At 35.2% G+C, this 72,089-nt stretch overlaps 2 protein-coding genes and 3 long non-coding RNA genes across 5 annotated transcripts; all 5 read left to right on the top strand.

Moving 5' to 3' along the window:
- Window positions 1-6,762: 6,762 nt before the first annotated feature.
- LOC144558689 (histone H4) lies at window positions 6,763-7,506 on the top strand. Its single transcript, XM_078307536.1, has one exon. It carries the CDS (start codon window positions 6,851-6,853, stop codon window positions 7,160-7,162), a length of 312 nt encoding a protein of 103 aa, XP_078163662.1. The 5' UTR covers window positions 6,763-6,850; the 3' UTR covers window positions 7,163-7,506.
- A 2,263-nt stretch (window positions 7,507-9,769) lies between these two features.
- LOC144558679 (histone H4) lies at window positions 9,770-10,347 on the top strand. Its single transcript, XM_078307525.1, has one exon. The coding sequence runs from the start codon at window positions 9,826-9,828 to the stop codon at window positions 10,135-10,137; it is 312 nt and encodes a 103-aa protein (XP_078163651.1). The 5' UTR covers window positions 9,770-9,825; the 3' UTR covers window positions 10,138-10,347.
- A 15,068-nt stretch (window positions 10,348-25,415) lies between these two features.
- On the top strand, window positions 25,416-34,279 carry LOC144566322 (uncharacterized). The gene is made up of 5 exons (XR_013515172.1): window positions 25,416-25,734; window positions 26,565-26,671; window positions 26,929-27,071; window positions 34,019-34,073; window positions 34,160-34,279. It is a non-coding gene; the product is annotated as an uncharacterized LOC144566322 (long non-coding RNA).
- On the top strand, window positions 28,031-32,426 carry LOC144566320 (uncharacterized). Its single transcript, XR_013515171.1, has 4 exons — window positions 28,031-28,417; window positions 29,053-29,156; window positions 32,231-32,267; window positions 32,356-32,426. It is a non-coding gene; the product is annotated as an uncharacterized LOC144566320 (long non-coding RNA).
- A 2,629-nt stretch (window positions 34,280-36,908) lies between the features above and the next one.
- Window positions 36,909-43,424, top strand: LOC144566328 (uncharacterized). Its single transcript, XR_013515174.1, has 3 exons — window positions 36,909-36,967; window positions 37,054-37,173; window positions 43,132-43,424. It is a non-coding gene; the product is annotated as an uncharacterized LOC144566328 (long non-coding RNA).
- Window positions 43,425-72,089: the final 28,665 nt, after the last annotated feature.

The raw sequence follows: 72,089 nt of genomic DNA, 5'->3' as shown, positions 1-72,089 counted from the left end.
AAAAATCACTACGCGTTCATGTATGTATATAGAGATAGGCTAATGTGCTTTCGGTAGCATATGGGCCGAAATACACACGATTCAAATTTGAAATTTCAAAATTCAACAAGTCGATCTGAACCGTTCATCTTGTTCTCCATATTAATATGTGCTTGGAGACCAAATTTTACATTTTTCTGAATTTTTTTACTATTTATTAAGCCACTTCGAAAATCGCTAATCTAACGGTTTTACTGTTTTGTTAAGACACCGTTGGATCAGCAATTTTCAAAATGGCTTAATAAATAGTAAAAAAATTTAGAAAAATGTAAAATTTGGTCTCCAAGCACATATTAATATGGAAAACAAGATGAACGGTTCAGATCGACTTTTTGAATTTTGAAATTTCAAATTTCGACCGTGTGTATTTCGGCCCATATGCTACCGATTAACTCCTATATGGTGTGACCCAATAGGATCTGTGTTATGTTGGTAAATAAAGTTAAAACTGTTTTAACTTCTATAATCATGAGCGGTATCTGGCAGTATACATCATGACCATCCAATTACACAGATGATGTTGTACTGTACAATATCACGATCCAGTGAACTATTTACTTGTGTCTGTTCTTCTGTCTCATAGCTATCAGATTAGTTTTAAGGTAGATGTGTGTTATCCTTGCTAAGTGAATCTTTTCTTGATCTTGAGCAAATTATCAAATATAATTACTCTTGTAATTATATCGCTAGCAGATAATCTTACTCTATCAAGGGACCCAGTGATGCTATAGCTCGTATAAAATACGAGGGACAAATAGTATTCTTGGTAAACTATCACTTCCTCAGCTAAGCTATACATATGGAAAAACTACCGTTATGACTGCTTTTTACGGACAGCGTTAGATAACAATCACACGTACATATTTCTCAGTGGGAACGATAAATACCTCATACTGTAGAACCTGATACTGAATGAAAACATAAATGACACGAACACAATTCTATTTAATGTTTCATTCGGGGTCTGTCAAATACCATGTTCCTAGAACATGTATCTATGTGATTAAAATGACATCTCGTGTCAGGTGGTTTGTAAAACTTAACCATCTTTTAATCCACATACTAACCTTATCGCGGTAATTAGTGTTCCTGCTAATTACCTTGGTCAGTGACTTTTTAAGAGTATATATCATCTATATTATGGAGTTTCACAATTTCAGTCATAAACTCGAAATGATCCATAAATTCAATAATACTCAAGGCAACAAAATGATATATAAATAAACATTCAATTCATGAACAAAGTTTTATGATAATTTATCGTATTATTGACTTCTAGATTATTACAAACTAACAATCTCCCACTTAAGCTAGGAGCCAATCATCGTAGGCCCTACTTATATACAAAATTCTATATTCTCTAAGATCTCGTAGATCCTGAGAAAATCACACAACCAATCTTCTATGTGTTCCAGACTCATAGAAGCATTAAGCATCTCGTTCTTGGCTTGAGGAAGAGATTTTGTGAGTGGATCAGCTGTGTTGCTGACTGTGTCAACTCTACATATCTTTACATCACCTTTATATTAATTATAAACATCTTATTATGTTTACGATCTCTCGTATTAGGTGATAACGTTGTAGACGAGAAACATATCCTTAGTTCTCCTCAAGAACTTAAGGATATTCTTTACAGCATTCCAGTGCTTTATGCCTAGATTAGCCTGATATCTACTCGTCACACTCAAAGCGTACGAGACATCAGGGTGAGTGCACAACATGGCGTTTATGATAGAGCCAATAGCCGAAGCGTATGGTACTCTACTCATAGTGCTTTGCTCATCAGTTGTCGAAAGACACTGAGTCTTGCTAAGCTGTGTACCAAGATTCATTGGCAGGAATCCTCTCTTAGAATCCTGCATGCTGAACCGATTCAGCACTTTGTCAATGTACGTGCTTTGACTTAATCCTATAAGTCTCTTTGATCTACCTCGGTAGATCTTTATGCCTAGTATATAGACATCCTCGCTCAAGTCCTTCATCGAGAAAACTTTTCTTTAATGAAGACTTGGCTAATTCCAATAGAGGAATATCGTTTCCTATTAAGAGTATGTCATCTACATATAAGATTAAGAAAGGCGATGGCACTCCCACTAGTTTTTTTGTACACATAAGATTCTTCTTCGCATCTGACGAAGTCAAGCTTTTTGACTTCTTCGCCAAATCGAAGATTCCAACTCCGTGATGCATACTTCAATCCATAAATGGATTCAAGAAGCTTGCATACCTTCCCAGCATTCTCTGGATCTTCAAAACCCGTATGCTGTGTCATGTATACATCCTCTTCTTAAATTTCCATTTAAGAATGCGGTTTTGACATCCATTTGTCATATTTCATCTTCATGAAATGCGGCAATTGCTAGGAGTATCCGAATTGACTTAAACATAGCCACGGGTGAAAAAATTTCATCAATTCTCAGAATTTGTTTGAAACGTCTTCGCTACTAGCCGTGCTTTGTAAATAGTCATATTGTCATCCATGTCTATTTTCTTTTGAAAACCCACTTGTTAGCTATGGGTTTCACCCCATCAAGTGGTACAACTAGGTTCCAGACCGTGTTGTCATACATGGATTGTATTTCGGATCTCATGGCCTCCAGCCATTTATCAGAGTCAGGCCTATTCATTGCTTCGGCATAGGTCAGAGGATCTTTAGTGTCAAAAACTGAGACCTCGTGCAGTCTCATGTACCTCTCGGGTGCATGGACTATCCTTGCTGACCTACGTAGCACTTGTTCTTCTGGCTGTCGAACTTCATCCACAACAGTGTGCGGATTTAGTTCTTCTTTAACTTGCGTTGAAGCACTTGAGCTCGGGACTAGAACCTCTTCCACAGCTCAAAAGTATACCATGACAAGCAACAACTAATTTGTTCTCGGATTGGTAATAGAAGTAATATCCTTTCGTTTTCTTAGGATATTATACGAAAAAACACTTGTCAAATTTGGGACCAAGTTTGTCAGACGTCAGGCGTTTGACAAATACTTCGCAACCCCATTTTTAAGATAAGACATATTTAGGATTTCCCAAACCATAACTCGTATGGAGTCTTTTCAACTGACTTGTACGGAACCATATTTATCGTTAGTGCAACAGTATCTAGTGCGTGTCCCCAAAATGATTTTGGAATGGTGGCATCACTCATCATGGAACGAACCATGTCTAACAGAGTTCGATTTCGTCTCTCAGAAACACTGTTCCATTGCGGTGTCCCCGGAGGTGTGAGCTGTGAGACTATCCCATATTCCTTTAAGTACTTTTTAAACTCAAAACTCAAGTATTCGCCTCCACGGTCAGAACGTAGAGCCTTAATACTTTTGTTCAATTGATTTTCTACTTCAGTCTTGAATTCTTTGAACTCGTCAAAGGATTCAGACTTATGTCTCATGTAAGTCAATACTTTCATGAAACGTTTTGAGTCTTTTGTTATTAATGTTAAACACGGGTTTGTCTATTTCCAGCATATAAAGACCATTCATCATAAAAGAAGATCCATAATATACCTCATTCTTATACATAGAACATCTATTGTCTTTTATAACGAAAGAGAAACCATTCATCTCTAAACAAGAGATTGAAATGATGTTTCTGGAAATGCTAGGAACAAAATATACATTTTCTAGTTCCATTACAAGCCCGCTGGGTAGACACAACTCTATATTACCAGCTGTTACGGCTGCAACTCGTGCTCCGTTTTCAACTTGGAGTTGTATCTCCTTGTTATGTAGCTTCCTCCTATTTTTCAGTGCTTGCATATTTGAACAAATATGAGCACATGATCCGGTATCCAGTACCCAATCATTAATAGAGGTTGCAACATTAACTTCAATAACATTGATACTTGAGACTGAGACTTTTGAGACATTCTCAAACTTCATATCTCCAAGATACTTCGGACAGTTTTCTCTTTCAGTGACCTTTGCTATTGCTAAAATAGCAGCCAGAGTTAGCAGAAACATTTATCTTGGGAGAGTTCGTTCCCGGAACCAACTTCCCTTTGCTTTTGTACTTAATAGCCGTTTTTCCTTTTTGCTTTCTTGATCTTCCTCCCACCTTCTTGGATCATGAGGACATGAGAGCTATTCTCGATGTCGCCATCGGTGATCCTCAACATCCCTTGGAGCTCCTGCAAGCTCTTATCCAACCCTTGCTTTATGGGAGTTCATAATGAACTCCGAATAGCTGGGAGGAAATAAGTTCAGGATAACTTCCGTGGCCAACTCGTGGCTCAACGGACAGTTAAGCTTCTCCAGTTTCTCATCATCGCTTGTCATACGAAGCGTGTGAGTACTGACAGAGCTGCTATCTACTATTTCAGCAGGGACCGGTGTATTTAGGATATATTCTATTTTATCATGTATGTCTACCTTTTCGAGTAGGAAGCGTAAAGAGAAAGACGTTTCTTTAGCCATATTTCTACAACGTTTAATGTAAAGATTTTAGCTTTGTTCATGTAATGTTTTATTCCAATAATAAAACTCCTACTGCAAATTTGTTCTATTCCCGTTTGCAGTAGGACCAAGATCTTGTAAAAAACACATTAATGTCGATGATTTTTAGACGTTGATTTTTGAACTTATTGATTCACATAAAAACAAAATTGAAATGTGATAATTTTTTATGAGCACATAGAGAAAATAACATAGATCATATATAACAGTTTTATTTTGACTTTTAAGTTTTAAATTTTGAGTTATTAAAGTTTTAAAAAATGAAGACATTGTGGAGGCACAAAAAATGGAGGCATTTGAACCCTCATCTTTAAAAAATAACCATAAAGATTAAAAGAAGTTAAAATGTAACCTATTCAAAATAAATCTAATTACTTCACATCTAACCATAAAGATTAAAAGAAGTTAAAATGTAACCTATTCAAAATAACCCTCATTTTTCAATTTACAGGGGAATCTCTTCTACCCTTGCCACCTAAATAGCGAACTTAAAAAAACAAGTGATTTAAAATCTAATAATTTTATTATATCATCGATTGGTATTAACGTTTGGTACAGTACCTGATCACTCTTATTCAAAAAAAAATAAAAAAATTGGCTCCGCTCATGATAGATGTTTAAGTAAGACTAGCATATATTTAACATATAAATTTAAAAAAGATTAAAATTGAAAATAATAAGGCGAAATAAGATTACATACAATGATAACTGGTAACGAATCGGTCAAAACTTTCATTGTTTGAGGATAAAAATAATAACTAAGATAATTTGATTTCATCTATGTCGCCGCCTGGGAAAAAAATATTGACGATGCATATGAAAGTACTAAACCCTAGCCCTTGTGACAACCGTTGGATTGACGAGTAGACCATGTGTGAAATTCGAAACATACTTTTGCAAGAGCACACAATTTTGAGAAACCATTTGAGCAATTCATTTTTCTCATTTACTGATTCACGAGCAAAATGCCCACTGTAATTCTAAAAACTATTTTTGCAAGAGCGCACAATTTTTAAAAAAACTATTTGAGCAATTAATTTTCTCATTTACACTCGGTCTATACAACTTATAATTCCTGACATAAATTGATTGACGAGCAAAATGGTCACCGCGTATGTCAAATTCAAAAATCATTTTTGCAAGGGCACACAATTTTTGGAAAGTCATTTGAGCAATTAATTTTCTCATTTGCACTCGATCTATACAGCTATAATTTGTGAACTGATTAACGAGCAAAATGTCCACCGTGTGTGCCAAATTCAAAAATCATTTTTGCAAGAGCACACAATTTAAAAAAAAAATCATTTGAACAACTGATTTTCTCATTTGCACTTGTGTATATGTGTGATATTTTTATAGAATCCAAATAAATTCTCTCCTTTATGATGTATCTTGGTGTGGATATAATTATTAATTTTCTTAATGTTTGTTTTATTATTTCGAGCAAAACAAGCATAATATTTGATACCTTTTAATTTTGTTATGGTCAAATATAAAAATTAATAAGTGTTCATTGCCTTTTATTGAATAACAAACTTGTTGTATGTACTCTTGCTGTGTAATTTATATTAGAGATATTTTTCAATCCCACGAAGTTTAATATCAAAATTTTTTTTCCCCTGATATTAAAAAAATTCATGTCTATGTTTGGAAATAAAAGAGATTTCATTTCATATATCATATGATAAGTATCAATATGTTTTTTAGCTTGATTCAAACCGTTAAATATGTTTTTCATATGATATATATTTGGAGATTATTTTTTTTATTTATTAGAATTTTCTTAAAATTGACTGATCGAAAAAAATTGAACCATTCAAAAATAATAATTTTCTCTCTATCTTCAAAAGTAATAAATATATTTTAAAAAAGAATGTGAAATTCAGTTTTTAAGTATATTTTTATAAGAAAATTATGTTTAACAATTCAGATTAACTATTTAAATTTTTTTTATCAAAAATAAAACTATTTAAATTTTAAAAATAAAGACATGAATTTATCAGGATGTCGGTTAATGATGCCTGAGTTGGAAAAGATCAGTGAATGACAGTGATGAACGAGAATTGTGGATCAAATATTTAAAGACTAAATTGTCAAAACCCGAATCCGTGTCCTATCCGGACCACGTCAACGATCCGAACCACCTATTATATCCAATCCTATCCGTTCATTTATAATCCAAGAGTGCTCTTTACTCTACACAAACCACGGATCGCCTCCCCATTTGCCCCCTTTTGATCCTGCCCTATTAATACAAAATCTCTTTCGTTCTTCCCCATCCCATCTCACAAAAGATAGAAATTTCCTCTTCTATTTCACTCTCTCAAAATCTCCAACTCTCCGATTCAAAATCAGCGACAATGTCGGGGCGAGGCAAGGGAGGAAAGGGGCTAGGTAAGGGAGGTGCCAAGCGCCACAGGAAGGTGCTCCGAGACAACATCCAAGGCATCACCAAACCAGCCATCCGACGGTTGGCGAGGCGTGGCGGCGTCAAGCGTATTAGTGGTTTGATCTACGAGGAGACACGTGGCGTGCTCAAGATCTTCCTCGAGAATGTGATCAGGGATGCGGTGACCTACACTGAGCACGCCAGGAGAAAGACCGTCACTGCCATGGACGTGGTGTACGCGCTGAAGCGCCAGGGGAGGACCTTGTACGGATTCGGCGGTTAGTCGGATCCTGTGTTTTGGGTTTGGGGTTGGTTAGGGTTTAGTTGATGACTTGATGTTTCGTATTTGCGGTTTTGGGTTGGGTAGCGACAGGGGTACTAGACTACTAGGAGTCTTACCTTCATTCAATAAGCCAATCCTATATTGGTTTAGGTTCTGAGTAATTTCTCTAGGTTGCGGTTTGCTCGGGGGTGGTTAAATCTTCTTGTAAAGATGGTTTTGTGATTAGTGTAGAATTTAAAGTTCATATCTTTTATGCTTCTTTGTTATTTTTTTTTATATCTATTTCTTGTTGATGAATCTCTAAATGTTTTTTTTTGTCAGATCAGTCCTTTAGGTTTTGTGTATTATTTTTTATATAGAGTTAATTTTGAGGTTCAACTCTGAAGAAGTTTCACTGTTCAACAGAATGGCAAGTATTGGGGTGTTTGATAAATGGAATACCGAAAGATTGTAATCTCTGATGCATTTTAGCATGATATTTTTCGTTATTATTCTAGCTTGATTTTTCAAGATTAAAAAAATTTGCATTTGTAACCCTATTTATATATATTCATTATTGTATAGTAAAGGTAAATTGCATTCATCAACTTTCTCGGATAACCCCTATTGTTTTGGGAAATTCAATTCAGGTACAGGCTGTTCTCAGTAATGCTTAAAATAATTTGTTAGATTTTTGTTGTTAAAATAATAAACAAAAATCACCATCATCTTACTTTAGAAGTAAATACAAATGCTGATATGATAATGTAATTTTAATATTTTTTATAAATTAGTTATGTTTTCTAGATTGCTATTTCTTTTACTTATTATGTGCAAACAATAGTGAAAAATAGAGAATGGCGGGATTAGGACAGTGGCGTGAGTAATTTCTGAAAATAAAATTTAAAAGATATTAGAGTGTATTCGAGCTCTTTAATTAAAATCAAGAGCAACTCGTGTAGTGGGCATTCAACCGTCTGTGTGGTATTAGGCTCAAGAGAAACTCTCGTTGTTTCCCATTCTTTTTTGAGTTTGATTCCGGACTGTTCAATTAGGCCCTGTTTAGCGCGCTAATAGGATTGAGTGTGAGCATAGAAAAAGTGAAAATGTGAACTGTTTTTTACTGTTTATGTGAAAAAAAAAAAAATTCAGTAATACAGCTGAACAGGCCCTTAGAATCTAGATGATTATTAAAGAAATTTTGTAAATTTTTAATTTGAATTGGATTGGTCCGAGCTGTCAAGCAACCAACATATAACAAATTTCAAGACTGCAAATATATTTTTCGAGCTATTAATTTTTTTTAATTTCAAGACTGCAAATATATAGATTAAAAACAGTAATGAATTTTTTTCAAACAAATTAGATAGGATCAAATTCTTAAATTTCCAAGAGATTAACTTGTTTTTAATTTTGGCCATCTTGGTAATTCAAATCGTTTTAACACATAATTCATAATACAACACGTTAAAATAACATTTTCTTTCATTTTATTTTGCAATTGCCTCTTGCAATTTACTTGTCTATTTTAGTTAAAAGGTAACTTTTCCAAAATAATATTTTTCAATTTTATACAAATAAGTTGTTTGAATCTCAACAATTTGGATGAAATTTCCTGACATGGTAACTTTACAGCTACAAATGACTAATCTTATATTATCTCTCCTCCTTATTAAGGAGCTTAATGTCTAGATCCTACAAGGGTCCTGATTTACTGTTTTTTTTTTTCGGAATGATGCTCAGCCGTTGAATTTCCAGATTGCATATAGATGAATTTTCCAAATTATGAGCTTCAACACTTAAGTATGCACTGGTCGCACCGCATATGCACTGGTCGTGACAATACGGCACGTGACCAAAGTTACTGTGTGTTAGTCACGACTCACGACATGATTTTTCCACTCTATCTGTCTCGAAATGGATGAAAGGTCTTGTTAATATTTTTTTGTAAAATAATATGAACAAATATAGAAGTATTACATAAATATTAACTAATATTGAAGTTTTACACTTTTTTTTTTGCAATAATAATATAAAAAATTAAAATTACAAATGTGACAACAAATCTATTCATATTTTTTAATATTCATAATTTATAATAAGTTTAAAAAAAATTAGTATTTGGATAAAAAGTTAAGAAAGCTACATTTAATTACAAAAGAAACAGATAATTTCAATATTCATTTCTTTCAAGATTACAAATTGTTCGTATCCATATAGCCTGTGTCATTTTTTTATCTTACCTAAAAATTCTTGTATCAATAATTATACAGATATTAACTATTCCGTTCACAGTCCTATATGAGATTAAAATAGAAAAACTTATTCTTGTTTACTGGATATCTCCAGCAGTAAGCAATGGAGGTAATTTATAGTCAAAATTTTGAAGCGGGAAACACTTTCTCAGTTTCTCTTCTTGCCCGCCTTCTCGGCCTCCAGTACTCTACCAAACACAGAACAAATTACGGACATATTACCCACGTCATCGATCCGGACCCTCAGCACGATCCGATCGACACCGTTGATTTCTAATCGAAGATTGCCATTTTCACAGTCCACGGATCGACTCCTCATTTCCGCCGTCCCCTACGAGCTATTAATTGTCCCCTTCCAATAGAATCGAATCCAAATTAACCATCTTCCATTTCTTTCTCGCTCTCTTCACCCTAATCAAATCAGCGACAATGTCGGGGCGAGGCAAGGGAGGTAAGGGTCTAGGTAAGGGAGGTGCCAAGCGCCACAGGAAGGTGCTCCGAGACAACATCCAGGGCATCACCAAGCCCGCCATCCGACGGTTGGCGAGGCGTGGCGGCGTCAAGCGTATCAGTGGCTTGATCTACGAGGAGACACGTGGCGTGCTCAAGATCTTTCTCGAGAACGTGATCAGAGACGCGGTGACCTACACTGAGCACGCCAGGAGAAAGACCGTCACTGCCATGGACGTGGTGTACGCGCTCAAGCGTCAGGGGAGGACTTTGTACGGATTCGGCGGTTAGTCGGATCTGGTGTTTTGTTTTGTGATGTCGGGGAGTATTTTGATTGGGTTTGGTTATGGTGTTTGTGTTTGGTGTTGGGTAGCGATAGGTATAGGGTTTAATTAGTATTTAGTGCTTTCGTTTTGGTAGCGATATTGAACTTCTAATGTAAAACCTCTAATGTAAAGATGTTCATGTGATAAGTGAAAGTTGAAAGATTCGATCTTTAAATTCCTTTACTGTTCTTTGGTTATGTTGTCTTTTTGTTCAGTAATTTCAAATGCTTCTAGTTGTCTGATTTGTCAAATTAATTTTCTTGATTATCAATTAAATCTGTTAAATTTGGGGATTCAAAAAGTTGTATTATTTTATCTGAAATTTGGAGCCTCCAGATTTTAACCAGGCAATATTGTTTATTGGGTAGTCCAAATCTTTTCTTTTCTTGGAAAATTCATGTGACAGCCTGCTTAGAATTTTTATTGAATACATCTTAATTCCTGCAATAGAGATGGTACATTTGTTTAAGGTTGCAAAAGTCAACCGGCGTGAATTTTGCAAAATTGCAAAGTATTAATGGTTACAATAAAATAACTTATGGCCTCCTTGTATAATAAATGAAAATATAGGGTAAAAAGTGAAATTCCAATGAAATGACAATATATTGATGTAAGGTTATCGGAAGCAAATCTGCTGTGATCCTACGATCCACGGGATCGTAGGTTCCTGCGATTTCAATTTCAACCATTCATTTATTAAATTGTAGGAATTTTAAAAGGATAGTTTCTGTGCACGAATCTCAAGACACATGAACAGTTGAGATTAGAATCGCAGCAGATTTATTTCAAAGGTTATCTTATATTCACGCAATCTTACCTTGTATGCGGTTCTGATTTAAGGAATTGTAATTAAATATTTTTTGAAGGGCTAATTTTCTATTTAGCCCTCAAAACTTCTTGAATTTTTTTTTTGAAAGTTTGACTGATGCAGCCAAATATTGCATTAATAAAACAGAGTTGTCTACATCTGTTACAGTACAGTTTGTACTATATATGAAAGTAACGCAGTGATATAGCGGATTCAAATCTGCACTCTCATTTTTCCATCCTATTTTTCCATCCAACCGTTCAAAATTGATTATATGGTTTCAATTACATCTAATTTGTTTTAATAAATTATATTGATATAAGAGAAAAAAATAATTAAAGACGTATAATCAATTTTGAACGGCTCAGATTGAGGAATAGGAGGGTGCTCATTTTCTTGAGAAAATGAACAGATTTGAATCCGTGATATAGCCATCTTTGCCTGCTGATTTTTTCTTGTGCGCCTCCACTCGCTCATTCAACGTCTGCAATACTTTTTTTTAATAGTATATTCTCCCGTTTCAACAGAAATTCCTCCACAGCAGCCCCTCTCTTCTATGATTCTTCCTGCTAATACCTGGACTGGTACTCTTCCTGCTTCTTCAGTTTCTTATAATAAAATTAAGTGATTTAGGAGTTGCATTAGGACATCATCATAGAGAAATTATGGTAGTACTAGCGCAGAATAATGTTTTGCAAAAGAAATTCCCCCACTATTATGTTAAAATCAGGACAATCAAATCTTTAAATTTCTTATTGCTAGCTTCATTTTGTTGGGAACAGAAATTGCTCAACCAAATGGCCTGTTAAAACCGTAAAAAGAACCTGTTACATGTATAATTTTAAATTTAAAAAATAAATGTTGGTGGGTCCACATTATGATGGCCTTCTACTTTAAAAGTTAAAAGATTTAACATTAAGTAGCACAAGTGTTTCATTATCACGTACTTTAGGAAAATAAAGCTCTATTTGTTTCTTTATCGAAGAAAGGGTATTTGGTCTAAAGTGTTTTTTTCCTCTCACCTTAGATCTGTGAGAATTAAAAATTTAGCTATTAAAATCGCTAGCCGTGGCTTAGCCACCTTTCAAATATGTTGAGATCCGCCTCTAATTGTCATAGACAATCAATTTTAACAAGGAAAGAATTATAAATACTCATGCCGAACTATGTTTTATTTTCATTTTGACGAGTGATGATTTTTTATATACTTTTCATTGATTATAAAAAACCTATTAGCATTGTTTGATTTTCATGACACGTATTTTAGTAAATAAATTTTGATTTTGTAAAACTGATCCGACCAAAGTTGGTCCTATACTTCAAGTTTTGGATAAGTTGGATGATTAACATTTAATGAAGCGAGAAGAGAGAACTGGTCAGAATCAGTATAGAAAAGAAAAAAAAAATAGTTTCTTAGAATACGACAAGAAAATAAAGGTTACGAACGGATTCTCGATTCCAGCCCTTTTCTGACACAATGTTTCTTGGAATTCTAAGAGTTGTATAATAAATAATATATAATTCCATTATTTTGGCATAGTAAGGTGGATGTGACAACTGACAACCCGGCATGATTATACTTGAAGCCTCTCTACTCTACTCCACCAGAGTCCAGCGTAGCTCTGCGGCTTGATTAATGCTAGTAATTACGAGGCGCACGTCATTAGTCTTATTATTAGTGTTTGAACGTTGTGCTATGTCAGTGACATTTCATGTTTTCAACAAAGAAGCTGATAATTAACTCCGCACCTCCCACTCCGCACAAATTGTCAAAAAACTCCAGCTGTCATTTTTTTTCATAAGGTATTAATACTTACGTACAGAAGTATTTATCTCTAAGAACGAAAGTATTTATCCCTAAGCGCAAAAGTATTTAGGGGACCATGCACGTTTTTTTCATGGAGGGTGGGGGGAATCTCAAATCACATGGGGGGCCATGCACGTTTTTAGAGGTGAGTTTTTTTTTATCTCATTTCAATCTCGTCCACATTTCTCACGATCTATGAGAAATTTTGCGAATCTAAAACCACGAAAGTTTTCTACGTAATTTTCTCTTTAAAATGAGATCCATGATGACATACTTTCGGGCAAGTCATTACAGAAGTATTTATCCCTCATCGTGCAAGTATTTATATCTATACTTAAAAGTATTTTTTTGCATATAATACTTATAATACATGATATTAATACTTTCATATTTCAGTATAAATACTTATAATAATTGATAATAATACTTTCATATGTCTGTATAAGTATAAATACTTGCACGATGAGGGATAAATACTTCTGTAATGATTTGTCCGAAAATATGTCATCATGGATCTCATTTGAAAGAGAAAATTACGTAGAAAACGTTCATGGTTTTAGATTCGCAAAATTTTTCATACATCGTGAGAAATGTGAACGAGATCAAAATAAAATAAAACTAATTTGGAGAGAGATAGAGTGGGGGGGGGATGGAATCGGGGGGGGGGGGGAGTAATATAATTGTTCTTTTAACAAAGCTTTGCTACTTAATACGAACGGGACACTTTGTATTTCGTAACTCACGGATAATAATGAGTCACGTGTTTTCTGAAATAAAAACTTTAAGGGCATGTTCGGCAGGACCTTTGCCCATGAGATTTTAATAAAAATGACTTTGAATGTTTTTTCCTATGAACTATTTGGCAGCTGATAATATTCATTTTCACAGCCTGTTGGGAACATTTCTTATCTTTTCTTTGTTAGGACCTGTTCGGAAGTTACTATTTACGTGGGAAAAAAAAATTCACTCAAATTGATTTTTTTTTCCACATGAACAGTGAAAATCAGTTCAAAATTTTTTCATTCCTATTCACATTCCCTTGATTCCGCCGAACAGGCCCTTACTTTGTAGGAAAAAAACAATAAACTCCAAACTTCATTTTATTTCTCAAAAACTGGAGCTCACAACTTTTTCATTTTTTTTCTTCTCCCAAGGTTTCGTTAAATATTAGGTCCTATTCGGCAGTAATTCCGAAAGCATTGTTCACGTGGAAAAAAATCATGTTCAAAATTTTCAATTCCTATACCCATTTCTATTTTCTACTGCGCTATCAAACAGACCCTTAATTACATATTTATGAGTCATTAATTTGTTGCATGTTTGAAAGAGAAGACATTGGTTACAACCACTTACCATACAGTCAAAGGCATTAATATTTTAACTGTATAATTAATTGTATAGGACAAAAATACTTAAAAAACAAACAATACTCATATTATGTAAGTAGTTAACTGTATAAGCATTAATTTCACAATTAATCGTAAATTAAATTTATTTATTTATGTTCACTTATTTAAATTTTTTAAGAAACTCTATATATACAATTATATTGATCACTAAAATAGTCTAATATTATTATTACATCTTCTATAAAAAGAACAACAAACAAACATCCTAATAAATTTCGATCTCATGCATTTGCCGAACACTTACATTCACTAATTTCCTTTGAATTGAATTACTTTAATTTTGACAAATTAAAATTTTCATTCTCATATTAAAAATTCCTATTCTCACAAAATTATCATGCTATTGAACATGACCTAAAAAAGTTTCACAAGTACATATTGAAGTTGTGTGGCGAAAATACACATTTACATGCACTTTGCCTTCAGTCTGTTTTGTTCTCTACCATCACAGGACAGGAATCATCTCCTTGCGTACCAACCAATACAGTTCTATCTAATAGTTTAACTTTGTGTTAGTCAACACTAATACCAAACAAATATTTAATAAAAAAATCCTTAATTAAATGCGTATTAGCCAATACATCATTAAAACCAGTTGCAGCTGACTCGCTCAACTTTCCTTATACGTACCTCACTGATACTGTTATAAAAAAGGTTCGAAGGATACTGCTAGAAAATATGAATACACACAACAATAATAAGCAATTTTGATACAAAATTGCTTATTCGTATATATTTTTTTAATACACATATACAGATAATTTTATTTTATCAGCTTTTAAAATTTCAAATCATTTCCATCTCTACTTCCACTTACACTATATTCATTTATTTATTTTATTTGAGAGGGATTCCAATATAACATCCTTTTTTCCCTACCACAAAATGCCACAACCTAAATTATTAATTTATATTTCAAAATTTTGAAAATTATATATCAAATATATACCATTAATTTTCTTCGTTCTAATGAGAGATATGTCCATATAAAAATGTTATGATATTTTGAATTTAATTTATATTATGTCAATTTATCGAAAAATAAATACATTAAAATTAATTCATCAAAAATAAGACTTCATTTTTTACTCACTTGAAATATAAGTGAATTTCAAAAATCACAATATTTTTTTATCAAAATACAACGCTCATGAAATCGAAGAGGATCAACCGTTTATATTTATCATTTATATTTTAAAATTTTATCATTTAGCAGCTCAATTACAAGAATACGTGCGGATGTTCTTTTTGTAAGATTTGTTAATTACCAAATTAACAATTTTATCGAGGAAAAAACACAAAAATTAACATAAAAGTCCTAGAAGGTTCGATGACGAGTGATGATTTCCAGAATATTGACATAAAAGTCCTAGAAGGTTCTTTGAAATGTTGTTAGAAAGGGACAAAAACAAGCCAATAACGTGTAATTACTAAATATAATCTATCTAAGTTAAAAAGAATTTTTCTGATCTCCTTTTCATTGATAATAAAATGCCAATTAGCATTGTAAGATTTTATTTTCTTAAAAACGTATTTCAACGAAGAATTTTTTTTTTTTTTTATTAAAACTACTCCGACCAACGAGCAACATTACATATCAATAAATATTCCAGGATCAGAATCTTGGTTGGGACAGTTTTAAAAAAATAAAAAAAAGGGAGGGCATGTGTGAATTTTTTCTAACGCTCCTGAATAAAAATTTCGTTCGTATGTCCGACAAAATAACAAATAGACAAGTCTAAAATATTTAGAAAGGTGTTACTGAAATGGAAGTAGTTGTTAATAGGTAAAGGCAAAGCCAGAATAAGATCATTGATGAATGATGCCTCATTGCCTCAACTCCGATTTTTTTATTTATATCCAAAATAAAATATAAATTTAAAAAACTAACCAACTAGCTAATGGAATTGCAAAACTATCCAAACCGGTTAACCATTAACCGGACTCAAATCAAATTTCCGGTTATTGGTTTACCGGATCCATTGAAATAGTCCGGTTAACCATTAACCGGAAATTTGATTTGAGTCCGGTTAATGGTTAACCGGATTTGTGAATTTTCCTTTTTTCTTTTTCTTTTTTTTTTGTTTGTATTAAAATATTAGAAATGTTGAATATATTTCTTTGAAAATAAATGGAATACAATATAATTTGATTTATTAGAAAGACTGCAACTAATAACCCCGATCAATATTTTTCAGGCCGGATTTTTCGCGGCTGTACGAAAAATTAATATATTTCTTTATGTGCTATTGGAAAAAAATAAAAATGCTTAGATTCTGAGTTATTGATCCCGGTTCAAAAGTCACTTCTATGCAATCTAGAAAATATTGTGATCCTTCTAGGACATTTAATTTATAAAAAGTTGTATCTATTTTGAGAATTCTTTTTAAAAACAATTATTAAATTAATTAAAGTTTTTGTTTTTTTTTCAAAAATAGAAACAACTTTTCATAAATTAAATGTCCTAGAAGGATCACAATATTTTCTAGATTGCATAGAAGTGACTTTTGAACCGGGATCAATAACTCAGAATCTAAGCATTTTTATTTTTTTCCAATAGCACATAAAGAAATATATTAATTTTTCGTACAGCCGCGAAAAATCCGGCCTGAAAAATATTGATCCGGGTTATTAGTTGCAGTCTTTCTAATAAATCAAATTATATTGTATTCCATTTATTTTCAAAGAAATATATTCAACATTTCTAATATTTTAATACAAAAATAAAATAAAATAAAAAATTTCTGTTTTCAAAAAAAAAAAAAAAAAGAAAAAAAAAAAAGAAAAGGAAAATTCACAAATCCGGTTAACCATTAACCGGACTCAAATCAAATTTCCGGTTAATGGTTAACCGGACTATTTCAATGGATCCGGGAAACCAATAACCGGAAATTTGATTTGAGTCCGGTTAATGGTTAACCGGTTTGGATAGTTTTGCAATTTCATTAGCTAGTTGGTTAGTTTTTTAAATTTATATTTTATTTTGGATATAAATAAAAAAATCGGGCCTCAACTTCTACTCGACTACTCTGTATTCATCATCTCTGTACATTTCGAGCAGCTCACCTATAAATTCTTATGCAATTTATTTTAGTTTGTAATTCCTTTTTCTTTACATCAGAAAATTAATAATTAAATCCTTTCCAATAAAGAACCTTGAAGTCTTACAAAAATCATTTAGTATCGTACTCTTGTGCCGGCCCAAAAAAATGCCACAAAACACTTAGGGCCCGTTCGGCAGCCCAATAGGGAATAGGAATGGGTGTGGGAATCAAAAATTTTGAACTGAATTTTCCTGTTCACTGTGGGAATAAAAACTTAGCTCTGAGCAAATTTTTTTTTCCACAGTGAACAGTAGGGAGCCAAACGGGCCCTTAAGTTGACAGTTATTCTTCAGTTGATGAGATAATGGAGATTTTAAGAGTATTTTTTTTGATGAAAAGGCCGAGGCCCAGCTTCATTAATGAAACTTGGTTAAATTACAACCAACAACTGTTTTCATCATCGTGAAAACCAACTACCAGCAAGGTCGGCAACATAAAAAGAAAGAAATCAGTGATCACATGTACCAGAATTATAATCCCAAAAATGGATCTTCTTGCATCATCGCAAGGAACTAAACTAATTGTCTAACTGATACTACCCTATTATGGTATCCATTTGGGATATTTTTGCAAAACATAAAAAGCCTGAGCTGCACAGTCACGCGTCAGGGGGTGGCTGAACCTGCTGGGGAATCGGCGGGTTGATAAGGGATCATGTGGTCGTCTCCTGGCAGCCACACTCGAAGTGGTATAGCTTCTAGCGCCTCCGCATCTGGTATCCAACCTTGTGCGTGTTCTTTGGTCTTCTCCTTAGTATGTTTGTGTCCTAGCCAATATTGCAAAATAGAAATAATGAGAAAGATAATAGTCCTGCCAGATTTGGGTTGAGCAGTTTGGAAACATAACTCATTTCGGTGTTTCCAAATTGTCCAACACATAGCACTAAAAACCAAAAGAAAAGCCTGTTGATCAAATTTTGATAAAGTAAAAGAAAACTCTACAACATCAGCAATAGTGTTCCATTGTGAAAAAAAATATTGACTCTTTCCCAACCAAAACCAAATTTGTTTGGCGAAGGAACATGTGATGAACAAATGGTCGGCTGTTTCTAGTTGGTGACAAAACATACAGGTTATGGCCCCTTGCCACCCTTTGGTTAATAGAACATTTTTGGTCAAAATTTTGTGTTTGCTAGCCAACCACATAAATATCTGTATTTTATGAGGAACAGGAATGGACCACCAAAGCAAGGCATGTTGGCCTTGTATGCCTCGGAAATTCAAAATCTTGTAGAGGGATCTAACTGAAAATTCCCCCGAGGTTTCCCATCTCCACGAAATCCTATCCTGCATATGTGTAAAAGACATGGTACTAATATCATGAAGAATGGAGGTCCATTCTTGTAAATCAATTCCAATAAGAGTTCTTCAGAATTTAACACAGGCCCCTTGAGAGTGAATGACTTCTGTCAAGTACACTGTCTTATTCCAGCATATCTCATACAATTGTGGGTATATTTGTGCTAATGTGCAGTTCCCTTGCCAAATGTCAGACCAAAAATGCACTGTGGAATTAAGCCCTGGAGTATATGATATACTCATATGACCTATGGAATTAAGTTTCAATAATTCTTGCCAAAAAGGGGAGGGAGGAGTGTTATGTTCTGTGATATAGATATATGTCAGGAGAGTTTTCCACTTACTACTAAAATCGGGATCTTTGAGTTTCCACCACCATTTGGTCAAAAGGGAAATATTCATATGTCTTAAATTGAGGATACCTAAACCTCCAAATTCTTTGGCTATGCATAAAGAAGGCCAATTAACTAAAGAGTATCTTTTCTGACTTCGATCCGTCCCTTGCCAAAGAAATCGACACCTAACTCTATCAATTTCTCTTATTACGGTGATAGGAACTTTGAAAAAAGAGAAAGCATATAGTGGTATAGCAGAGAGAATAGCATTAGTAAGAATGGTTCTTCCACCTAAGGATAACAATTGCCCTGTCCAATTATGGAGCTTTTTCTCAATTTTGTCTACTAAGAAGCGCCAATCCTGAACACTAAGTTTCCTATCATGTAGTGGCAGGCCCAAATATGTAATAGGGAAGGAGGCAGTTTTACATTGAAACAAATTAGCTAGTGCTACTGAGTTAGTGGTGTTGATGCTATACATCTCAGTTTTGTCTAAATTGATCTTAATGCCCGATAAGGCTTCAAATGCTTGCATGGCCCACCATGCAGCCTCTACTATTGCTGGTTGTGCTTCTAAGAAAAAAATTGTATCGTCGGCATAATGACAGTTAGTTAAGGACTGGTTTGCAAAGCATGGGGGTCCTAACCCTTGAATAATTTGAGCTAATCTACCTTTACGAAAAATTTTGCTAAGGGTGTCGGCAGCTAAAATGAAGAGGAATGGGGAGAGAGGGTCTCCCTGCCTCACCCCCCTTTTACAATAAAAATAGGGAGTGAGGTTGCCATTAATACTAATACATGATTGTGAACTACGGAGCCAATTGTGCATCCATAATACCCATCGAGGACTAAACCCTCTACTATTGAGTACCTCTATCAAATATTCTCAATTGATTTTGTCGTACGCTTTCTCGAAATCTACTTTAATAATTACCCCCTGCTGGTTATGAATTTTGCTATAGTGAATAACTTCTTGCCCTAACAAGACATTATCTAGAATATATCTATTCGGAAGGAAAGCGGATTGGCTGTCATCAATAATCCTGGACATGACAGGAGATAATCTATGTGTAAGAATTTTGGAAATTAATTTGAAGCTACAGTTGACTAGGCTAATGGGCCTATATTTGCTGATGACATAAGCATTTTTATCCTTAGGAATGAGACAAATGATAGATTTATTGAGTTTGTCTAAATTGAGGCTATTCAAATAAAACTGATTACATAATTGAAGCAAGTCAGCCTTAACTATGTCCCAAAAATATTGATAGAACTTAAAAGAAAAGCCATCAGGGCCTGGTGCCCCATGGGGCTCACAATCAAATAATGCTGTTTTGATCTCTTATATAGTGAAAGGTTGATGCAATAATTGATTTTCCTGGGGAGTCACCTTATTAGTATCCTCCCAAAAGTCTTTGTTTAGAGTGACATATTTAATACCTGGGAAGCCTAGTATATCTTTATAATAAGTGCTAACATGTTGCTTGATTTCTGGAATAGAATGGGAAGTATTGCCATTAATGTCTAAGCTATGAATGTGATTTTTTTTATTCCTATGATTAGGTAGGGTATGAAAGTATTTCGAGTTGTGATCGCCTTCCTCGAGCCATTTTTGTTTGGCTCGAGTTTTCCAATGAAGTTCTTCTTCTAAATAAATAGAATTAAGTCTACTTTGTAACCTACACCATTCGTGATATTGTGACTCATCCAGCGGATGTAATTCCTGTGTGATTTCTAACTCATGCAATCTGGTAAGGATATGTTGTTTTTCCTTTTTTTTCTGCCCATAATAATTCTTAGCCCACCCTTTAATTTTCTTTTTAACATGACCTAATTTGTTATGCCAGCTATTAGCAATATCAGGAAGGGTCAGTTTTTTTTCTCCCCACCATTGTGGTAATAATTTCACAAAGTCCTCTTGTTCTAACCAAAGAGGGTCAAATCTAAACTGATGCAAATGATGAGGAGATGTGAGAGAAACTTGTAGGATAATCGGGCAATGATCGGACCCATTCTTGCCTAGATCTGTAACTACACTGTAAGGATATAATTGATCCCAATCTACTGATGTGAAAATCCTATCTAATAATGCAAACTGATGGCTATTGGACCAGGTATACTTTCTGGTGTGGAGTTTATGTTCCAAGAGATGATGCCTATTGATAAAAGAATTAAATGACCTGCTAACTGAGAGATCTAAATCTGTGCCTGATTTTTCCTTAATAGTTCTAAGAGCATTAAAATCCCCACATATTAACCAAGGGACATGCTGGCCCTGCCGGACCAGATCCAATTCTGCCCAAAAGGAAGGTTTAAGAGCTCGTTTAACCGGACCATAGACAATAGTAAGTTGCCAAATCATAGAATCAAATTTGTTTTCCAAATGGATATTAACACAAAAAGTATGTAAGCTAACAGAGATCACACGAATTTTATTGCTGTCACCCCCAAACAAAATTCCTCCCGAGCTTCCTCGGGATGGTAGGAAGTGCCAGATATCGAAGTGGTGAGATATCGATTGAAAAATTCTACTAGAAAAATCACTCTTTTTTGTTTCTTGGATGGCTATAATATCTATATTATGAAAATTAATGATATCCTTGAGTGCATGTCTTTTGCGACAGGAATTCATGCCCCTGATATTCCAATTGAGTAATTTCATAAGGAAACTCGGTTATCCCCAACTATATCTAAGATCAAACTATCAGATTGTAAATCCTGTAAGTTAAGACAAACAATGTCTGGCTGAGTTTTATTCCTATCATGTAAGCCCTTTAACAGTTGCTCAAATTGAGCTCTACCCATGGATCTAAGTCCTGCAATAATGCTGTCTCGATCTTCAGGAGAAGACCCCAACTGAATATGATATATCCTAAACATGTCATGAATTTGATCTTCAGTAAATCTAAGATAAGGGTAAGAATCAAGTAATGGATTACCTGGAGGCTTGGCTGATCCAGAGGCCTTCCTTCTTTGTGCTTTTTTCATGATGGGGGTGTGAGTAGAAGTCATGAGAAATCTGTAACTCCTTCGTGGCACTAGTCTAGTGAACTTCCTATAGTATTCTTCTTGTGTCATTGCAGCATTATTTGCTGGTGGAAACTTAATAGGTGTGTCAGACACCTCAATGACTTCCTCGGGGTGGGATTGTGAATTCGGAGTAGCTTTTTTGGTGGTGGATCTAGGAATATGGGAGGAATTGGGTTTAGGGGATGGGGAAGGACTTTTACTCTTGGATCGCTTTTGTGGAGGTGTTTTGGATCTGATTGGAATGGTGAATCGGACTGCTTTTTTGGTAGTGATTTTCGTGATCGTAGGATTTTTAATGGCTGAGTGTTTCTTTTTGGCCTGAATTTTCTTGGCCCTAGCAGATAACGGTTATGCATCCAGAATATCATCTATGAGATCATAAATTAGGATGCTGCTGTCTGAGTCAGATGCTGGGTTGGCAGGTTGTTCAAGAGTGACAGGAGTGGGAATGACATCATCCATTTCGGCTGAGTCAATGTTGGCTGAATCAGATGTTGTGATAGGGTGATCAAGAGGGACAAAAGGAGGGAGTACCTCAGCAACCATGGCTGAATCGATGTCACTGACCATCCCATCCTGTGGGGGAGTGTGCTGGGAAGGTCCAGCAGAGTGGGAGGTTTGAGGGTGGGATGTAGAAACCCCCCCTCTTTCCAGCTGATAAATGGCATTGAGAGAATTTTGAAAAGAATCCTCATCTGAATCTGAATCATCAGTGTTATGTCCAAGCTCTTTTGTGCCTTCAGCTGAGCAAGAAGGGATGGGGGCTTTACCTTTGCCAGCTGGAGATTTACCTAAAATAGGTTTAACTATAGGTGAAGGCTCAGATAAAATTACTCCTCTCTGCCTGGGTGGTTGTGGTGAAGGCCCATGAAGGCCCAGTCTAGGATGAGCTGGAGGTGGTACTGGCCCATTGTTATGTGGGGGTCCAATAGAGGTGTGAGAGACAGGAGGCCCAGTAGGAAATAGGTGAGGTGAGTGAATTGGAGGCAAAGGATGATTCATTTGAATATGAGGAAGGACTGTATTAGGAGCCCCCCTGTCTTCCTCCATATGAGCGATACCCGCATGATGGGGGTGCTGGGAAAGATGGTCATTGACCACTGTTCTGTCGTTCAGTGGCAATCTCTCCCCCCTTGTGGGGGTTCTCCACTGGTGGCAATCGGTAATCTAGGGGGCTCTGGCACGACCCCAAACGGTGTGCCATTCGGGTAAGGTCTGCCCTGGAGGCGACCTCTCCATGCATTTACACTTTCAGTTTGGTCAGTTTCGATCTGAAATTCTAAATCATAATTGGAGACAAAGCCAGTGGCATCTCTATGAGTTAAGCTATGGTATCTTGGCAAAACAGGTAAGGTCCCTATCCCAATTCTGATACGGGCAAATCTATAATCAAATCGGCTTAGAGTACCAGGATCGATTTCAAGTACTATTGCCCCAAAAGGGAGAAAAATGCCATTGAACTCCCCCCAAACCCATTTATCCATGGGGAATCCATAAACTCGAACCCACACTGACTGTAAACGCTTACCGGCATTGAAGATTGGATCCCACTTGAGGATAGGGAACTGAGCATCTTCAACCCGAAGCCATCTCTTCCGGGTAGCTGCATGGAGCCAGTCTGTTGAAGGTGCTTGAATGAGGTACTTGAACTCATCATACACTCTGACTGTCTAGAGGAATGGGGGGAAATAGTACCGAAGTACCCGTTCCACCTTCTCAGGCCCCCAGGTAGCTATATCGTCTAGCAGAAAGCTCAATTGCAATTCACGTAAAATAGCTTCTGATTCAGGTGTAGAGTTGAGCATTAAGATCGGAGGTCGTATATCTCTCCCCTGAGGCGGCTCATTCTGCGGTGGACGTGCTCGAGGCAGCTCCGGTCGCGGATCGGGCCGCGGAGCACGGTGAACTGGCCTATCTGGTGGTGTTTGAGTCATGCCAGGGTGCATCGGCGGGTGATGTGGTGCAGGTTGTCTGAGGATTAGGAAATCCTTGAAAAGGGCGATCAGGAGGGACCTGTGACGCCGTGGGCGGAGCTGAATCCATCATCGGTTCGCCGGGATGTCTAAGATCAGGCGGCTGTCGTGGGTATGGCCGATAGGGGGGTCGCGAGCGAGGGTAACCTCGCCTGGGCGGCGCCATTGTTGCTTGATCAGATTGCTTATTCGCCTCCCAACTCAAACGACGTGAATGAGGTGAAGTTGAGGTGACAGTGTCACAGTAGGCACCCTTATGACCAGATTTGTTGCATATAAAACAAAGACTCGCATTGCGACAGACATTTGCTTTATGACCTTTCTCACCACATTTCATACAGATCGGATGGAGGGGAGTGGATCTAGATCGAATTTCTGCCACTTTTTTCTGAATTTGCTGATCTCGAGTTAGACAACTTTTGCGCTTCTGTGGTGGAGATTGAAGTGAAACTTCTGGAGACAACACTAATTTGTCACGATAGGAAGTAGATCGCGGGCCTTGATTCAGCCCAGTCGCCATTAGAGATGCGAATTGAGCTCGGGCGATTTCCATGGAGCGGGCTCGAGAGAAGGCCATAGGCCTTTTTACTTTTTTTTTTTTTTTTGTTGTTTTTTTCCTTCTTTTTCTCTGTTTCTATTTTTCTGTGACTCTCTTCTTTCAATTCGCCGTAATCGCCATATGTGTCGCCATTAGCGAGCTCAATTCCTCCATATTGGCCTCATTTGATTCGTTATTTCATTGGCCCATTTTTTTATTTGTAGCTATCTTCGTTTGAAACAAAATACAATAAGTTACGATGATGACTATTTATTTTCTGAAAAATAAAATGAACCCGTTAAATAAAGAAAAGACGTATTCATCTCACTTTATTATGTTAAAGTTTTTCCAGTGATTGATCAAATTACTCCGCGAATGTTTGTACTTTGTAGTGTTATTATCTTAAAATATTATTAGCACTTTTACTTAAAGTCAAACTGTATAGTTGTGTTAAGATGAATATTAAATTAAAATATTCGTTATACATAACAATATCTCTCCGTATCTTTTTACACTTGTTAAAAAAGTAACAATATCTCTCAGTATTTCTCCGTATCTTTTTATACTTGTTAAAAAAGTAACAATATCTCTTAGTATCTCTCCGTATCTTTTTACCCTTGTTAAAAAGGTAACTTAACTCGCATCTTTTCCAAGAACCAGTACCGCCAGTAGCTTGTCTTACAAGCAACCTCATTACCACATTACCACCTCTCCTTGCCATTTCCCAAATCGTTTTTCTCTAGCCTCACTCATCCTGCGGCGAAGAGCGCCTCAACTACAGCAGCATCGATTTCTCTGTCTCCATAAGTAGCGAGCCACTCCCGGCGACTTTCCCAACCAAGCGTCAGATGGCTCATCGGCCGATCTGAGGATTTGTTCGACGGAAGCGAACAAATACTAAATGTAGGTATTAATGTTTTTATTTTTGTGTGTGTGCTCGTAGTCTTTTAATTTCAGGGAGCAAAAAAGATATTAAAAATACTAAATGTAGGTATTAATTTAGATTAATGTTTATTTCTCTACTTTTCCCTTTCAAAATACTTGTCGAGATTATCCGACGATGGCATCGATGGAACAGAAACAAGGTGCTGGTGATCGGAGCGTTGGGATACATCGGGAAGTACATAGCCATCGCGAGCGTGAGGTTAGGTCATCCCACCTTGGTTCTGCACTTCTGTCGCCTAGTTTTCGCAGCGCCGATCCTATTGAGAATGAGATTATTGAATCTTTCAAAAAAAACAAGGCGTTACTCTCTTCAAGGTGAAAATCTTTTCCCTTTGTTTTTATTCTCGTTAATTATTTTCCTATTTCGTTCTTTTTCCAGCATGGGTTAATTTGCATATATGTGTATCTTACTGAACGGGGGCAGGAAGGGGTTTCGGTAATGAGCGATTTAGGAAGGAAGCAGAAGACCGGTCTAGTCAGGCATTAAGGAGCATTTGCCATTTGAAAAAAACGGATTATAAGACATTCCAATCGGAGTGGTCCGTATTGCCCCATTTATTAAAAAAACAATTATTACTATTATTGGACTACGACTTCTTCTAGCTGCTATGGGTCAAAGTCAAAAACTAGGTCTTTTGCTTTCTTGACCAAGATATATTCTTACATATTAGTAATAGGACAGTTCAGGATTCCCATATTCAAAATAAGCACTAAGCCGATCGAGCTCATGTATTTACCTAGATGTTTTTTTGGCTTAGAATAGAAGAAAAAAAGGAAATTCTCAAATGTGGTTCTTGCTTCATTTCAAGAAAAGAAAATGCAGTTCCTACGATCCTTTTTTTGTTTCTAAGTTGCTTGAGTTTCTTTTATTTCCGACTTTCTTCATTAGTTTCTGAGACACAAAAGATAATTGAGGTCGTTGGTTTAATAAATTTTCAGCTGCTGCAGAGCTTTAACGAAAAGTAACTTGACTAATTTGCATATCAGTTAGAACAAAATCAACTAATCAAGTAATTATTTGGTATTGATTTCAAAAGAAAGTCATCATTAAGTGTTTTTAATTAATGCTGTAGTGTGTAAAAAAAGGGATATGTTTTTCTTTGAATTACCTTTTGTAAATGCCTTGATAATATGTAGCAATGCAGGGGGGTATATACAACCATTCAAGGTTGGTACAAGATATCTATGCTGTCAATGTGGTGATATGACCGGGATCATAGCAGCCATCAAAGAAGTTGGCAATATTATTAAGGTTTGAACTTCCTTTTTGAACTGATATGAATGGCAACGGTTTAAAGTTTCGTAAAATAAGAGGGGAAAAAATGACAACTTTTCGGACAAACAAAAAACTGAAATTGAGGGTTTTTTAGTGAGCTTGGAGAATAAGCTTAATTGTCTTAAACATTACATTGTGCACCTTACATGGTAAAGGCTCATATATAGGTACAACATAACATTGCGCTCCTTCTCTTATTTCTAACAAATGGAAATGTTGGATCAAAATTGTAGAAATTATCCTGTTGGGGATACCAAATGATGGGGACATCCCCATGCGATCCAGCCAGCAGAGATGAAACTACAAAGGTGCCGTGAGATGAGGCGGTTCATAGAGCAATCCGGTGTGCCATAAGAGGCTGTTACAGTATGAAGAGGTATAGCCTTTTTTCTTCTCTGGAGAGACATCAGTTTGCCGAAGGGCAAGGATTTGAATACAAACTTTTGAAAGGATTTAAAGTAGAACATATATGATTAAGGGTTCACTTGGTTAGTTATCCCTATTTTTCTCTTGTCTTGAGAAAAAAAGCATTGTAAATAAAAGCAGTATAAATAACTAAGCCCATTTGAGATAATACTGCAGAACACAAACGAAACCAGAAGGAATTTGTGAGAGCTGCTGGTTGATATAGTGAGAGAACTGCTTTATTAGAACCTACTATAAACTAATCTGGGGCCCCATTTCATACACGACTACTGTAGAAACAAAGCAAATAATGTTGCCTCTAAATAGACAGGTATAGCTGCAGATTGAACTTCTTTGTATCTTCCTTATCAGATCTTGCCATATTTCTGAAGAAGTCTTTACTACAATTGACCTTTTCTATGTTTCATGTATTTGTTAGATTTATGAGGTCTGCTTTTTCAGTGGAAGGACAGATCACCTTGAATTCTGGTTGCTGTGCTTGAGATTATTCAACTTGGTGAATTTATGCTTTTAGTCCATATTTGTTTTCAGGTTAACAACAATTGACTGTGCACATAACATGTCCCTTTTATAATCTTTGTAAATTAATGCATCAGCGATGGAATCATGAAGTCATCTCTGAAAGCTGGTAATGGATGTGATGGTCCCAGCCAAACATGATGACCATTTTGTAGAATGATGTCATCTATATTTACTATTGCGGTACATATATTTCTTCCATTTTATCTCTTCTATGATCTTAGGATGGAACACTTGTGTTCTCTTGCCAAATTTCATACATATCTTTGAAAATATCAAAATATATTATCCTGCTATGTATCTTGAAAAATATACCCCTCTGTTTTTTCCACCACTTGTGCATTATTTTGCATGCCTTAGGAGGGCATGCATGTTGGTGTACTTGTTTGATCAAACTCTAAATTTGCTAGAATATTGTTGCAATTGTACTTGTTTGATCAAACTCTAAACTATATGAGTGCCAATTGGCCTTTGTCGGAATTACAACAAAATTATCTCTGTAGGTTTTCTTATGATTAACAAACTTGCTGTACGGGCATGGTACTTTGTATTTTTCGACCAGTACTGGTTGGATCAGAAATTGACAATGTCTCAGTTTTTTTGGTAACATTATCTGTGTTGGTTTTAGCTTAATGGGAGAATTGCCGAAGTGAGGGCCCGACTAGAAGGTTTGCACCAAACACAATGCCAGCCCTCGTGTGTTCTTTCTATGATAGCTCAATGACTAGGCGCGTGGTCTCATTTGAAAGCGAGATTACTCAGAACTGAACCTGGCAGGTATGACACAACACCTGATCTGCTAAAAGGTACTTATTACTTGTGTTAACCCAAAATACCTAACTGCTACCCAAACTCAGTTTTCGTAAGGTTTCCTGGAAGATGACAGCTACCGCCAACTTAGATACCATGATGCCCAATGATTCAAAACCTGGGTTGATCTGAAACCAGAGACAACCTGATCAGCATGATCCTGAATGGACCTGACCTCTGATGCCTGATGGTCTGAACCAAATTGGCATATATTTACTGGTTGTGTCTCAATTTTATGAATATATACATTCATTTTTTTTTACTTCAATCTTGTATACTTGAGTACATTGGTCAGTTGAGATTCTAAAGTAGATACCTGGAATCGGTCAATTGGACATGTGAGAAATTTTAGAGCACAGCATGCAGCAGTTGTTGTGAAGTACTAGGTTCTAGTTGATTTAGAAATCCATAACTGAGTTGTGAATAAGAGAGTTGCCTTTTTAGATTATTTAATTGTATGTTACTCCAAAATTTCTATAGAGAGCAAAGATAGTCTAGGCTGTTGATTTTAGAAAAGGATGAAAGCTTTCTTCATACTCTCAAAATGAGCTTTTTCTTCTTCTCTTCTTTGATATTGCAGGCAAAGAGCATCACTCATACAGTCTGTTGTAAAATGTCAAGTCAGGTTGGCCTATACTTGACCGACCTGCAGTGGGTCAAGACATGCTGCCATGCATGGTTTATTGACTGTTTTATCACCGCTGAAGTACCAAACACTAGTAAATGATTCCCTCATCCCTAACTGTTAATTTTTTTTTTTCAACCCTGTAAATCAATATAGCTAATATAGTCCTTCACTAGTGCCCTAAGTATGTGTGATGAATGCTTGCAGATTGAATTTGGATAGCTGGAGAGACATCTGTTTGCGGAAGGACAAGGATTTGATTGCAAACTTGTGAAAGGTACTTTTCACCTCTACTATCTAGATCCATCAGTCAAGGTGCCTCTATTTCTTTTCAGGATCATGCAGTTGATCATATGTGGTCGGGCCATGTCATGACGTATATAACCTGTATTACTCTGGACCTGGTGGGGGTTAAGAGCTGATTAGCCTCAACGGGACCAGTAATTGATTGGTTCACTTAGATGCGTTAGGACGATCCATTGGGTCGAGCCCTGAATTGACCGCCATAACTTGGGGTATTTCACGTAACTCGGGCATATGTAGATACTTAAACATGTAGGATATGCCAATAAATTTAACTTTATATTATTAATCCTTTTGTGTAACTTGTGTGTTTATTTGCATAGATCTGGGGAAAAAGAATGAAAACTTGATAGGAAACCCTCGACGAGCCTCCACTCAGAATGACTATCAGTAAAAGCTTTGTGGATGGAGGTGGTACAAACTTTTATTTTCCTTTTTTTGATTAAATAAAATGGTTCATATCTTCATATTCTTTCATCTTTTTACATTATCTTTCTACTTTGTGCAGGTGTTATAGGCTGAAATCTATCACAGTTAACTGTGCAATCGTTTTTTTCCAAGCCAAAATAAGTTAAGACATGTATCAGAATTCTAGATGCACTATCAAAAGATCTTTTCTTTTTATTATTATCACAATACGTTTCTAATCAGCTTTCTCTTTTCTTGTTTATTTTACCTCGTTAAATTTATAACTTTATATCGTTAGTCCTTGTGTAATTTGTGTTTATGTGTGTAGAGCTCAGAAAAAGAATGATAACTCAGCAGGAAATACCCCGACAAGCCTCATCCCACGTGGACTGATTGGCAGAACCAGTTGTTCTGCCCAAGTTGACATGTAACCTAAGAAACCTACAAATTGTAAATTGTAAATTCCAGTGTTAACCAATCATAAATTCTCTGTTTTGCCTTTTTGTCAACTTGGATGCTCATGCAAGTTCATGGCCAACTCTTCCTGTGTGATTCATTGACTGAGGTTATCCTCTCTCTTATCTCTGTTAGTTATTTGTTTTCCTATATATTTTTTCCTCGGTTGGTTTATTCATGGACTCATGGTTGGGACAAACTTGGGTCCGATGCCCATCGGACTCAAACTGAATTCAATGGGTTCCAAAACCGTCCGATATGCTTTAAGATCTGTGCTCCTCACTTTAATATCCGTGCACATTTTTTTCAATATCCGTGCACACGAATCTTAAAGAGGATCGGACGGTTTTAGAACTCATCGGACCCAAATTTGAGTCCGATGGGCATCGGACCCAAGTTTGTCCCCTCATGGTTAGGGTATGGTCAGACCTGAAAAGGAAGGGTGGCTGTGAGCTGAGTCTCCCAACTTTGGCCTGTGATGTCACCATGATCCTCCCCCTTGTCCCTTTTGTGTCTCGGTGTATCATTTAAAGTAGAACATATATAGTTAAGGGTTCAGTTGGTTAGTTTATCCCTACTTTTGTCTCTGTCTTGAGAATAAAAGCATTGTAAATAAAAGCAGTATAATTTCCTAAACCCATGAGAGTTAATATTGCAACACACAAACAAAACCAGCATGAATATGTGAGAGCTGGTGGTTGATATAGTGAGAGAACTGCTTTATTAGAACCTACTATAGGCTTATTAGATCTCGTCATATTTCTGCTGATGTCTTTACTACAATTGATTTTTTCTATGTTTCATATATTTGTTAGATTTACGAGGTTTGCTTTTTCAGTGGGAGTACAGATCACCTTGAATGCTGGTTGCTGTGCTTAAGATTATTTAATTTGGAGAATTTATGCTTTTAGTTCATATTTGTTTTCAGATTAACAACAATTTGACTGTCCCTTTTATCATCTTTGTAGAGTAATGCATTGGATAAGGAATCATGAAGTCTTCTCCGAAGGCTGGTGATGGTTGTGATGGTCCTAGACAAACATGTCGGCCATTTTGTAGTATGGATGTCATCTATGTTTACTATGGCGTTACAAATATTTCTTCCATTTTATCACTTCTATGATCTTAGGAGGAAACACTTGTGTTCTCTCGCTCCTTGTTTATTTAAGTGTTATTTAAAATATCCCTCTGTTTTTTCCGCCATTTGTGCATTATTTTGCATGCCTTAGGAGGGCATGAATGATGGTGTACTTGTTTGATCAATCTCTAAATTTGTTAGAATATTGTTTCAATTGTACTCGTTTGATTAAAACAAAATTATCTCTGTAGGTTTTCTTAAGATTAACAAACTTGTTGTACGGGCATGGTACTTTGTATTTTCCGACCAGTACTAGTTGGATCAGAAATTGGCAATGTCTCAGTATTTTTTAGTAACATTATCTGTCTTGGTTTTAGCATAATGGCAGAATTGCCGTAGTGAGGGCCCGACTAGAAGGTTTGCACCAAATACAATGCCAACCCTCATGTGTTCTTTCTCTGATAGATCAATGACTCGGTGCGTGGTCTCATTTGAAAGCGAGATTACTCAGAACTGAACCTGGCAGTTATGACACAACACCTGATCTGCTAAAAGGTACTTATTACGTGTGTTAACCCAAAAAACCTTACTGCTACCCAAACTCAGTTTTCGTAAGGTTTCCTGGAAGAGGACAGCCACCGCCAATTTAGATACCTTGATGGCCACTGATTCAAAACCTGGGTTGATCTGAAGCCAGAGACAACTTGATTTTAGAAAAGGATGGAAGGTTTTTTCGTACTCTCAAAATAAGCTTTTTTTTATTTTTTTCTTTGATATTGGGGGCAAAGAGCCTCACTCATACAATCTGTTGTAAAATGTCAAGTCAGGTTGGCCTGTACTTTGACCGACTTGCAGTGGGTCAAAACATGCTGCCATTTATGGTTTATTGACTGTTTTATCACTGTTGAAGTACCAAACACTAGTAAATGATTCCCTCATCCCCAACTGTTAATTGTTTTTTTTCATCCCTGTAAATCAATATAGCTAATATAGTCCTTTACTAGTGCCCTAAGTATGTGCGATGAATGCTTGCAGATTGAATGTGGATGGCTGGAGAGACATCTGTTTGCGAAAGGGCATGGATTTGGTTACAAACTTGTGAAAGGTGCTTTTCTCCTCTACTTTCTAGATCCATCTGTCTAGGAGCCTCTTTTTTTGATCGTATGTGGTTGGGCTATGTCATGACCTATATAACCTGTATTCCTCAGGACCTGGTGGGGGTTAAGAGCTGCTTATCCTGCCTGGGACCATTAATTCATTGGTTCACTCTTAGACATGTTAGGACGATCCATTGGGTCGAGCCATGAATTGACAGCCATAACTTGGGGTATATCACGTAACTTGGGATTATGCAGATGCGTAAACATGTTGGATATGCCAATAAAGTTAACTTTATATTATTAATTATTTTGTGTAACTTGTGGTTATTTGCGTAGATCTGGGAAAAAAGAATGAAAGCTTGATAGGAAACCCTCGACGAGCCTCCACTCAGAAGGACTGTCAGTGAAAGCTTTATGGATGGAGGTGGTACAAACTTCTATTTTCCTTTTTTCGATTAAATAAAATGGTTCACATCTTCACAGTCTTTCATCTTTTTACACTTCTATATTTTTTTCTCTTTTTTTTATTATTTATCTATTTACATTATCTTTCTAATTTGTGTAGGTGTTATAGGCTGAAATCTATCACAGTGAACTGTGCAATCATTTTTTTCTGAGCCAAGATAGGTTAAGACATGTATCAGAATTCTAGATGCATTATCAAAAGATCTTTTCTTTTTATTATTATCACAATATGTTTCTAATCAGCTTTCTCTTTTCTTGTTTATTCTACCTCGTTAAATTTAAAACTTTATATCGTTAGTTGTTGTGTAATTTGTGTTTATGTGTGTAGTGCTGGGAAGAAGAATGAAAACTCAGCAGGAAATGCCTCGACAAGCCTCTCCTCACATGGACTGATTGGCAGGACCGGTTGTTCCCCCCAAGTTGACACAAAACCTAAGAAGCAAAAAAAAAAATTGAAAAGATTAGTTGATAATTTTACTAAACATAAATGTAAAACAAAAATTGCAAATTCCAGTGTTAACCAATCATAACTTCTCTGTTTTTCTTTTTGTCAACTTGGATGCTCGTGTAAGTTCATCGCCAACTCTTCCCGTGTGAATTATTGACTGAGGTATCCTCTCTCTTATCTCTCTTATCTCTGTTAGTTATTTGTTTTCTTATATATTTTTTCCTCGGTTGTTTTATTCATGGACTCGTGGTTAGGGTATGGTCAGACCTGAAACGGAAGGGTTGCTGTAAGCTGAGATAACTCTTGAGCTGAATCTCCCAACTTTGACCTATGATTTCTCCATGATCCTCCCCCTTGTCCCTTTTGTGTCTCGGAGCATGATTTAAAGTAGAACATATATAGTTAAAGGTTCAGTTGGTTAGTTTATCCCTACTTTTGTCTTGAGAATAAAAGCATTGTAAATAAAAGAGTATAATTTTCTAAATCCATGAGAGTTAATATTTCATAACACAAACAAAACCAGCAGGAATATGTGAGAGCCGGTGGTTGATATAGTGAGAGAACTGCTTTCTTAGAACCTACTATAGGCTATTCAGGGTCCCCATTTCATTCACGACTTCTTTACTACAATTGACTTTTTCTATGTTTCATGTATTTGTTAGATTTACGAGGTCTGCTTTTTCAGTGGGGGTACAGATCACCTTGAATGTTGGTTGCTGTGCTTTAGATTATTTAATTTGGTGAATTTATGCTTTTAGTTCATATTTGTTTTAGGTTAACAACAATTGACTGTGCACATAACACGTCCCTTTTATCATCTTTGTAGAGTAATGCATTGGAGAAGGAATCATGAAGTCTTCTCTGAAGGCTGGTGAAGGATGTGATGGTCCTAGACAAATATGTCAGCCATTTTGTAGTATGGATGTCATCTATGTTTACTACGGCGTTACAAATATTTCTTCCATTTTATCACTTCTATGATCTTAGGAGGAAAACTTGTGTTCTCTCGCCTAATATACATATCTTTGAAAAAAAATCAAAATATATTATGCTGCCTTGGATCTTAAAAAAACGTTGACTTGTCGCTCGCCTAATATACATATCTTTGAAAAAATCAAAATATATTATGCTGCCTTGGATCTTAAAAAAACGTTGACTCGTCGCTCCTTATTTATTTAAGTGTTATGTAAAATATCCCTCTGTTTTTTTCACCATTTGTGCATTATTTTGCATGCCTTAGGAGGGCATGAATGATGGTGTACTTGTTTGATCAAATCAGCATATATTTACTGGTTGTGTCTCAATTTCATGAATATATACATTCATTTTTCTTTTACTCTAATCTTGTATGCTTGAGTACAGGTGTCTATTGGTCAGTTGGGATTCCGGAGTTGATATCCCGGAATCGGTCAGTTGGACATGTGAGAAATTTTAGAGCACTGCATGCAGTAGTTGTTGTGAAGTACTTGGTTCTAGTTGATTTAGAAATCCATAACTGAGTTGTGAATAAGAGAGTTGCCTTTTTAGATTATTTAATTGTATGTTACTACAAAATTTCTATAGAGAGCAAAGATAGTCTAGGTTGTTGATTTTAGAAAAGGATGGAAACTTTTTTCGTACTCTCAAAATGACCTTTTTTTTCTTCTTCTTTTCTTTAATATTGCGGGCAAAGAGCCTCACTCATACAATCTGTTGTAAAATGTCAAGTCAGGTTGGCCTGTACTTTGACCGACTTGCAGTGGGTCAAAACATGCTGCCAGGTAAGGTTTATTGACTGTTTTGTCACCGTTGAAGTACCAAACACTAGTAAATGATTCCCTCATCCCCAACTGTTAATTGTTTTTTTTCAACCCTGTAAATCATAGCTAATATAGTCCTTCACTAGTGCCCTAAGTATGTTGCGATGAATGCTTGCAGATTGAATGTGGATGGCTGGAGAGACATCTATTTGCGAAAGGGGAAGGATTTTTAATTACAATCTTGTGAAAGGTGCTTTTCTGCTCTACTTTCTAGATCCATCTTTCTTGGAGCCTCTTTTTTTGATCGTATGTGGTTGGGCTATGTCATGACCTATATAACCTGTATTCCTCAGGACCTGGCGGGGGCTAAGAGCTGCTTAGCCTGCACGGGATCACTAATTCATTGGTTCACTCTTAGACATGTTAGGACGATCCATTGGGTCGAGCCCTAAATTGACGGCCATAACTTGGGTTATATCGCCTAACTCGGGATTATGCAGATGCTTAAACGTGTTGGATATGCCAATAAAGTTAACTTTAATTATTAATCCTTTTGTGTAACTCGTGTTTATTTGCGTAGATCTGGGAAAAAGGAATGAAAGCTTGATAGGAAACCCTCGACGAGCCTCCACTCAGAAGGACTGTCAGTGAAAGCTTTATGGATGGAGGTGGTACAAACTTTTATTTTCCTTTTTTCGATTAAATAAAATGGTTCACATCTTCATATTCTTTCATCTTTTTACACTTCTATATATTTTTTCTCTTTTTTTTAGTGTTTATCTATTTACATTATCTTTCTAATTTGTGTAGGTGTTATAGGCTGAAATCTATCACAGTGAACTGTGCAATCATTTTTTTCTGACCCAAGATTGGTTAAGACATTTATCATAATTCTAGGTGCATTATCAAAAGATTTTTTCTTTTTATTATTATCACAATAAGTTTCTAATCAGCTTTCTCTTTTCTTGTTTATTCTACCTCGTTAAATTTATAACTTTATATCGTTAGTCGTTGTGTAATTTGTGTTTATGTGTGTAGTGCTCGGAAGAAGAATGAAAACTCAGCAGGAAATGCCTCGACAAGCATCTCCTCACATGGACTGATTGGCAGGACTGGTTGTTCCCCCCCAAGTTGACATGAAACGTAAGAAGCAAAAAAAAAATTTGAAAAGATTATTTGATAATTTTACTAAACATAAATGTAAAACAAAAATTAGAAATTCCAGTGTTAACCAATCATAACTTCTCTGTTTTGCCTTTTTGTCAACTGGAATGCTCATGTAAGTTCATCTACGACTCTTCCCGTGTGAATTATTGACTGAGGTATCCTCTCTCCTCTCTCTTATCTCTGTTAGTTATTTGTTTTCTTATATATTTTTTCCTCTGTTGGTTTATTCATGGACTCATGGATAGGATATGGTCAGACCTGAAGCGGAAGGGTGGCTGTAAGCTGAGATAACTCCTGAGCTGAATCTCCCAACTTTTGCCTATGATTTCTCCATGATCCCCCCCCCTTGTCCCTTTTGTGTCTCGGTGTATGATTTATAGTAGAACATATATAGTTATGGGTTCAGTTGGTTAGTGTATCCCTACTTTCTTCTTGAGAATAAAAGCATTGTAAATAAAATTAGTATAATTTACTAAACCCATGAGAGTTAGTATTAGAACACAAACAAAACAAGCATGAATATGTGAGAGATGGCTTGTGATATAGTGAGAGAACTGCTTTATTAGAACCTACTATAGGCTAATCAGGGTCCCCATTTCATTCACGACTTCTTTACTACAATTGATTTTTTCTATGTTTCATGTATTTGTTAGATTTACGAGGTATGCTTTTTCAGTGGGGGTACACACCTTGAATGTTGGTTGCTGTGCTTTAGATTATTTATTTTGGTCAATTTATGCTTTTTGTTCATATTTGTTTTAGGTTAACAACAATTGACTGTGCACATAACACGTCCCTTTTATCATCTTTGTAGAGTAATGCATTGGAGAAGGAATCATGAAGTCTTCTCTGAAGGCTGGTGAAGGATGTGATGGTCCTAGACAAATATGTCAGCCATTTTGTAGTATGGATGTCATCTATGTTTACTAAGGCGGTAGAAATATTTTTTCCATTTTATCACTTCTATGATCTTAGGAGGAAAACTTGTGTTCTCTCGCCTAATATACATATCTTTGAAAAAATCAAAATATATTATGCTGCCTTGGATCTTAAAAAAACGTTGACTCGTCGCTCCTTATTTATTTAAGTGTTATGTAAAATATCCCTCTGTTTTTTTCACCATTTGTGCATTATTTTGCATGCCTTAGGAGGGCATGAATGATGGTGTACTTGTTTGATCAAGCTCTAAATTTGCTAGAATATTGTTGCAATTGTACTTGTTTGATCAAACTATAAACTCTTTGAGTGCCAATTGGCCTTTGTCGGTATACAAACAAAATTATCTCTGTAGGTTTTCTTATGATTAACAAACTTGTTGTACGGGCATCGTACTTTGTATTTTTCGACTGGTACTGGTTGGATCAGAAATTGACAATGTCTCAGTTTTTTTTGGTAACATTATCTGTGTTGGTTTTAGCTGAAATGGGAGAATTGCCGAAGTCGGGGCCCGACTAGAAGGTTTTGACCAAATGCTGTGCCAACGCTCTTGTGTTCTTTCTCTGATAGGTGATTGGCTCGGTGCGTGGTCTCATCTGAAAGCGAGATTACTCAGAAGTGAACCCGGCAGGTAAGACACAACACCTGATCTGCTAAAAGGTACTTGTGGTAACCCAAAAAACCTGACTGCTACCCAAATTCAGTTTTCGTAAGGTTTCCTGGAAGACGACAGCTACCGCCAACTTAGATACCTTGATGCCCAATGATTCAAAACCTGGGTTGATCTGAAACCAGAGACAACCTGATCAGCCTGATCCTGAATTGACCCGACCTCTGATGCCTGATGGTCTGAACCAAATCGGCATATATTTACTGGTTGTGTCTCAATTTTTTGAATATATACATTCATTTTTCTTTTACTTGAATCTTGTATGCTTGAGTACAGGTGTCTATTGGTCAGTTGGGATTCCGGAGTTGGTATCCCGGAATCGGTCAGTTGGACATGAGAGAAATTGTAGAGCACAGCATGCAGCAGTTGTTGTGAAGTACTTGGTTCTAGTTGATTTAGAAATCCATAACTGAGTTGTGAATAAGAGAGTTGCCTTTTTAGATTATTGAATTGTATGTTACTCCAAAATTTCTATAGAGAGCAAAGATAGTCTAGGCTGTTGATTTTAGAAAAGGATTACAGCTTTTTTTGTACTCTCAAAATGAGCTTTTTCTTCATCTTTTCTTTGATATGAACTTTTTTGTACTCATACAGTCTGTTGTAAAATGTCAAGTCAGGTTGGCCTGTACTTGACTGACCTGCAGTGGGTCAAGACATGCTGCCATGTATGATATATCGACTGTTTTATCACCGCTGAAGTACTAAACACTAGTAAATGATTCCCTCATCCCCAACTGTTAATTGTTTTTTTTTTCAACCTTGTAAATCAATATAGCTAATATAGCCCTTCATTAGTGCCTTAAGTATGTGCGATGAATGCTTGCAGATTGAATGTGCATGGCTGGAGAGACATCTGTTTGCGAAAGGGCAAGGATTTGATTACAAACTTGTGAAAGGTGTTTTTCTCCTCTACTTTCTAGATCCATCTGTCAAGGGGCCTCTTTTTTTCAGGATCACGCTGTTGATCGTATGTGGCCGGGCCATGTCATGACCTATATAACCTGTATTCCTTTGGACCTGGTGGGGGTTAAGAGTTGCTTAGCCTGCACGGGACCACTAATTCATTAGTGCACTCTTAGACGTGTTAGGACAGTCAATTGGGTCGAGCCCTGAATTGACAGCCATAAGTTGGGGTATTTCACCTAACTCAAGGTTATTCAGATGCTTAAAAATGTAGGGTATGCCGATAAATTTAACTTTATATTATTAATCCTTTTGTGTAACTGGTGTTTAATTGCGTAGATCTGGGAAAAAAGAATGAAAGCTTGATAGGAAACCCTCAACGAGCCTCCACTCAGAAGGACTGTCTGTAAAAGAGTTGTGGATGGAGGTGGTACAAACTTCTATTTTCCTTTTTTCGATTAAATAAAATGGTTCATATCTTCATATTATTTCATCTTTTTACACTTCAATATATTTTTTTTCTTTTTTTTTGGTGTTTATCGATTTGCATTATCTTTCTACTTTGTGTAGGTGTTATAGGCTGAAATCCATCACAGTTAACTGTGCAATCATTTTTTTCCGAGCCAAGATAGGTTAAGACATGTATCTGAATTCTAGATGCCGTATCAAAAGATCTGTTCTTTTTATTATTACCACAATACGTTTCTAATCAGCTAACTTTATATCGTTAGTCCTTGTGTAATTTGTGTTTATGTGTGTAGAGCTCGGATGAAGAATGATAACTCAACAAGAAATGCCTTGGCAAGCGTCTCGTCACATAGACTGATTGGCAGAACCAGTTGTTCCCCCCAAGTTGACATGAAACCTAAGAAGCAAAAAAAATAAAAATGAAAAGATTATTTGATAATTTTACTAAACATAAATGTAAAACAAAAATTGTAAAATCCAGTGTTAACCAATCATATCTTCTCTGTTTTGCCTTTTTGTCAACTTGGATACTCATGTAAGTTCATGGCCGACTGTTCCTGTGTGATTCATTGACTGAGGTTATCCTCTCTCTTATCTCTGTTAGTTATTTGTTTTGCTATATATTTTTTCCTTTGTTGGTTTATTCATGGACTTGTGGTTAGGGTATGGTCAGACCTGAAAAGGAAGGGTGGCTGTAAGCTGGGATATAACTCCTGAGCTGAATCTCCCAACTTTGGCCTATGATGTCGCCATGGCCCTTGTCCCTTTTGTGTCTTGGAGTATGATTTAAAGTAGAACATATATAGTTAAGGGTTCAGTTGGTTAGTTTTTCCCTACTTTTGTCTTGAGAATAAAAGCATATATTTACTGGTTGTATCTCAATTTCATGAATATATACATTCATTTTTCTTTTACTTGAATCTTGTATACTTGAGTACAAGTGTCGATTGGTCAGTTGGGATTTCGGAGTTGATAGCCCGGAATCGGTCAGTTGGACATGTGAGAAATATTAAAGCACATCATGCAGTAGTTGTTGTGAAGTACTTGGTTCTAGTTGATTTAGAAATCCATAATTGAGTTGTGAATAAGAGAGTTGCCTTTTTAGATTATTTAATTGTATGTTACTCCAAAAATTCTATAGAGAGCAAAGATAGTCTAGGCTGTTGATTTTAGAAAAGGATGAAAGCTTTTTTCGTACTCTGAAAATGAGTTTTTTCTTCTTCTTTTCTTTGATATTTCGGGCATAGAGCCTCACTCATACAGTCTATTGTAAAATGTCAAGTCAGGTTGGCCTGTACTTGACCGACCTGCAGTGGGTCAAGACATGCGGCCATGCATGGTTTATTGACTGTTTTATCACTGTCGAAGTACCAAACACTAGTAAATGATTCCCTCATCCCCAACTGTTAATTATTTTTTTTTTCAACCCTGTAAATCAATATAGGTAATATAGTCCTTCACTAGTGCCCTAAGTATGTGCGATGAATGCTTGCAAATTGAATGCGGATGGCAGGAGAGACATCTGTTTGCAGAAGGGCAAATTTGATTACAAACTTGTGAAAGGTGCTTTTCTCCTCTACTTTCAAGATCCATCTGTCAAGGAGCCTTTTTTTTTTCAGGATCATGTAGTTGATCGGATGTGGTCGAGCCATGTCATGACCTATATAACCTGTATTCCTCTGTACCTGGTGGGGGTTGAGAGCTGCTTAGCCTGCACGGGACCACTAATTCATTGGTTCACTCTTAGACGTGTTAGGACGATCCGTTGGGTCGAGCCCTGAATTGAGAGCCATAAGTTGGGGTATTTCACCCAACTCGGGGTTATGCAGATGCTTAAACATGAGGGTATGCCAATAAATTTAACTTTATATTATTAATCCTTTTGTGTAACTCGTGTTTATTTGCGTAGATCTGGGAAAAAAGAATGAAAGCTTGATAGGAAACCCTCAACGAGCCTCCACTCAGAAGGACTGTCAGAAAAAGTGTTGTGGATGGAGGTGGTACAAAGTACAAACTTCTATTTTCCTTTTTTCGATTAAATAAAATGGTTCATATCTTCATATTCTTTCTTCTTTTTACACTTCTATATTTTATTTTCTCTTTGTTTTTAGTGTTTATCTATTTACATTATCTTTCTAATTTGTGTAGGTGTTATAGGCTGAAATCTGTCACAGTGAACTGTGCAATCATTTTTTTCCAAGTCAAGATAGGTTAAGACATTTATCAGAATTCTAGATGCATTATCAAAAGATCTTTTCTTTTTATTATTATCACAATATGTTTCAAATTAGCTTTCTCTTTTCTTGGTTATTCTACCTCGTTAAATTTATAAGTTTATATTGTTTGTCCTTGTGTTATTTGTGTTTTTTTGTGTAGAGCTCAGAAAAAAATGATAACTCAGCAGGAAATGCCTCGACAACCCTCTCCTAACATGGACTGATTGGTAGAACCAGTTGTTCCCCCGAAGTTGACATGAAACCTTAGAAGCAAAAAAAAAAAAAATGAAAAGATTATTTGATAATTTTACTAAACATAAATGTAAAATAAAAATTATAAATTCCAGTGTTAACCAATCATAACTTCTCTGTTTTGCCTTTTTGTCAACTTGGATGCTTATGTAAGTTCATGGCCGACTCTTCCTTTGTGATTCATTGACTGAGGTTATCCTCTCTCTTATCTCTGTTAGTTATTTGTTTTCTTATATATTTTTTCCTCGGTTGGTTTATTCATGGACTCGTGGTTAGGGTATAGTCAGACCTGAAAAGGAAGGGTGGCTGTAAGCTGAGAGAACTCCTGAGCTGAATCTCCTAACTTTGGCCCATGATTTCTCCATGATCCTCCCCCTTGTCCCTTTTGTGTCTCGGAGTATGATTTAAAGTAGAACATATATAGTTAAGGGTTCAGTTGGTTAGTTTATCCCTACTTTTGAGAATAAAAGCATTGTAAATAAAAGAGTATAATTTACTAAACCCATAAGAGTTAATATTGCAGAACACAAACAAAACCAGCATGAATATGTGAGAGCTGGTGGTTGATATAGTGAAAGAACTGCTTTATTAGAACCTACTATAGGCTAATCAGGGACCCCATTTCATTCACGACTTCTTTACTACAATTGATTTTTTCTATGTTTCATGTATTTGTTAGATTTACGAGGTTTGCTTTTTCAGTCGGAGTACAGATCACCTTGAATGCGGGTTGCTGTGCTTTAGATTATTTAATTTGGTGAATTTATGCTTTTAGTTCAGATTTGTTTTAGGTTAACAACAATTGACTGTGCACATAACACGTCCCTTTTATCATCTTTGTAGAGTAATGCATTGGAGAAGGAATCATGAAGTCTTCTCTGAAGGCTGGTGAAGGATGTGATGGTCCTAGACAAACATATCAGCCATTTTGTTGTATGGATGTCTTCTATGTTTACTATGGCGGTACAAATATTTCTTCCATTTTATGACTTCTGTGATCTTAGGAGGAAACACTTGTGTTCTCTCGCCTAATATACATATCTTTGAAAAAATCAAAATATATTATGCTGCCTTGGATTTTGATAAAATGTTGACTCCTCGCTCCTTGTTTATTTAAGTGTTATGTAAAATATCCCTCTGTTTTTCCCACCATTTGTGCATTATTTTGCATGCTTTAGGAGGGCATGAATGCTGGTGTACTTGTTTGATCAAACTCTAAAGTTGCTAGAATATTGTTGCAATTGTACTTGTTTGATCAAACTCTAAACTCTATGAGTGCCAATTGTCCTTTGTCGGAATTACAACAAAATTATATCTGTAGGTTTTCTTATGATTAACAAACTTGTTGTACGGGCATGGTACTTTGTATTTTCCGACCAGTACTGGTTGGATCAGAAATTGACAATGTCTCATTTTTTTTTGGAAACATTATCTGTGTTGGTTTTAGCTTAATGGGAGAATTGCCGAAGTCAGGGCCCGACTAGAAGGTTTGGACCAAACGCAATGCCAACCCTCTTGTCTTCTTTCTCTGATAACTAAATGACTCGGTGCGTGGTCTCATTTGAAAGTGAGATTACTCAGAACTGAACCTGGCATGTATTAACCCAAAAAACCTGACTGCTACTCGAAATCAGTTTTCGTATGGTTTCCTGGAAGACGACAGCTACCGCCAACTTAGATACCTTGAAGCCCAACGATACAAAACCTGGGTTGATATGAAACCACAGAGACTCCTGATCAGCCTGATCCTGAATAGACCTGACCTCTGATGCCGGATGGTCTGAACCACATCAGTATATATTTGCTGGTTGTGTCTCAATTTTAAGAATATATACATTCATTTTTCTTTTACTCGAATGTTGTATACTTGAGTACAGGTGTCGATTGGTCAGTTGGGATTGTGGAGATGATAGCTCGAAATCGGTTAGTTGGACATGTGTGAAATTGTAGAGCACAGCATGTAGCAGTTGTTGTGAAGTACTCGGTTCTAGTTGATTTAGGAAGCCATATCTGTATTGTGAATAAAAGAATTGTTTTTTTAGATTATTTAATTGTATGTTACTCCAAAATTTCTTTATAGAGCAAAGATAGTCGAGGCTGTTGATTTTAGAAAATGATGAAAGCTTTTTTCGCACTTTCGAAATGAGCTTTTTTCTCCTTTTCTTTGATATTGCCAGAAAGGACCCTCACTTTCTCTATCATACAGTGTTGTAAAATGTCGAGTCAGGTTGGCCTGTACTTGACCAACCTGCAGTGGGTCAAGATATGCTGGCATGTATGGTTTATTTATTGTTTTATCACCACTGAAGTACCAAACACTTGTAAATGCTTTCCTTATCACCAACTGTTAATTTTTTTTTCTACCTTGTAAATCACTATTGCTAATGTAGTCCTTCACTAGTCCGCTAAATATTTGCGATGAATGCTTGCAGGTGGAATGTCGATGGCTGGAGAGAGATCAGTTTGCGGATGGGAAAGGATTTGATTACAAACTTGTGAAAGGTGCTTTTCTCCTCTACATTGTAGATCCATCTGTCAAGGAGCCTCTGTTTTTTCAGGATCATGCAGTTGATCGTATGTGACTGGGCCATGTCATGACCTGTATTCCTCTGGACCTGATGGGGGTTAAGAGCTGCTTAGCCTGCACAGGACCACTAATTCATTGGGTTAACTCTTAGACGTGTTAGGACAATCCATTGGGTCGAGCCCTCAATTGACAGCCTGAAACTTGGGGCATTTCACCTAACTTTGGCTTATGCAAATGCTTAAACATATAGGATATGCCAATAAATTCAACTTTATATTATTTATCGAGTACAAGTGTACAACTAGGGGTGTTCCTAAGTTTACCAATCCTCTTTGTGAACTCAACTCTAAAATCTATTAGATTGACTTCAAATAATAAATCCGAACCGTTGAAACCTGTTTACCTTACGAAGTTACGAGTGATGTATCTACATGCAAAAAATTTAAATTTTCAAATTAATTTGTATAGAGTCAAGTGGTCAAAAAAACATTCAATAAATGAATGCACTAAAATTAATTTATAAACCTTCTAATTTTGACCACTTGACTTTATACTAAATAAATTCGAAAATTTAAAATATTTGCATGTAGACGCATCACTAGTAAGGTCGATCGGTTTCAACGGTTCCGATTTGTCATTTGAAGTCAATTTGATAGGTTTTAGAGTTGAGTTCACAAAGAGGGTTGGTGAACTTAGGAACACTCTAGTTCTACTCTTATTAATCCTTTTGTGTAATTTGTATTTATTTGTGTAGAGCTGGGAAAAAAGAATGAAAGTTTGATAGGAAACACCTCGACAAGCCTCCACTCAGAAGGACTGTCAGTAAAAGCTTTGTGAATGGAGGTGGTACAAACTTCTATTTTCCTTTTTCCGATTAAATAGAAATGGTTCATATCTTCATATTCTTTCATCTTTTTACACTTCTATAGTGTTTTTTTTCTCTCTTTTTTTATAGTGTTTATTTATTTACATTATCTTTCTACTGTGTAGGTGTTATAGGCTGAAATCTATAACAGATTAACAGTTAATAGTACAATCAAGTTTTTCCGAGCCAAGATAGGTTAAGAAATGTATCAGAAATCTAGATGCATTATCAAAAGATCTTTTTTTTTTTTTATTATTGTCGCAATACGTTTCTAATCAGCTTTCTCTTTTAACCCGACTGTAGCCTAGAGAGACTTCTTGGTAGATTGAGCACGAAAGTATGCTTGGAGACAATAAAAGATGTGTGTCTTGTTTCTTTTACCACACTAAATTTATAACTTCACATCATTAGTGCTTGTGTGTGTAGAGCGAGGAAATCAATCATTACTTCTCTGTTTTGCCTTTTTTGTCAACTTGGTTGCTCATGTAAGTTCATGGCAGACTCTTCCCGTGTGAATTATTGACTGAGGTTATCCTCTCTCTTATCTCTGTTAGTTATTTGTTTTCCTATATATTTTTTCCTCGGTTGGTTTATTCATGGACTCGTGGTTAGGGTATGGTCAGACCTGAAAAGGAAGGGTGGTTGTAAGCTGAGATAACTCCTAAGCTGAATCTCCCAACTTTGGCCTATGATGTCGCCATGATCCTCCCCATTGTGTCCCTTTTGTGTCTCGGAGTATGATTTAAAGTAGAACATATATAGTTAAGGGTTCAGTTGGTTAGTTTATCCTTACTTTTGTCTTGAGAATAAAAGCATTGTAAATAAAAGCAGTATAATTTACTAAACCCATGAGAGTTAATATTGCAGAACACAAACAAAACCAGCATGAATATGTGAGAGCTGGTGGTTGATATAGTGAGAGAACTGCTTTATTAGAACCTACTAAAGGCTAATCAGGGACCATTTCATTCCCGACTTCTGTAGAAACATAGCAAATGATGTTGCTTCTAAATAGACAGCTATAGCTGCAGATTGAATTTCTTTGTATCATCCTTATCAAATCTCGGTATATTTCTAAAGATGTCTTTACTACAATTGACTTTTTCTTTGTTTCATGTATTTGTTAGATTTAAGAGGTCTTCTTTTTCAGTGGAAGGACATATCACCTTGGATGCAGGTTGCTGTGCTTCAGATTATTTAACTTGGTGAATTTATGCTCTTAGTCCATATTTGTTTTAGTCCATATTTGTTTTCAGGTTCAACAATTGATTGTGCATATAACGTCCTTTTTTATCATCTTTGTAGATCAATGCATTGTGCATATAACGTCCTTTTTTACTAACCATTATCTATGTTGGTTTTAGCTTAATGAGAGCATTGGTGAAGTCAGGGCCCGACTAGAAAGCTTGGACCAAACGCATAGCTAACCCATGTCTTCTTTTTCTGATAGCTCAATTTCTCGGAGAGTGGCCTCATTTGAAAGCGAGATTACTCAAAACTGAACCTGGCAGGTATGACACGACACCTCATCTGCTAAAAACTACTTATTACTTGGGTTGACCCAAAAAACCCGACTGCTACCCAAAATCAGCTGTCATATGGTTTCCTGAAAGACCACAGCTACTGCCAACTGAGATACCACCCAATGATACAAAACCTGTGTTAATCTGAAACCTGAGGTAGCTTGATCAGGCTGATATCGAATGGACCTGAACTCTGATGCCTGATGGTCTAAACCAAATCGGCATTTATTTACTTGTTGTGTCTAAATTTTACGAATATATACATTCATTTTTCTTGTACTCGAATCTTGTATACTTAGTACAGGTGTCAACTGGTCAGTTGGGTTTCCGGAGTTAATAGCCAGAGATTGGTCAGTTGGACTTCAGATCTCTATGTACTTGATAACAAAATTTAAAAATTTTAAGAGTGGCTAAGCATCCCTCATCATGAACTAAGATCCACTCCTGCCTAAACACGCTAATCTGACAATTTACAATTGTGTATCAAATAATTTGATTACAAATAAAGTAATGTGTAAAATCTGCAACAAATAATGTCACTGGACAATTAAAGAAATTTGTCTCTAAATCACATTTCATTGTGCCTGGTAGCCCAGACCAGCTGATGTTTGAATCATGATACCCAAACGGGATTTTTACATTATTGAAAGTCTATCGAGGGCCCGTAAAGCTGGGCTTGTGTCGTATGGACCTGGTCTGTCTACACAATATCCTCCAAAAATAGTTCTGTCTGGTATTCTGAAACCCAGATTGTTACTTAATCCCACAAGGAGAGCTTCCATCTTTGCAGGCTTTGGAGACATTCCATAAAATTGGAATTATAGAGTTGGTTTCATCTAATTAAGGTCGGATTCATTATCGAAGTAATTTATGTAGTGGATGGAGATGGTGGACTTAGTGGGACACATCTTCTGTTCAATTGTTTATTTAAGTGGGACAAGCGTCTATTTGAAAAGGAATTGCAAAAATGTAGTGAAATTTGCATTGTATGATGAAATAGGTTATCAGTCATTACCTCTAATTACTGGGTTTGAGGCTTTTGTGTAAAAAATTACTAAATTTACTAATTTTATAAAAAGGTTAGTTTTTGTAATTTTATGGCTGGGGGTACCCTTAAATTATATGCATATAATTGGAATGCATACAATCACAGTAATATGACACATGCTTTCACGTCCTACCGGTTATCAAATTTATTAACTTTTTGTGCAAAACTGGAGATTAATGGATGCAAGTGTTCATGCAAAACTTGTACGAACACAAATTTTCATATATATCTAAAATTCTAAATTCACTTTATGTTCAAATGCGTTCCGACACTACACTCAAATCCACAGAGGCCCACATTTATGTTCTCAGCCGAAATTTATAAATATACAATTCTCTCAAAAAAGATAAATCAAACAATCAAGATTTCTAAAAAATTCGAATTTTGACACAACCGCATTCTCTAGGTGCGGCCACCCTTTTTTTTCTGTTCAGATTGAACTACACGAGAAGGGAAAAAAAAAAGGTGGCCGCATTTTGGAGATGCGGCTGTGTCAAAATTCGAAATTTTTAGAAAACGTGGTGGTTTGATTTATCTTTTTTTGGGTTATGATATATTTAAAAATTTCGGTGTTCTCAGCCTACATTGAAACCAAAAATATTGTCACACAACAAGCTGCGCTAGAATTCAGTATTGTTATTCAAAGTAAATGCCTTTTATATAAAGGCGACTACTGAAAAAGACTTCCAATTAATTGTTCCCAGTCAGATAACAACATAACGGTGGTAACACAGACATACATTATCACATAAATTTCATTAGCTACGTTAACACAAGATAAACATAACATTCATATAAACTTTGCAATTTCATTAAAAGCAGCCCTTAAATTATCTTTGATAGGAGACATCGCAAGTTAGAAATCTGATCAATTTTTTTGTTAATATTAAAAGTTAAAGACATGACAGTATGACACTATCTTCTAATAAAAATATTTCGGTATATACAAAAATGCTCTGAAGCTGAGCAAGTGACTTCGACAAAAAGCATAAACTATTACTACAACATATGTACTAATCTGCCATGCTGCACAACTGTCTTGCAAGAGCTGATAGTTCTCTGATTGATTTGTACTCTCCATTGTATCGGGGCTGACAGTCGGATCAGGTTGATCATTGCTAAATCAGAGACTCCTCTTTAGCGATTTTGGGGGTGGGGGGTCAATTGCTTCTTTTTTGATGCCAAGTGCTGGTTCAGCTGGTTTCAAGGGTTTTTTTTGCCGTTGCAGATGCCTCAGTTAGTTTGATTGGCTTTTTCATTGTTCGACTGATGAGGACCTCTGTTTCGAGATTTAGTGGTAGCCCGCCTTGCTTCCTCTGTGACTAGATTCAAATTATTGCTGCTATGCTGCTAGGTTTAGGTTGGGCACTCTCTGTCCAATAGAATCCAACAGAGGAGCCCGCGGTCTTGTGGTCGCAGGAGCCTCCTTAGACAAGGCATAATTTTTGTATGAAGAATTCAGTTACATCAATGGAAGATGTGACCTTGGAGTAATTGAAATTGGTTGGGTCCCCTACCTGATCTAATCCTCTACTCTTCGAGTTTTCAGTTTTTTTCATCTGGAAGATATGCACAAAAAAAGAAATAATAGTGTTACTCATTTAAAAATGATTGATCGACTATTTGCAATTCACTAGGGTTATAATTACAATATTCATTGATTCAATATGAATCAATTAAAATCAGAGCAGACATACAAAATAATGGTCGCTTATGACATACACTCGGGTCTGTAAATTTTGCACCTTCAAATATACTCTTGGCCTTTTCAATAGTTAATCAACAAATGATAAACAGAGTGACGATCTCTGTTTGTTTTGGTACTTCCCTTTATAGAAGTAACTACATTCACTGAAGTTTATATACTCTTGGCCTTTTCAATAGTTACTGTAGGGAAGTCGACTTCCAGATTATTTGTCCATATGTACAGTTGAATAAAAGCATTTGTGGGACAATTTGCAATTAGTATTTGAGAGAATTCGCAAATAGTACTTGCGGGACAATACAAGCAACAGAATCTTTTCAAATATAGGTACAGGTGGATAAAATCATTTTAGACGGCTCTGTGCTCTTTAAATTTCAGTTCATTATATTTTGTTACCAACTAGCAAATGTAAGGAATGTTTGAAGCTTAATTGGCTTGAGTTGGGGCTGGAGACGACAAAACTTTAGGATCAAAGGTAAAGATCCTCTTTAAACTTAAATTAAGAAGTAATAAAATTAAAGAACATACCGACTTAGGCTTAGGGTTTAGGGTTTAGGGTTTAGTAGTTTATCACAAAATCGTCTAGGGTTTAGGGTTTAGTAGTTTATCACAAAATCGTTTAGGGTTTAGTATTTAGGGTTTAGTAGTTTATCACAAAATCGTTTAGGGCTTAGGATTTAGGGTTTAGTAGTTTATCACAAAATCGTTTAGGAGTAAGATTCAAATCTAAATTGAAAATCGAGAAACACCTTACCTAAAAAGGACAAATTATGAACTATTGTTTGCATAGCAATTATCTCATCATTATGCAATTGCATTTTTAAAGCGGGAGAATTATGTATTTAGAATATTGAAAGAATTGTTGATTTATAGATTTAAAAAAAAAAGATACAATATGTTTGACCGTTCAATATTATCAAATGGTAAAAAAAAAATGGAATGCAAACATTTTTATTTTTTTAGTTTATGAGAAAAGGAGAAAAGGATATGATGACTTTGTTGTATGAAATTAGTTATTTTTTGAAATAACTCTTGTCTAAACTCAAAATTCTAAATTTTAAATATATATTAAGTACAAAAGCACACCAAAAGCACACCAAAAGCAACATGAGGATTGTTGCCTACTCAAAACTCAGACATACAACATCGTTTTTCAAAAAAAAAAGAAAAAAAAGACGTGACATCCATATGAAAAATTATCTTTGTATACTATTTGCTATCTGAAAAATACACGACTAATGCATGCATATGAAAAATTGTGATAGTTGCATGACTAATGCATGCGTAAGTTATGAGTTTTAAATTCAATGTATATAAAGTGCAAAAAAAAAAAAAGTTTTTTTGAATTGTTTGTAACCAAATAAATTTACATTAGTAAAAGTATAACACAGTTGGAAAAATCACTGATATTTAATTAATTAGAAGAAATTGGAGGATAATCAATAATAAGATGAAAGTGACAAAAAACATCTTTAGTTTAACAGGATCCATATTCTTCTTTTATTTGATATATATCAATACTACTTAAAATAATAATTTCAAATCACCAATTTGTAATCATGTTTTCTTTTAATATTATTCTCACTCTCTGACCATTTTCAATTTGAGATGAATTCGTTATAAATAATTTTGGAAGTGTTAAATTGCAAAATTGTCCTAGGCCAAAGCTGTTGAAATTAACCTCCGTTTCTTTTGTTTGATCTAGATCCTCTGAATTAACTCAAATTTTGAGTTTAGATCCGGACCATTCGTTTGTAATCTGGGCCAATCCGGCCCGAGATAAAATACACGGAGTCCCTTTAATATTTGTACCAAAGCAAATCTAACAATCTGGTACTAAACTCAAAATATGAGTCACTTTAAGGATCCAAATTTGCATTTTTATTTTGGTTATCTTGTTTTTATTATATTGCGTCATCCCATCAGTCACGGTTTGGAGGTAAGCCATTTCGAGCTGGATTATTTTGGTTGAAGGGTGGTTCATCATATTATTGGTGCTTTTCATTAGGGTTAAGTTGCTCTATAAAAACAATTAAGCGTTCAATTAATACATTTTGAATTTGTTGCATTGCTTCTGGTTTGTTACATTTGCTCGTTGTTTTTGCTCGGTGATAACAACAATGTTCGGGTTGCCCATTGTTGTTGTAAAGATAATGTCAAGTCGAATGGTTGATGGTGATATATCTTCACACAGACATGAATATGATTGTTGAACTTACTCTGATACTGCTTGACGACAACATGTCTCGCTTATACATATCTTGTTTGTTTGGTTTAGTGAGATAATATTAAACAATATAATAATATGAAATTTAGACAAAGAAGAAAAATATCACCAGAAAAAAATATCATCTCAAGTTCTTCCTCGAGGAATTTTGATGGAGCCCCTTTAAGTATCTTGTATTCCCGATTTAATCCTAGATTTGGGTTGTCTAAAATCTGTATTTATATTAAGCATGTAGATATTCTGATCTGCTAATAATTATGATTTAATTTGTTGAATTTTAAACAGTTAAGATTAAAAAAAAAAATCTGCAATTGTGATTTTATGTAGTAATATATTTAAATTTATTGTATTAAAGAGGAGGTAGCACAGTTGACTAAGAAAAAAAGTCTTACGACTGTTAGTTACTCAAAGGTCGAGAATTTGATTCTTTCTCACAACTTTATATGCTGTGCAGGTTTTAAAAAAAATGATAAGCTCTCTTAATGCGAATTATAACATGATATGATTTGGAAAATAAAAATAAAAGCAATCGTTGCTTCAAAATAACATCTATCAAGACAATAAGTGTGAGTCTATGGTAATATGCATAGCACGATTTGATTCGTAATACGAATTAATATTTTTTTTCAAAATTCTAATGGTCGATCCGAACCGTAACATGATTTTCATACAAATATCTACTTATAGACCGAATTTTATATTTTTTTAGAAATTTTTTTACTATATTTAAGACAGGTAGAAAATCACTGTTTTTGAATGGTTCATAATTTTCAGATCAAGTGATTTTCTATCTATCTTAAAATTTAGTAAAAAGAAACAAAAAAAAATAAAAAATTTGGTCTGCAAGTACATATTCATATGAGAATCATATTAAACTGTTTAAATTGACTGTTATAAATTTGAAAACGAAAATATTAATATGTATTAAGAACCAACACGTGATATGCACAATACCATAGACCCGATTTTTTTATTTTTATCCAAAAATTAAATTGAATTTCAAAAATCAACCGAACCACATTTCAAATTTTAAAAGTACCCAAACCGCTAAACGGTTAACCGGACCCTAGGTTCGGTTAACGGTTTAGCGGACCAAGGGTTTGGGTTCGGTTAACGGTTAACCGGATTCGTTGGTTCGCTGAACCGTTAACCGAACCCATTTTTTTTTTTTTTTTTTTTTTTTTTACTTTTTTTTACTTTTTTTTAAAACAGAAAATTTTCAATTTTTTTTTCTATTGAAAATATACATGAAAATTCGTATTTAGATTTATCAAATTTACACCAAAAATTTTTGTAAATCAAATATGAAATTTAAAATTATAGAAAAATACACATACACATATACATATACATATACATAAATAATATACAGTTACCAATTTTTTTTACTTTTTTTTTACTTTTTTTTACTTTTTTTGAAATATACAGTTACTAATTTAAACTGAGAAATTCATTTTGATGGTTCATGATTACGGATCTTATACGACGAATTTAAACTGAGAAATTCATTTTGGACGAATTTTGGATTAATCCGAGAGTAAATTTTTTTTGGGATTAATTACTAATTTTAATCGGAGAATTATTAATTTTATTTAATTCTTTGGTTCGTATAAATTTTGAGAATTATTATTCTTGAATCAATTCATAATTATTCTCTATTATTAAAATTTATGGGAGATGCAAAAGTTGGAGACCTTTAACCTCCCAAGAGGCCTCACATGCGCATCTCTATTTTTGCTATATTGGATCTAATACAACTTAAGATGAACAAAAATTCGGTCCAACCTCAATGACAGCCATGCGTTTTGGCAAAATGGGCCGAACTCGCTGAATTTTGGCCAAAAGTTGATTGCATGGCTAATAAAGGGGAAGGACCGAATTATGTGTTATATGTGTTGTATTGGATCTTGACTATATGTTATATGATAGGATAAGATGGGATTGCATGTACAAAAAACTATATATGTATATATGTTGCACAAATTGTATTATGTTGGTATTTTCTATGATTTTATATGAATTCATATATAATTTTCGGCCTAATTAATTTTCTGTTGCAGAAATTTATTATATATATTTTCATATAAATAATTTTAGACCTTATTATTATTATTATTATTATTATTTTAGACCTTAATAATTGGATGTTGCAGAAACTATATATATTCTGTCGGAATATTTATTTTATTAATATTCTATATAATCTATATACACTAACCCTAAACCCTAAACACTATATATTCTATATAATCTACATATACATATAAAATAAAATTCGTATTTAGATTTATCAAATTTACACAAAAAAAATTTGTAAATCAAATCTGAAATTTAAAATTATAGAAAAATATACATACACATATACATATACATATAAAATAAAAAAATACATATACATATGCATTTAAAATTTTCTGTTTTAAAAAAAAAAAAAAAAAAAAAAAAAAATTGGGTTCGGTTCGGTTAACGGTTCAGCGAACCAACGAATCCGGTTAACCGTTAACCGGACCCATGGTTTGGGTCCGGTTAATGGTTAACCGAACCATTTTGAAAAGGTCCGGTTAACCGTTAACCGGAAATTTGGTCCGGTTAACGGTTAACCGGTTTGGGTAGATTTCAAATTTGACATCCGGTTCGGTTATTTTTTGAAATTTAATTTAATTTTTGGATATAAATAAAAAAATCGGACCATAGACTCACTCAGACAATAATATAAAACTATCGTGAGTTTCAGACCTGATTGATTCAAAATCTACCTATCATTCTTGAAAACCAGAGGATCCGGGAACCGCAAACGAGCTAAATTAAATAAGGATCTCAATGAAATTTAAAGCAACCTGAAGCCATATCAAACCAATACGATCCCAAGATCAATCCAATTGCCAAGTGCCAACTCTACTCACATGTATCCCAAGCTTTTCAAATCATTCGTACATTACATAATATTGTAGTATATTGGAATTTCAGCATATATTATATTGGAATGAAGTTTGTAGTGCAACACTGAGTTTGTAGAAATTCTTTTCTAAACTGTTATTTGCAATCTATAATATCAGGATGGAGCCTGTTGAGTGCCGCAATAGTATTTGCAAAATATTTAACATTTTTCTTCCCTCAAAATTTAAATATCTTTGACAAAATATTTGTACATATAAAAATAACCTTGCCTAGTACATGAAGCGATCTTATATTAATTTTTAATTTTTTTATTTTTTTATGTCAGAGCTTCGACAAAGCATAAGTATATTTTTTAATCATTTTTTCAATCGAGTAGCCGCTCAAGAACATACAAGAGTTCGGGAATCCGCATCGTATGAGATAACATAATTTTTCAGTTTTCAATCCGGACCGTTTAATCAAAATTTGTGCTAGTATATATATAATGAACGGACCAGATTCAAACTCAAAAGTTCTGTTACATCAGGTGATATATAAAAATTCAGAGTTCAGCGCCTTAAAGTTTTTGTTTCTGTTTTTTTGTTAAACCTTGGTAGGTGCTACCCAGTGGAAAGTTTTTGTTTGGAACAATTCATTTTCATTTTGGTCCCCCCCAAAAAAATAAAAATAAAATAAAACAAATAAGAAAAAAAAGCCAATATCGACGTCCTTAACTATTTAGTTTATCTCTAATTCTGACAGTACATTTAATTGGTACTCCAAAAATAATATTTCAAAAATTAAAAATGCAACCTTTTTCATTATGTAGATATGACATATCAAGTTAGAGTTAATTTAAAATGGGTAAATTTCGTCATAGGTCACTAAACTTTGTTATTTGTCACGAATTGGTCACTCAAGTTTGATTTGTCTCTTTTTAGTCACTTAACTTTGTTATTTGCAGTGTTGTAAAATGCGGTATGCGGAAGGCCACATATATGGTATGCGGCCGCATATGCGGATTTTAAAATAGGAATTCATATATATTTGGAATACATAGTAATACAAATAGGAATAAGAATTTATGAGGAATACAAATACAAATTGCAAAGCATAATACAACCATAAATGTCACAACTCACAACATAATACAAACCTAAATGTCACAGCCTATTATGCGGGTTATATGCGGATAATATGTGGGTTAGAACGTGCATATATATTAAGCCGCATATTAAACCGCATATTAATTTTCTATGCGGTTCGGGACCTTATACGCATATGCGCCGCATATAACTTTATTTTACAACACTGGTTATTTATCCCAATCAAGTCCCTTTATACTTTTCCATCAAAAATCTTAACGGAATATGCCTATTCCATTAGTATTTTGGATGGAATATACTCATTATGTTAATATTTTAGATGGAATGAGTATATTCCGTTAATATTTTGGACGGAATGAGAATATTCCGTTAAGATTTCGAATAAAAAAGTATAGAGGGACTTGATTGAGACAAATAACAAAATTGGGTAACTAAAAAGAGACAAATCAAACTTGAGTGACCAATTCGTGACAAGTAACAAAGTTTAGTGACCTCCAACGAAATTTACCCATTTAAAATTGAGTGAGTCTATGGTACTATGCATATTACGATTTGGCACCGTGCTACGGCTCTATATTCAAGTTTTCAAATCCTAACGGTCGATCCGAACCGTTCATCTTGTTCTCCATATTAATATGTGTTTGGAGACCAAATTTTATATTTTTTGAATTTTTTTTACTATTTTTTGAAATTTATTGAAAATCATTGTTTTTGGATGGTCCAGAATTTTCAGATCAAGTGATTTTCTAAATATCTAAAAAAATAGTAAATTTTTTAAAAAAAATGTAAAATTTGGTCTCCAAACACATATTAATATGGAGAACAAGATGAACGGTTCGGATCGACCGTTAGGATTTAAAAACTCAAATATAAAGCCATAGCACGGTGCCAAATCGTAATATGCATAGTACCATAGACTCACTCTTTAAAATTTATTGGTCATTCATAAAAAGTAAACTGTATAAAGTATTATTTTTTAAGTTTCTAAAGTATTTAACGAAAAGCTAAGCAACTTTTAAATTGGTCCAAGTTTGATAAATGTCACATTTAATATGAAAAACATATTTACGTGTTAATATTTATAGTTTGAATAATAATTAAAAAATAATAATCAAATGTTCATTAAATTAATTGCAAGTACACTAAAATTATATTTGATAAGTGAAATAGCCGTAGTTTACATATTTTAAGGTTTTTTGAGGCACCCAAAAAATGTTGTAAGCATATTCTGAGTTGAAGTAAATTGAATTTAAATTTAAAACATCGAATTTTAATATTCAACACATTCTATTCTTACAACGATTAGACTTGGTCCACTTGGATCGAATTGCCCATTAAACTGTCCGTTTTCAGTTTGAACCATTCAAATATATTGATATTCGTGCAAACTCAATTTAAAAAACCTCTACTAAAAATTCATCAAATACGAACTTTTTTTAAGATGCAACAATGAAATTTGACCGCCAATTGTTCAGGATGAGATAAGGATAAAAAAAGTCCGTATTTGATGAATTGTATATTATTTTGTTGTACAGTTTTCAGTAGTGCTGCAAACGAACCGAATCAAATCGAATTGAGACTAGTTCGAATTCGAATTCGAAATTATTTCAAACTGAACCCAGTTCGAAATTGAATCAATTTCAAACCTAAAAAGATTAGTTCGAATTTGATTCGAAATAATTCGAACTAGTTCGATTTGATTCGAAATTAGTTCGAAATTGAGAGCAATTCCAACTAATATTAACCGGCCGTAGATTCCTCATCTCAGGCGTCCTTCGTCACCTCTTCTAGTGGAGCTCTCTTTTAAAGTTTCTGAGGACAAACAAAGGAGGAAGAAGGTTAAACGGGGTGGACCTCTCTTTTTGAGTTTCTGATCGTCTGTGACTAATACCAACCAACCATGTCATGAGGTCAAAGTTATTTATTATGTTCCTCTAGGTCTATAATTTTTCATAGTCTCGGTGCCACAGAGGATCAGAAAAGGAGCCAAGAGGTCACACGTGAAAGCTGTTGTTTATCAAGAAAAACGAGGTCACACTTCTCTACAATGTTTCCTCTGCAATTGACAAAATTCATGATCTCTATGTTAGTTTGTAATAATCTAGAAGTCAATGATACGATAATTTATCATAAAGTTTTGTTCATGAATTGAATGTTTATTGAGGAGGGTTCAAATGCCTCCATTTTTTGTGCCTCCACCATGCCTCCATTTTTTAAAACTTTAATAACTCAAAATTTAAAACTTAAAAGTCAAAATAAAACCGTTAGATGTGATCTATATCATTTTCTCTATGTGCTCATAAAAGATTATCACATTTCAATTTTGTTTTTATGTGAATCAATAAGTTCAAAAATCAATGTCTAGAAATCATCCACATTAGTGCATTTTTTACAAGCTCTTGATGACAATCAAAATAAAATTGAAATGCCATAATTTTTTGCACGTGCATAAATAAAATGATGTAGATCATATCCAACGGTTTTATTTTAACTTTTAAGTTTTAAATTTTGAATTATTAAAGTTTTAAAATATGGAGGCATGGTGGAGGCACAAAAAATGGAGGCATTTGAACCCTCCTATGTTTATTTATATATCATTTTGTTGCCTTGAGTATTATTGAATTTATGGATCATTTCGAGTTGATGACTGAAATTGTGAAACTCCATAATATAGATGATATATACTCTTAAAAAGTCACTGACCAAGATAATTAGCAGGAACACTAATTACCGCGATAAGGTTAGTATGTGGATTAAAAGATGGTTAAGTTTTACAAATCACCTGACATGAGATGTCATTTTAATCACATAGATACATGTTCTAGGAAAATAGTATTTGACATACCCCGAATGAAACATTAAATAGAATTGTGTTCGTGTCATTAATGTTTTCATTCAGTATTAAGTTCTAAAGTATGAGGTATTCATCTTTCCTACTAAGAAATATATATGTGTGATTGTTATCAAATGCTGTCGGTAAAATGCAGTTATAACGGTAGCTCTTCGGTATACATGGCTTAGCTGAGGTAGTGATGGTTTACCAAAAGTACTATTGCCCCTCGTATCTCTATACGAGCTATAGCATCAATGGGCCCCTTGATAGAGTAAGATTATCTGCTAGCAGTATAATTACAAGAGTAATTATATTTGATAATCTGCTCAAGATCAAGAAAAGATTAAGTTTGCAAGGATGACACACATCTACCTTGAAACTAATCTGATAGCTATAAGACAAAAGAACTGACACAAGTAAATTGTTTACTGGATCGTGATATTGTACTGTACAGCATCATCTGTGTAATTGGATGGTCATGATGCGTTTTGCCAGATGCCTCTCATGATTATAGAAGTTAAAACAGTTTTAACTCTATTTACCAACATAACACATATCCTATTGGGTCACACCATATAGGAGCTAATCAGAGAATCTTATTGTGATTGATTATAAATTGGTTATGATCAGTAGTAAGATGGTTATAATTAATTATACGTGATATAATTAAATTATAAATGTCATATAAAAATGACAAGCAGAAACAACGGTTAATTTATAAACGTACACGTTACGTTGTATAAAAGTTACCGAAACAACAACCGCAAGAAATATAATTGTTCAGAATAATTATACGGATATTAATTGTATTCGAGCCAAGGGCATTCGGGTCTTTTCAGATTCGTCCTTATCCGCATGACATGTCATCGATCCTATCCAGATGACACGTCATCAATCCTATCCACATAACACCTCAGCCTCTAGGTGGCATGCCTTATCATAGGGGTATTTTGGTCTTTTCACACCATTTTAGAGGCTATAAATAGAGGGATGCATGAAGAGAATAAAATACTAATTCACTCGTATTGTTTCGTGTCGAAACGAATCAGTATTTTCTCTCTTTCTCGGTTTCTCTCCCAAATAGTATTTCAGTTGAGAAAAGAAAGTTATATGTAGTTGGCGTATAATCTTGTGGGTTGTTGTGAAATATATTTACGGGATTGATGAATAGTGTTTTTCCGAATTTCACGGTATTTCAGTTTTGCTCATTAATGAAACTGAGTTACCGAAAATTCGTGTTTACGGGTTTTCGTCTTTTTCTCTGTGAATAGTGTTTTTGCAGAATTCCGTGGTTTATATTATTCCTGGCAAAAGAAATAAACCGCTCTCTGGTTAGTCCTGGTGGATAACCTATAGAGGCACCATACGTTTGGTGCTTCGTGGAGAATCATTCCCCTGGTGTAGCTCTTCTCGCTCGGTCTGCATTCCAACTGTGATTTGGAAATAAGGTATAAGTTGTTATATTAATCTATTTAATTGGTAAATAGATTAAAGCTTTAGAAAATCAATTATGGAGTAGATATGTAAATAGGATTAAACGGATCTTCTTGATTCATTTAATCCGTAGCTTAAGTTAGATGTAAAAATTTTGTTTTACTCTTTCCGCAGTTTAAGCTAAATTAAGGGGTTTGAACCGTCAAAACCCCAACACTCTATTACCATTCGCTTGTTAGATAGATAAATAGAATAAAGACTCATTGGAGAGAAACAGCCGAATGGAATTGGGCCTGTTTAGATTCGCGAACCTATCGATTTGAATTTGCCTGGGTTCGAATTCAAATTCAAATTAATTTCGAATCGAACTGGTTTGAATTAATTTCGAATCGAATTACTTTCGAATCGAATTTTTTTCAAACTTTTTCGAATCGAACTCGAATCGAATCATGAATCTCGAATTTTTTGTGCACCCCTAGTTTTCATATCGTATTTGAATGAATTGGAATCAGCTGAAATTCCAAGCTCAAATTTTAGGGTCTTGAAGTCCGTCCTCTCTCCCTATCTCTCTCCTCAAAGACCCCCTATCTCTCATCTCTCTCTTCTTTCCCTCTCCTCAAAAATTTTAAGGAGAGAGAATCTCTGAGGAGAGGGAAAGAAGAGAGAGGAGAGAGATAGGAAGAGAATCTTTGAGGAGAGGGAAAGAAGAGAGAGGAGAGAGATAGGAAGAGATGAGAGATTTCAGGATCGTAAAATAGAGATAGGAATTTTAGCAGATTTGAGCGCCATTTGAATGGATTGTATATTATTTTGTTGTACAGTTTTCAGGTCGCATTTGGATGAATTGGGATCAGCTCAAATTCCAAGCTTAAATTTTAGAGTCCTGAAGTCCATCCTCTCTCCTCAAAGATCCCCTATCTCTCCTCTCTCTTCTTTCTCTCTCCTCAAAGAGATTTGAGGAGAGAGAAAGAAGAGAGAGGAGAGATTTCGTGATTCTAAAATAGAGGTAGGAATTTCAGCAGATTTGAACGCTATTTGAATGGATGAGGAATAGTGCTAATCATAAATAGCGTTAACTCAGAACTCCATTATGTATTTGAACACAACTCCTTATGCTGGTTAGCTAATTAATTATTTATACTTTTAGCTTTTTTGGTTTATACTATATTTTTACAGGAATCATGGGTAATAATATATATTTTTTGCATTTTAGAAATTATAATCTTTGAATGCTGACCTGTATACGACAGCGAAAAAAAAATCATGAACACCTTTATTACGATATTGATATATGTAATGATACTTTCATAATATTTATTTAAAAAAAAAAGGAATATTATTGTGTGAAAAGTGGTTAGCTAATTCACGACCATTTTTATTAATACCCAAAAAAAAATAGAAAATTTTAAGAATGCCCTCGATTTAATTTTTTTTTTATTGATGCCCCAACCGCTAGATTTGCGGGCGGTCCAAAAATGAAGCAAACCGCTCCAATTCTGGGCGGGCCGAGCTCCAAGCGAAGGGCTCCAATTCTAGGCGGGCCGAGTGAATCCAGTGAAGCGCCCAATATTTGGGCGGGCCAAGCTCGAATCAAACCGCCAAAATTTCCGGCGGTCCATTAATTATAAAATAATCTCAAACCGTGAATATAAGAATATAATATTAAATAGAATATAATATTAAATCAATAAATCAATCCTACCCGTGAACTTAAATATAATATTAAAATCCTAAAATCAATCCTACCCGTGAACAATATTAAATATAATATTAAATTCCTAAAATCAATCCTACCCGTGAACACCCTGAACCCCTAACCCTGTCTCTTCCTCCTCACTCTCCACTCTCTCTGTCTCTTCTTCCTCCATGCGCCGCACCAAAAAAAAAAGAGAAGAGATCTCGCCGCAGCAGTAGAAGAAAAGGGAAAAAAAATAAGAATCTCAACTCTGCTAGCTTCTTCGCTGGTCTCTACTTTGTCTGTGCTTCACCATTAAATTCATCACTCTTCTTTCTTTCTCGGGTGAGTTTTTAATTCGAATGGATTGAATGTTAAGTTGTGTAATTGTTGAATTCGATTGGAATCGAATCGATTAAATACGATTCGAAATGATTCGAATGTCAAATCGATTCGAATGTCAAATCGATTCGATAGATTCGAATCGAATCGTTTGAATGTTATTGAATGTGATTAAATGTGATTGTGATTTTGGTTGTGATTGCGGTTATGATTGTGATCAAATTAGTAATTGTTATTAAAAAAATGTTAGGGTTTTGAAAAAATAAATGTTAGGATTGTAATTGTTTAGAAAAAAATTCATGTGATTGTTAGAATTGTGTATTGTTAGAATTGTGATTGTTAGAATTATGTATTGTGATTGTTAGATAAAAATTCATGTGATAAAAATTCATGTTATAATTGTGAATGTTAGATAAAAATTCATGTGATAAAAATTCATGTTATGATTGTAATTGTTAGAATTGTGTATTATAATGTTATTTGGTAATTGGTTATAATTTAAATTCGATTAAAATTCATGTGTTAGAGTTATTTAGTTAGAATATATTTTCTAAGTGTGGTCTAATAAATGGGTGAGATGATTTATATTGTCAATTTAGTAATTGTAATGTTAAGTGTTAGTTGTATCATGTATTTTTGTTGTGGTAATAAAAATATGTGTGTTATATTAGTTATTAATGTTTGCATGCATGTTATAAAATGTTGTAAAATATTTGCATGCATGTTATAAAATGTTGTAAAATATTTGCATGCATCTTAAATTTTTTTTCTATATGAATAATGTTTGCATGCATCTTATAGTTTATGGTTATACAAAATTAGGATTATAGTTTATGGTTAAAAATTTAGGGTTAGGATTTATGGTCGAATTTATGGTCCATATTCTATAATTATTATAAAAATATTATATAATTATAGTTATGATGAATATATTAATATTATATAATTAGTATCTTATTAATTATATATAACTGTTATATTGTTAATATATTAAATAATTAGTATAACAACAATTAGTGTAGTTATATTATAATATATAGTTATATTATTATTAGTTATTTCAGAAAAAATATCATATGTTTTAATTATCTATAATTGTCTGTAAATGTAGTATGCCCAGAGAGCGCAGACGATGGAGAGACCCTCCGGATGCTGTGGATCCACCACCGGATGTTGTGGATCCCCATCCGGATGCTGTGGGTCCGATTGGAGCGAGTCCGTACTCGGTGGATCCAACTGGAGAGGGCTCGTCATATGAAGAAATGACTGGCGCAGGATTTGGGGATTCGGGAGGAGCGGGTCCGTCCTCTGCGGCTGGGACATCGTCGGGTTGGCATGATCCTGACACTTTCAGTCCTCTTCTATGGACCCATCATGTTAAACACCGTGTCTCGTTGGCATCGCTTGAGGTACGTGATTATTATACGTAATGTAAATAGTACTGAAAGATGACACGATTTGAGTCTCACAGGTTGATAATAAATACAGGATGATGTCATGCTTACGGTGAGGCACCGCAAGTCTGAGATTCCGTTCGTTGCCAATCCGTTGATGCAGCGATGCCTCATAAATCTCGGGTTGTTTCAGATTGCCACCATGCCGCAGAGTAGTATCAATCAGGCTCTGATGCATGGTCTAGCAGAGAGATGGCGTCCTGAGACTCATACATTTCATCTCCCGGTTGGGGAGATGACAGTCACCCTTGGTGATGTGAGCGCATTGTGGGGTTTACCTATTGATGGCATCCCCATAGGTGGCATCTCAGACCATCCAGACCTGCAGAATATGATACCAGAGCTGTTAGGGTGTCATCCGAAGATTCTGCAGAAGAAATTGAAGAAGAAGAAAGGGGACGAGGATGACTTCCGTTCTTCCCCGTACTGTATTTCTCTAGCGGCACTCCGATCTTACTTCTTCCGGAATCGGATATTTCCTGAGACTGAGGACGTTGATGCGATCCTGAGGTACCATTACACTATTTAAAATAAACTTATCAATCCATCTATAATCTGAACAATTGATATCGATTATTGTATATTACAGTTATACTAGGGCATTTGTGCTGGATTTGTGTGGTGCAGTCATGTTCGTGGACTCTAGCGGTGATGCGGTCCCGATCATGTTTCTCTCTCTGCTGAGGGACATGCTATCTCCATCGAGGTGGAACTGGGGTGGAGCTGTTATCGCCCACTTATACAGAGCCCTGTGTCATGCTTGTCTGGTAAGTCTATACTAATTTGGTTATGAAAAATACGTTTTTATTTAAGGTTGAATAAGTACCGAGTTCTTATTTTAACTTAAATTTTCAGGTGAAGAACAAGCAGATTCACGGACCGCTTCTTCTACTCCAGCATTGGTCGTGGTCACATCTGCCCGTATGTAGGCCAGTTATACCAGATCCATTACCCCTACGTTGGGGTTGGCCTGATCCAGAGAGATGCCCCGCATACGGTGCCATATGGGGCAGTCAGCACGAGTACGAAGAGATGGGCAGGTTATGTGACTGCAGGGTATGTGACTTAGTTGGGGTCCTTGGCATGTACAGGTTACCGCTCTTGCATCTCCGAATTTAACCACATACTTGCAAGCCCTCTTCACAAACGCCATAGTGCCATCTGGTTTACGGCTGGTAGGAACGTACTCATTTGGATTTTGCACTTCGAATTCTGTTCCATCATTACCCATCGGGATCACGGTCATAGTTGCACCTTTGTCCCTGTGTCGTCTTAGTTTCTCCTCCACCCTTGTTGAAAATGACTGGTTCATCCTTATTAATTCTGCAGCCTTAGCACGCCGTTCCTGAAACCAGGCATTTAACTTGTAGAATGTGTCCTCTACAACTGCAGCTACAGGTAACATCCGGCTTTGCTTGAATACTGCATTCAGCGACTCGGATCCGTTGGTGGTCATAATTCCCCAACGCCAACCTCCATCACGGGATTGATATATTTTCTCGTATGCTGGGTCTTCGTTGACATCTCGGGGATTATTTTTGCCCACCTTCATTAAGTAGAGATTTGCCTTTGGCATGTACTACATAAAAAATTAGGAAATAGAATAATGTAAGTAAACAATTGTACTAAAAACAATTGTTTTCTTAAAGTACAATAATATATGTAAACAATTGAAATACATGTACCTTTGCAAAACCGCTAGTCATCTCTACCACCCTTCTCGGCTTTTTCTTTCTGCAATTCCATCTAAATGTATCAGTAACCCACTTGTCACCCCCGGTTGTCTTGGAAAGGTTCTCCGCAACGTGTTGCATACACAACCTGTGAACACACTGGCCAGTACGGGTTGACCAACCGTAATCTTCACGATCAAAAACATATTTTATTCCTTTGTGCTGGTCTGATATCACACAGAAAAACTTCCCTTCCCCAATCACCCGTCTTCTTAAAAACTGCATAAAGAATCCCCAGTTCTCGCCGTCCTCTTTATGAACAATTGCAAACGCCAAAGGCAACAGCTGGTTCTCAGCATCATATGCGCATGCTATGAGTAGCCTCCCCTCGTAACGTCCAGACATGAAGCATGCATCAATGCTGATAACAGGTCTGATGTATGGCACAGCTTGGATACAAGCACCAAAAGCCCATGCTATGCCCTTGAATTGTTTAGCTCCCTCTATTAGTACTCCGTCTTTATCAAAAAAAGGGCCATGCCACCGCTCATATACGGTGCCGACATTTGTACTTGCCATGGCTTGGAGCAATGGTGCCAGATAGCCATATGAATCCTTCCAACTACCGAATATTCTGCAAACCGCAAGTTCACGACCTCTCCACAGCCTGTTGTATTTTGGGATTACATATTTGTATTTGTGTCTGACGGTCATAGCCACCGCCTTGATACTCATCGATGGATCCAACTTAATGTCCTCCTCAATTGCATCGGCAATTAGTGATGCCGTCAGCTGCGCATGGTCTGTCCTTGTGGATGCAGACTTGCATGTATGAGGTGGTTCACACTTCTTAATCATCCATGCTTCCCCTGAACCCGCAGGGGTTGCAAAAAGGCGGAACTCGCAGTGCGGGTGAGTTTTACATAGCACAACTAACCTTGTTCGGTCCCTTTTGTGTAATATACATTCCCAGTTACCGTGAACATGAGTCTCATTTATTTTCTTTACAAGTTCGTCTATGTTGGTATAAAGTTGCCCTGCGGCAAGTTCTTTATTGTATTCAACACGAGGACCAAAGAAACTAATGTCTGCCTCTTCGAAAGCTGTGGTGTCGTTGAATGTGGCAACCGGATGCTTATTCCCCCGACCTCTAATCGGGAATTTTTCTGCCCTGGACAACCCTGGTACATTTGCATCACCATCTGATAAGTCATCAGCTTCCCAAACCCCTTGGTATTCATCCCCCGTTTCCATTTCCCTTTCTGGTACGGCATCGATAGCATCTACATCAATATCAATATCAGTTCGATTAACCGGTACCGGTCCTGACTCTGGCATAGTTGGAAATCTAGGGATTATGGGTGTATGTCTCGGTGGTGGTGGTAACTCTTCAGTATTTTCTGGGGAGTTGTGGTACCCCTGGTTGTCATAAGGAGAGTGTTGGTGGTACCCCTGGTTGTCATAAGGGGAGTGTTGGTGGTACTCCTGGTTGTCATAAGGGGAGTGATGATGGTACTCCTGGTTGTCATAAGGGGAGTGCTGGTGGTACACCTGGTTGTCATAAGGGGAGTGCTGGTGGTACACCTGGTTGTCATAAGGGGAGTGCTGGTGGTACCCCTGGTTGTCATAACCTGAAGGTCCAGCCCCAGCCGCACTTGAAGGTCCAGCCCTAGTCCGGGGAACCCTCTTTGAATATATGTCCATTACCGGGACCCCACTTGCCGCAAATTGAGTGTATACAACTCTCCACAAATTTGCATCTGTTATTGGAAACTTCACAAAGTAAGGTCTACCCCCCCCACGTGAGTTGTCAATCCGTGTAGCCAATTCTATTTCATACCTGTTGGGGTTTACAGCAGTCTTTTCGTATATTAGCTGCTTCAGTTCCTCAAATGTGGTATTTTCATTAACCTCGAAGCCAAATGCGACCTCTTTCGTGTAATGCACGCCATCTTCACCTCTTTGTAGCTTGCCGCCCACATGCAGTGCAACTAACATCTTTTTCTTAACAAACTACATTTAAAAAATAATTTTATGAATATTAAAGTAATTATTCATAAATTAAAACGGGTACAATAATCTAATTACAAAATAATTAAAAAAAACTGCTACTTTTGCTACAGTAATTGTAATAGTTAAAGTAATGTACATTAGCAACAGTTACCGTAATAACTAATTTAGTAATACAACAATTACACTTACAGTAAATGAAACAGAAAATAATTAAAAAAAAATACCTGTTACAGTAAAATTCTTCTTCAATCGTCAAATAAATCGCCTTCAATCGCTAAATGAATCGGCTTCTCTCAAATAGTAAAATGACAGGCTTACACTGAATGATGGAATGATGAGAGAGAAAAATAGGCGTAGAATGACGGGAGAGAAGAATAAAGAATGGAGCTGAGAAGAACTCCAATTTATATATTATATATATTGGTGGATCACCAATTATTTAATATACTGTTGGATCACAGATTCGAATGGAGCTCAGAAAAACTCCAATTTATATATTATATATATTGGTGACACCGATTATTTAATATACTGTTGGATCACGGTTCGAATATTTTAATATTTTAATTACGGTTAGGAATTTAATATTATTAAAAAAATATTGATCGGTAATATTATAATATAAACGGACCGCCCAGCGGTTTCGTTTTTGTTTTTAATGTTGAAAAGATTGAATATTATAATATATATGGACCTAATGTCACGGTAAAGTTTAAAGAATAAATAATAATTTAATAAAATAAGAATTTAATAATTAATAAAATAAGAATTTAATAATGGAATATTTTATAGTTAATGACCCGCCATATTTTTGGGCGGTTTGGTTCGGTTTGGTTTTGAGCATGGACCGCCCGGTCCAGGAAATGGAAATGGCCCGGTCCAGGAAATGGAAACGGTCCAGGAAATGGAAATGGCCCGGTCCAGGAAATGGAAATGGGGCGGTTTGGTTTGAGCATGGGTTTGAGCATGGACCGCCCAATATTGGGGCGGTTTGGTTTGAGCATGGACCGCCCAATATTGGGGCGGTTTGGTTTGAGCATGGACCGCCCAATATTGGGGCGGTTTGGTGTTGATCATGGCCCGCCCAGAAATTGGGCGGTTGGGGCATCAATAAAAAAAAAATTAAATCGAGGGCATTCTTAAAATTTTTTATTTTTTTTTGGGTATTAATAAAAATGGCCGGCTAATTCATCATTTCTCTTTTGAGATACAATATTTAATGATACTTTTATAGCATTTGTTTGGAAATTGAACCGTACGATGCCTTATGAATATACATATACACTTTGTTTTTTTAAATAACTAATTGTATTTTGCCGTACCTTTTCAAATGACGTCTAATTCTTTATTTAAAAGAAGGAATAGTAAATTGATGTCATATAAAATGGTTCGCTAAATTATTTTTATTTTCAGCTTTTTTGGGTTATAATATATTTTGAAGAGCAGTAGATTTATCTCATAAAAATTATGGTAAAAACCTACTTGACCAATTAACTTATGAAATTGCGGCGGGTTAAAAAAAGGTTGAAAATTATGTAAAATAAATTGTAGAATACGAGAAACATTTCTTTTAAGTATTTTAGGGCCTGTGGGGCAAATGAAATTAAAAGGAAAGAGGAATCCATGATTTCCTTTTTCGCTGTCGTATGATTAATTTTTGACAATCATTGTTTTATTTTTCATCCGTCAATAAAATTAATTTTTCTTATTTGTCAAGTAAGCCGGCCCAATTAAATTAGACTTCAAGTTGAGGAAAAAAATATGACAGAGGGCAGAAATGAGTTGACGGCGTCAACGGGGCTCGGTGCTACATACTTGCCCCCACGTACTTTACAGTTTTCATATTAAAATTTCAAAAAAAATACATGGTATACGTGAAATTCCAACTTTCTTATTCAAAGAACCAGGAAAAAGAGAGAGAGAAAAAAAAGCATACGCTTCTTCTCTTCCTGTGCCACTTTTGTATTTGTTTGCAAATTGAACCGTAGATGCCTTATGAATTTACACCTTTTTTATTTTTTTTTTAAATTGACCATATTTATTTTGCCCTACCTTCTCAAATGACGTCAATTCTTTATTTAAAAGAAGGAATAGTAAATTGATGTCATATAAAATGGTTGGCTAAATTATTTTTATTTTCAGCGTTTTTGGGTTATAATATATTCTGAAGGGCAGTAAGATTATCTCATAAAAAAAAAATCTAAATGTGTTTTCTTTTGTTTATGGTCAACTACTTGACCAATTACCTTATGAAATTTTGGCGAGGTAATTTTTTTTCAAAGATATGTAAAATAAATTGTAAATACGAGAAACACTTCTTTTAAGTATTTTAGGACCTCTGGGACAAAGGCAAATGGGAAAAGTAAAAAAAAAAAGAATCCATGATTTTGTTTTGTTTTGATAAAAGGCATAATTGCCCATTTCATTAGCATGAAATCAGAGTTAATTAACTTATAATTGCAAGAGAAAGTTTAAAGCATAGCTAGAGCAAAGTCATAAATAATTAATGCAGAACAAAACACAAACGCTCTGTGTTTAAGAAGCCACCAAAACATAATTATGGAAAACCGACAAGCAAATACTAAGCCACATTTGATAGGGCTGAGGTAAATTAATGATTCTAAATTCGAATCTATAAAAAAAAAAAAAAATGTTCTTCATCATTGCATTAAGCTGGAGATCCAGCATCCCTCAGCAGCAGAATATCTTCTACCTCTCCAGAGGCAGTACCCTGATACGCCACAATTTAATTGTCAGAAGAATCCCAAACACAAAGAGGTATTGCATTTATGTCATTAGGCAGTCAGTCTTCTACAGCTTTCTTAATTCTTTTATTCATATGCTCTGTTCAATATTCAAATACAGAGTTGATTAGTAATATAATCTAACACTTTTTTTCAGAACTAGATTGAAAACAAATTTCATTTCTTTATTTTTAAATCATCTAACAAACTGCATTAAATATAACTGAGAAACCTATCTGTTTCACATAACTAAGTTAACAAGCAAAATCGAAAATATTAGTACAGGAGTCCCAAGCATCCCTGATTTCTTTCTTCGCTGTCGTATGATTAATTTTTGCCAATCATTGTTTCGTTTTCCACCCGTCAATAAAATTCACTTTTCTTATTGTCAAGCAAGCCCACACCAATTAAATTAGTTTTAGACTTTTAGTTGAGGAAAAAGTAAATTATGACAGAGGTCGGAAATGAGTTGACAGGGTCAACGGGTCTTGGTGGTACATACGTAAAATTTCGAAAATTTTCAGGGTATACGTGAAATTCCGACATTCTTAAATTAAGAGATTTTTTTTTCAGAAAATTAACATGGCATACCATGTGGTCATATGAGTTTCACACAATCAAGACCGTTAAATCTTAACTGAATAGTGAATTTATGAATAAATTAATTCAAATTACAAAAAATAAAAATAAAATAATGTGACCAAACATGTATGGTTATGGTCTAATTTAATATGGCACGTGACTCAAGCCACAAGCCCACAACATAACAAATTTACATACCTATGTCTAAGACAAAACCGTTAACTCGCTCGGCTAGCTAGAATTTCCTCATATATGTGTGGTACCTGAGGGGATACTCACTCTTTGTTCAGAGGAAGGGTTATATTTTATGTGGATCAATTACATCTTGTTTAGATGGAGAGGAAGGGATGGAATGCCACAAATATGAAATATAATGTATTAGAAATAAAGATTAACATATTTAATATTATTATATTTTAATGATTAATGAGAAAAAATAAATTTAATTTTTTTTCATTTTATTTATTATTTAGCTAATTAAAATTTAGAATGTTAGTGAGAAATTTGGTGGCTACTGTAGGTTTGTGATAAATTTTTTTTGATGAGAATTAAATAATTAAGATATAGCATTAGAAATTTATGGTTTTTTCTTTAAAAATATTTACAATAATTTTTTTTGTCATCCGTTATACCTCAAATCGAGAGGGAAATCAATTTTATTGATTACAATAATGCAAAGTTAAACATTTTTTCTCTTGTATTAATTATTCACCTCCGATATAATTTTGTCAACCAAATATAATTCGAGAATTTGTTTCTTTTCTTTCCATTCTATCCCCTCCTCTACTCTCTATCCAATCCAATGTTGTAAATAACAGTATGTGCTCGTTTGACGGACATGATACCGCCAAATAATAATTGAAAATAATCAGTCATAATCGCAAAAAATCAGCTGATTAATCAAATAATCAATCAGTCCAAATGAACGTTTTTTACAACATTGATCCAAACAAGGTGTTAATATACTATACGACACAACTGAAAAATCAAAAGAATATTGCGAGAGTGAACGGAATTTGTATTCTAATTTCAAATTATCAGAGGAAATATACGCAAGATGGCTTGAGAAGTATTTGAAACTTTTTATTTATTTTGACCAGTCATTTTATATACAAACGTACCAGGTTTCAGATTACAAATTGGAAGCTTTGTATTTCCATTTTAATGTCTTCTTTTGTATATGGTCAACGGATCCGAATCTGCTGAAATCTGAGGTCGATACTGTTGACCCTGAAATTCCTGCAATCTGAATCCAGCCATCGAACTGTTTCAAGATATGTGCAAAAAAAACCCAGCTGTTTCGAGATACGTTCTCGAAAAAATTCAATGGCTCGATTTTGAATTTCAAAAATTTCAGGGTAAACAATATCCGATCTCGGAATTTTAGCTGATTTATTTCCATGGTCAACAACTATTTGATCAATTAGCTTATGAAATTTCGGTGGAGTAAAAATAATTTGAAAGATATGTAAAATAAATTGTAGAATACGAGAAACACTTCATTAAGTATTATAGGACATCTAGCCATCTAGGACAAAGGAGAAAAAGGAATCCATGATTTCTTTCTTGGCTATCGTATGATTAGTTTTTGACAATCAATATTGTCGTTTTTCATCTGTCAATAAAATTCATTTTCATTTTTCTTATTGTCAAGTAAGCCGACCCCAATTAATTTAGTTTTAGTTGAGGAAAAAGTTAAATATGACACAGGTCGGAAAGAGTTGACGGCGTCAACGGGTATCGGTGCTTAGTGCTTACCTGCCCCCATCAACTTTAC

Source organism: Carex rostrata, chromosome 1 (assembly GCF_964058835.1).
Source record: "Carex rostrata chromosome 1, lpCarRost1.2, whole genome shotgun sequence".
NCBI classification, from domain to species: Eukaryota; Viridiplantae; Streptophyta; class Magnoliopsida; order Poales; family Cyperaceae; genus Carex; species Carex rostrata.
Note: the sequence above shows the minus strand (reverse complement) of the source record. Positions and strands in the feature narration are given on the sequence as shown.

Bases quoted from the DNA above. Each gene is read 5' to 3' on its own strand.
- LOC144558689 (XM_078307536.1), top strand. From the start codon at position 6,851: ATGTCGGGGCGAGGCAAGGGAGGAAAGGGGCTAGGTAAGGGAGGTGCC.
- LOC144558679 (XM_078307525.1), top strand. From the start codon at position 9,826: ATGTCGGGGCGAGGCAAGGGAGGTAAGGGTCTAGGTAAGGGAGGTGCC.